At 35.6% G+C, this 72,089-nt stretch overlaps 1 non-coding gene across 1 annotated transcript; it reads right to left on the minus strand.

The window, feature by feature from the left end:
* Positions 1 to 27,229: 27,229 nt before the first annotated feature.
* Positions 27,230 to 27,336, minus strand: LOC121211704 (small nucleolar RNA R71). The gene has a single exon (XR_005906923.1). It is a non-coding gene; the product is annotated as a small nucleolar RNA R71 (small nucleolar RNA).
* Between the last annotated feature and the right edge of the window lie 44,753 nt (positions 27,337 to 72,089).

A 72,089-nucleotide genomic window follows, 5' to 3' on the forward strand; every position in this document is an offset into this window, starting at 1 on the left:
TCGGGACTTAGCCCGGTTATCATCCGAATATTCATGCACATATCAATAAATCATGACACATCTCTATTTCATTTTCATAACTAGAATTCAAACACAAGTCACTTATTAAGCATTCCCATTTTCAGCGTAATAGCCACATACAAACAGCATGATTTGGTTTGCTTTATGACATGATCTCTATGCACATACGGCTACCCGTCATACGTATAGACTAATTAACTCAACATATAATTCAAGTAGAATCATTATATCACCGTTTATTTGTTATGCTTATACGTCATAACTTAATCAAATCGTAAACTGAGTTTCATTACTCAGAAACTTACCTCGAATGTTGTCGAACGATTTCAACGTCTATTCGATCACCTTTTCCTTTCCTTTGTCGGATTTAGTTCCCCTTTGCTCTTGAGCTTAATTTAACAAATAAATTGATTTAATCATTTTGAACATCAAGGAGAAATTCAAGGTACTTAGCCCATGTATATTAGGCATTAGAGTCATATATGTATGAAATCATGAATCAAATTCAACATATTAGCCAATATTCTCCTTTAGCCGATTTTCTAAGTCAAGATAAAGCCATCAATATGCTTACCTATAGCCGAACGTACAACATCAATCTATGTATTCATTCATGTGGCCGAATATGCATGTCTATGGTGAGGCCGATTGTATACTTAATACATTCTACAAATATGGTCACTTGTATTGACTAATTACCATTTTGTTTCAAGTTCAAAGCTCGGCTAAAACACATATATACACTAGTAATCAAATACTAACATTTGCACTTCACCTTAATAGCTAACTTAGCAACCCTTAATTTAACATATAATTATTCATAACAAAATTAAAACATCCTCTCCATTCCATCAATTCAAAACACATACATTACTCAATAGTATTCAAAGTCACATTCGGCCTTAGCACACAACTTCTCTACTTCATCTAACATGAACAACAACTATATTTCTCTTCTACTTCCTACCATGGCCGAATGCTTCATGAAGTTGCTAAGACCTACCTTTTTCAAATTCTCACACACACTCACATCCATCCTTTTTGTTGAGCACTCAAACTCTATCATCTTCATACCTCATCAACACAACATCAAACACCAACCAAGAAGACAACCCCATCGCCGAGTATCATCTCCCTCACATAGCAAAGATTTAAACCATGGGCTAGGTAGAACTCAAGCTAACAACTAAAAATATACATGAATCTCATGGAGCAACATCAAACATACCTTAGCCTAGTTACATGCATGGCCGAACTTCTTCAACCTTTCTTCTTCCTTTCTCCTTAGAATTTTCGGCGAAAGATGTTAAAGGATGAACACATTTTTTTTTCTTTGTTTTCATCACCCTTCATCCCCTTATTTTATTACTAACTCTTTTATTTTATTCTTTCCAACATGAAACATTAACACACCATGCTTAAAATATGCTATGACCCATAGCATGGCCGGCCACTAGCTCAAATTTTGGGCAATTTGACATGCAAACCCATCATTTCTATAGCACGCATTAATAGGCCACTTTACATTTTCCTAGCACAGTTCTAAATTCTCTCACATAAGTCCTATTTACTAAAATTCACCTACAATTAACAAAATTCAAATATGAAATTTTCACACATGCATATATACATATAATAAGCATCAAATATGACAGTTAATTATTTTTATGACTCGGTTTTTGTGGTCTTAAAACCACTTCCCGACTAGGGTCACATTAGGGTTGTCACAGAGGTAGTTGGGAGGATTACTTACCGTTGGCAGAGTTTACGTATAACAATAGTTATCAGGCGAGTATCCGAATGGCACCATATGAGGCGCTGTATGGACGTAGGTGCCATACACCTAGTTGTTGGACCGAACTAGGGGAATGATAGGTTCTTGGACCTGAGTTGGTAGCGAATACTGAGGATAAGGTCAGACTAATTAGAGATCGGTTAAAGGAAGCATCTGATAGGCAAAAGTCGTATGCAGATTTGAAGCATAAGGAGATTGACTATTCAGTGGGTGAGATGGTCTTCTTGAAGGTTTCACCTTGGAAGAAGATATTAAGGTTTGGTAAGAAGGGCAAGTTGAGTCCGCGGTACATTGGCCCGTATCGGGTTCTTAAGTGAGTAGGTCCTGTGGCTTACCAATTGGAATTACCTCTGGAGTTAGACAGGATTGACGATGTTTTCCACATCTTCATGTTAAGACGATATCATTCTAACCCTACTCATGTCGTGCCGGTTGTAAAGGTTGAAGTGCGGCCTGATTTGACTTTGGAGGAAGAGCCTATGCAGATACTGGATCGTGATGTTAAGGTTCTAAGAAGGAAGTTAGTTCCTTTGGTAAAAGTGATTTGGAGTAATCATGGTAAAGAGGAAGCTCTTTGGGAGCCAGAAGAGGCGATGCGACAACAATACCCTCATCTGTTTGAATCAGGTAAATTTCGAGGATGAAATTTCTTTAAGGAAGTTAGAGTTGTAACGCCCCAATTTTTTGGATTTTCAAGACTTCTGCAATTTTCAATGAATTTTAGAAATACTGTGTTTCGACTGTCTGGTGTGCGTCTGAGTATGTTGGTGGGCCTTTAAAATGTCCAAGAGTAAATTTTATTCGAGGCAATTCCTGAATTTTAATTTTGGAGAGAGAGGGTTTTGGCGATATGGGCTTTTAAAATTGAGGTGGTAAAATAGAACACAAAAAGACCTGTGGTAAAGTGGCATGTGGCGACACCTAGGTGTTTAGGGAGTGATTTGTGGATGATTAGGGGGAGCCAGAGTTCAAGTCACAAGGTAAGCGTGTTGTTACTTTTATTTTTGTGTGCATGTGCCGGGCATATGATAGAGCTTAAATGTGACAGCCCTAAAGCGACCCTAGTAGGAAAGCAGTTTCGGGACCACTAAACCGAGTCACCAAATTATTTGAATATGATATTTATTGTCTAAAATAAATGTGTGAAAATTTTAAGCTTCAATTTAGTAAATTGCATGTGAATTTAGTCAATAGGACTTATGTGTGACATTTTTGAAATGTGATAGATCAAAACATAAGGACCTATTAGTGCATGTTGAAAAAGGGGGGACTTGCATGTCAAATTTTCCCCCCATCTAGTAGTGGCCGGCGATGACATTAGGATGGACAAAGGGTGATGGGCAAAACATGTCATAGACATGTTGTGTTGGTGCATCATGGGAGGAAACAATAAAATAAAGTTAGTAATAAAGAAATGGAAAAAAGAAAGAAGGTGTGTGATTGTTTCTCCCCCCTCCCCATTGCCGTGAATGTAAGAAAGAAAACAAAAAAAAGTGACCATCTTTTTTTCATTTCTCTTGGCCGAATGTTCTAAGGAAGAAAGGAAACAAGTTGTGTTTTTTGGTTCTTCTTGGCCGGATTGAGAGGAGGAAGGAAGGAGTGAAGCAATCGGTCATCTTAGGTCGATATTAAGGTAAGGAAGTTGATACTAGTTCTTGAAATCCTAGTTGATTTTGAGTGAGATATCAAGTTATTGTTGGTAACCCATATTGAAATTGTGATTTTGGAATAAGTAAGGTTTTCGGCTATGGAGATTAATAAGGGTGATGGTTGTGTTTCATGCTAAATCTAGATGAAAAATGGTAGTTGCTTACATCTTGATGATTATGAGTTTCTTTCTTGGTTCTACCTTAGATCCATGAAGTATATTTTTATTTGGTGTTCTTGGAAGTATCGGCCATGGTATATCCATAAGTGTGATTTATGCTTATTGCATGGTAGGTAAGGTTTATGTTTTGGATATATGTTTAAATTTGGTTATAATCAAATTTGTGATTCGGCTCTTGCACACATATATATATATGATTGCACATGATGTATTGGTATGACCTATATATTATCTCAAGGTATATACTTACACATGATGGAGCTTCGGTTATGGATTAAATGATGGATGCGTATTGAGTTATAATATGTAATGCATTATTTAGTAAAATGTATGCCATTTATGTGTGGTATTAAGTATATAATCGGCCTCAACATAGACATGCATATTCGGCCATAGGAAGAAGATTGGTGTTGCATGTATTCGGTTAGAGGCAAGCATATTGATGCTTTTGTCTTGGCTTAGAAAATTCGGCCAAGGGGGAATATTAGCTAAAATGTTGAGTTTGATTCATGATTCCATATATATATGTGACTCTAATGCCTAAAGTATATATGGGCTAAGTACCTTGAGGTTTTCTTTTGATGTTCGAATGAATTGTATTAAATTGCTTGATGTGATTAAAAATGCATATGACCATTGTGTAGTTGAGCTAGAAGGTGGACATATGACCAATCAAACTCCTTGTCATATTCGGCCATAAGCTAGCATAATGAGACTTTAATAAGTTAAATTTGTTTGAATTAGCTCAAGAGCTTAGAGGACCACAGTTGGATAAGAGAAAGGAAAAAGTTATCGAATAGCCGCTGAAAACGTTCGACCACATCCGAGGTAAGTTCTTGAGTAGTAGAGCTTAAATTATGATTAGATTAGATCATGTTTTAAGCAAATCAAAATCATGCTTTTTGTGTGTGGCTATTGAGCCGAAATTGCAAGAGTGATGAGTGTCTTGTGTTTGAGTTTTGCTAATGAAAATGAAATACGAATGTGTCATGATTTATTGTTAAATGTGCATGGTTATTCGAATGATGTCCGGGCTAAGTCCCGAAGGCTTTGTGCTAAGTGACCATATCCGGACTAAGATCCGAAGGCATTTGTGCGAGATACTAATTCCGGGCTAAGCCCGAAGGCATTGGTGCGAGTTACTAAATCCGGGTTAAGTCCCGAAGGCATTTGTGCGAGTTACTATAACCGGGCTATGTTTCGAAGGCATTTGAACGAGTAGCTATATCCGGTTAAATTCCGAAGGTACATGATTTGGGAATGAATGATCTTGCTGTAAAAATTTCAGTTAATACGCTTGTAACATCCCAACATTGAGGTATGTTTCGTATGTGCTTTGAATTAGTTGAGCCCTTACAAATAAGTATTCGCTCAGTTGATAAATGAGCTACCGGCCTTTGGCTAAGTTGATCTTTGTGTATGAATAAAAGGGTTGGTAATGTGAAGTAAGTATGATATTGAAAATTTGTGCATATGAAATTATCTGTTTAGCTACATGAATGCTATACTTTGGTTGTGTCTAAATTCTTTGCTCAAAACTTACTAAGCATTTAATGCTTACTCCGTTTCTTTGATTCTCTGTTTTATAGATTTTGGTTCTTCAGCTATCGGACTCGGGATTTTGAAGTCGAAGTCGCCCACACTATCAAAGCTCCTTTTGGTATACTTTTGGTTGAACTTTGAAATGGCATGTATAGGACTACCCTTTTGTTGTTGGTCATGTACCCTTCGGTTTTGTGTAAATTTGGATAGCCATGCGAAAATGGCTTAAATATACTTTGATCATAGCTTTATAATCGTTTTGTATGTTGTCCATCGAGAGGTGTGGAAATGTTGGTAACGGTTAGCCATGGGAATGGTTATTCATGATCATTTTTGGAATATGTATGACAAACTCTAGTTGATCCATGGAGGATCATGAAATAGGTAAAGTTTACCTTAAAAATAGATGATCGCAGCAGTAGTGATGTGGATGTGAAAAATCACTAAAAATAGTAGGAATGGAATTAAATAGTGAATAAATTATGTAATCGAATCTTGATGAATCTATTTTCATAGGAAAGTAACGAAACATTCATATGAACAGTATATTATGAGATGTTAAAGTTTTCGTGAGACAGGGCCAGAACGGTTTCTAGAGCCCCTGATCTGACTTTGGAAATTCATTATAAATTAACCAGAGACATTTAGAAGTCATGCCATATATTTATAGATTCCTCTTTGAGTCTAGTTTCTATAGAAACAAACGGCATGAGTATTGAAGCCCTGTACAGGGAGATATCCAAGTCGTAATGCGAAAAGGGCAGTGTAGTCGATCCCTGTAACAGGGGAGAATTTGACTAATAGACTGTACTAATTGGGCCGACCAAAAATTCTAGAAAAAAATTTGTAGATGCATATATGAGTCTAGTTTCAGGGAAAAATCACGAAACTTATTTTCGAGTTGTGAAACTCAAGATATGATTTTTAAGGTGACAGTGACGCAGTTAGCCAGCTTGCCTGGAAAATTTTAAAATGGATTGTGCAAAGAAGTGATTTAAGTCTGCAAACCCCTCGTGTCCGACTCCGGCGACGGTCTCGGGTACGGGGTGTTACAATTTTATTGGTATCAGAGCTACGGTTTAGTCGATTCTAGGACTACCGTAATGCGTTGGGTTTAGCTATACATGCCATTTTAGGTGATTATTTGATAGTGTGGTGATTTCTGACATTTGCAAATGTGTTTTTTTTATAGTAATGGATCCCGATCCCGACCGAGCGGTAGCTGATGATCTTGAGAGTGTAGCGCCTGCTCCCGCACAAGGGACAGCGCCGGCGGACTCTCAACCTAATGCTAGTAATCCGAATGATGAGGCTAGACAAGCTTTCTATAGCGTGATGAATGATTGGTTCAACCAATACATTTAAACTAATACGGCTGTTCCACAACCTCCATTCCCGACAAATACCACCCCCGTACCTACAATACCTCCTGTAACGGATCAAATAAGGTCAAATAAGCCCCCAGTTGACAGAATCTGAAAACACGGGGCTACTGAATTTAAAGCTACGGACAGCGATGATGCCGAGCAAACTGAATTTTGGTTGGACAACACTATCCGGGTACTCGACGAGCTATCTTACACACCCGATGAGTGCCTAAAGTGTACTATCTCCTTGCTACGTGATTTTGCCTACTATTGGTGGAATACATTGACTTCTGTTGTGCCTAGAGAGCAAGTAACTTGGGAATTCTTCCAAACCGAGTTTCGAAAGAAGTATATCAGTCAGAGATTCATTGACCAAAAACGGAAGGAATTTCTTGAACTTAAACAAGGTTCCATGTCGGTTACCGACTATGAACGAAAGTTTGTAAGGCTTAGCCTGTACGCACGAGAATGCTTTTCCTCAGAAGCCGTAATGTGTAAACGTTTCGAGGATGGATTGAATGATGATATAAAGCTGTATGTTGGCATTTTGGAAATCTGAGAATTTGTGGCACTTGTCGAGCGAGCTTGCAAAGCCGAGGAGCTCAGTATGGAGAAAAGAAAAGCTGATGCGGGAGCAAGGGAGTTTCGTAAGAGGTCTTCGGGGAAGCCCTTCCCACAGTCATCGAAGAAATTTAGAGATGGCTTAGGCCGGTCTACAGACACTTCGGGCTTTTCTAGACGAGATCGCGATCGACCCCTTTCGAGTGCACGAGTCACTTCGGTCGCCAGTGTGGGAAATGATTGTCAAGATAGAACGGAGTGCCAGTATTGTGGCAAATGGCATTCTGGAAGTTGTAGATTCCATGACCGCTCCTGCTACAAGTGCGGCTCAGTTGACCACTTTATCAAAGATTGCCCGAGATTGTCTGAACATAATGTAAATCAAAGTGGGAAACCGAGTGCTACCACTGCTCGAGGTAGACCATCTAGAAACACGGGAAATGCTAGTGGTGGTCAGAGAGGATCTAGAGATGCTGTGACCAGATCTGAGGCTCGTGCTCCTGCTAGGGCTTATGCTATACGCGCACGCGAGGATGCTTCCTCGCCAGATGTTATTACCGGTACTTTTACTCTCTTTGATACTAATGTGATTGCTTTGATTGACCCTGGTTCTACTCATTCTTATATATGCGAAACCTTAGCATCCAGTAAGACTTTACCTATTGAGTCTACTGAGTTCGTAATTCGGGTGTCAAATCCCTTGGGTCGTTATGTGCTTGTCGACAAAGTGTGTAAGAAATGCCCCCTAGTAATTCGAGATTCCTGTTTTCCGGCGGACTTGATGCTTGTTCCGTTTGATGAATTTGATGTTATTCTTGGTTTGGATTGGTTGACCGCGCATGATGCGGTTGTGAATTGCAAAAGCAAGACTATTGATTTGAGGTGCGCAAATAACAAGATAATCCGAGTTTAGTCTACGGACTTAAAGGGGTTGCCAGCTGTAATATCAGCAATGTTGGCCCAGAAATATGTAAGAAAAGGGTGCGAAGCATACCTTGTGTATGTACTTGATGACAAAGAATTAGAAAAGAAACCTGAATCTGTGTCGGTGGTTTGTGAATACGCGGATGTTTTTCCTGAAGAATTACCGGGTTTACCACCTGTTCGGGAGGTAGAGTTTGGTATTGAGCTTGTACTTGGAACTACGCCAATTTCGATAGCTCCGTATCGTATGGCACCAACCGAGTTAAAAGAATTGAAAGCTCAGTTGCAAGAGTTGACGGATAGAGGTTTCGTTCGACCAAGTTTCTCACCTTGGGGTGCACCAGTATTGTTTGTGAAAAAGAAGGACGGAACCATGAGGTTGTGCATTGACTATCGTCAGCTGAATAAAATGACGATAAAGAATAAATATCCGTTACCGCATATTGATGATTTGTTTGATCAACTAAAGGGAGCTTCAGTGTTTTCAAAGATAGATTTGAGATCGGGTTATTATCAGTTGCGAATTCGCGATTCGGATATACCCAAAACTGCTTTCAGAACGAGATACGGCCACTACGAGTTCTTAGTGATGCCGTTTGGGCTCACTAATGCCCCTGCGGTATTTATGGATTTGATGAATCGGATCTTCAGACAGTATTTGGACCGGTTCGTAGTTGTGTTTATTGATGACATCTTGGTCTATTCAAGAGATGAGACCGAACATGCTGAGCACCTGAGATTAGTGTTGCAAATTTTACGGGATAAGCAGTTATATGCTAAGTTCAGTAAGTGTGAGTTCTGGTTAAGAGAGGTTAGCTTCTTGGGCCATGTGGTATCTGCATCGGGTATTCGAGTTGACCTGAGCAAAATTTCAACCATACTTAACTGGAAGCCTCCGAGAAATATTACTGAGGTTCGGAGCTTTTTGGGACTCGCCGGTTACTACCGACGGTTTGTAAAAGGTTTCTCGATGATAGCCACACCCATGACGAAGCTACTTCAAAAAGATATTAAGTTCGAATGGACAGAAAAATGTCAGAAAAGTTTTGATCAACTGAAAACTTATTTGACTGAAGCCCCAATTTTAGTGCAGCCCGAATCAGGCAAAGAGTTTGTCATCTATAGTGACGCCTCCCTACTTGGGCTAGGTTGCGTGTTGATGCAAGAAGGTCGAGTTGTGGCTTATGCGTCGAGACAATTAAAGCCACATGAGAAAAATTATCCGACCCATGATCTCGAATTAGCTGCCATCGTATTCGCCTTGAAAATATGGCGACATTACTTATTTGGTGAGAAGTGCCATGTATTTTCGGATCACAAAAGTCTCAAATATTTGATGACTCAAAGAGACTTAAATCTGCGACAAAGACGTTGGCTTAAGTTGTTGAAAGATTATGAGCTTGTCATTGATTACCACCCGGGAAAGGCTAATGTGGTTGCGGACGCCTTAAGCCGGAAATCACTGTTTGCTTTACGAGCGATGAATGTACACTTGTCTGTTCTACCTGACAATGTGTTAGTAGCTGAATTAAAGGCCAAACCATTATTGATTCATCAAATTCGTGAAGCTCAGAAAGTCGACGATGAATTGGTTGCAAAACGGGCTGAATGTGTTCCGAATATGGAATCCAAATTTCAAATTGATGATGATGATTGTTTGAGGTTCAGAAGTCGGTTGTGTGTTCCAAGAAATTCAGAACTCATTTCGATGATTCTAAACAAAGCCCATTGTAGCCGAATGTCAATTCACCCGGGGAGTACGAAAATGTACAACGATCTGAGACGCCAATTTTGGTGGCATGGTATGAAACGAGACATTTTCGATTTTGTCTCGAAGTGTTTAATATGTCAGCAAGTAAAGGCGGAACATCAAGTGCCTACGAGTTTACTCCAGCCAATCATGGTACCTGAATGGAAATGGGATCGAGTAACGATGGATTTCGTATCTGGGTTGCCAGTATCGGCAAGTAAGAAAGATGCGATTTGGGTTGTTGTGGATAGACTGACTAAGTCGGCTCACTTTATCCCCGTACGTATGGATTTTTCATTGGATAAACTAGCTGAATTGTATGTTTCTCAGATTGTGAGATTACACGGGGTACTGATTTCTATTGTGTCGGATAGAGATCCGAGATTCACCTCGCGATTTTGGAAGAAATTGCAAGAAGCTTTGGGTACCAAGCTGCACTTTAGCACCGCTTTTCACCCCCAAACCGATGGTCAATCCGAGCGGATAATTCAGATACTTGAGGATATGCTGAGATGTTGCATCCTCGAGTTCAGCGGTTCATGGGAACGGTATTTACCTTTGATTGAATTCGCTTACAACAACAGTTTTCAATCAAGTATTAAGATGGCACCTTACGAGGCTTTGTACGGTCGTAAATGCCGTACACCTTTGTTTTGGACCGAGCTCGGTGAAAGTAAAATTTTCGGAGTTGATTTGATTAAAGATGCTGAACAGAAAGTAAAGGTAATCCGTGAAAGTCTGAAGGCAGCCACAGATCGTCAGAAATCGTATGCGGATTTGAAACGAAAAGACATTGAATATCAGGTGGGAGATAAAGTGTTTCTTAAAGTTTCGCCTTGGAAAAAGATACTCAGATTTGGCCGTAAGGGCAAGTTGAGCCCGAGATTCATTGGGCCGTACGAAATCTCCGAACGAGTTGGTCCGATTGCGTATAGATTGATTTTGCCCCCTGAACTTGAAAAGATTCACGACGTCTTTCATGTTTCGATGCTTCGACATTATAGATTCGATCCGTCACATGTGATTAATCCCTCAGAAGTTGAAATTCAATCTGACTTGAGTTATGAAGAAGAACCGATTCGTATCCGAGCTCGTGAAGAGAAAGAGGTGCGAAACAAAAGGGTTCCGTTAGTAAAGGTGTTATGGCTCAAACACGGAGTCGAAGAAGCTACTTGGGAAACCGAGAATGCCATGAAAGAACGATACCCAAACTTATTTACCGGTAAGATTTTCGGGGACGAAAATTTCTTAAGTGGGGGAGAGTTGTGACAGCCCTAAAGCGACCCTAGTAGGAAAGCGGTTTCGGGACCGCTAAACCGAGTCACCAAATTATTTGAATATGATATTTATTGTCTAAAATCAATGTGTGAAAATTTTAAGCTTCGATTTAGTAAATTGCATGTGAATTTAGTCAATAGGACTTATGTGTGACATTTTTGAAATGTGATAGATCAAAACATAAGGACCTATTAGTGCATGTTGAAAAAGGGGGGACTTGCATGTCAATTTTTCCCCCCATCTAGTAGTGGCCGGCCATGACATTAGGATGGACAAAGGGTGATGGGCAAAACATGTCATAGACATGTTGTGTTGGTGCATCATGGGAGGAAACAATAAAATAAAGTTAGTAATAAAGAAATGGAAAAAAGAAAGAAGGTGTGTGATTGTTTCTCCCCCCTCCCCATTGCCGTGAATGTAAGAAAGAAAACAAAAAAAGTGTCCATCTTTTTTTCATTTCTCTTAGCCGAATGTTCTAAGGAAGAAAGGAAACAAGTTGTGTTTTTTTGTTCTTCTTGGCCGGATTGAGAGGAGGAAGGAAGGAGTGAAGCAATCGGTCATCTTAGGTCGATATTAAGGTAAGGAAGTTGATACTAGTTCTTGAAATCCTAGTTGATTTTGAGTGAGATATCAAGTTATTGTTGGTAACCCATATTGAAATTGTGATTTTGGAATAAGTAAGGTTTTCGGCTATGGAGATTAATAAGGGTGATGGTTGTGTTTCATGCTAAATCTAGATGAAAAATGGTAGTTGCTTACATCTTGATGATTATGAGTTTCTTTCTTGGTTCTACCTTAGATCCATGAAGTATATTTTTATTTGGTGTTCTTGGAAGTATCGGCCATGGTATATCCATAAGTGTGATTTATGCTTATTGCATGGTAGGTAAGATTTATGTTTTGGATATATGTTTAAATTTGGTTATAATCAAATTTGTGATTCGGCTCTTGCACATATATATATATGATTGCACATGATGTATTGGTATGACCTATATATTATCTCAAGGTATATACTTACACATGATGGAGCTTCGGTTATGGATTAAATGATGGATGCGTATTGAGTTATAATATGTAATGCATTAGTTAGTAAAATGTATGCCATTTATGTGTGGTATTAAGTATATAATCGGCCTCAACATAGACATGCATATTCGGCCATAGGAAGAAGATTGGTGTTGCATGTATTCGGTTAGAGGCAAGCATATTGATGCTTTTGTCTTGGCTTAGAAAATTCGGCCAAGGGGGAATATTAGCTAAAATGTTGAGTTTGATTCATGATTCCATATATATATGTGACTCTAATGCCTAAAGTATATATGGGCTAAGTACCTTGAGGTTTTCTTTTGATGTTCGAATGAACTGTATTAAATTGCTTGATGTGATTAAAAATGCATATGACCATTGTGTAGTTGAGCTAGCAGGTGGCCATATGACCAATCAAACTCCTTGTCATATTCGGCCATAAGCTAGCATAATGAGACTTTAATAAGTTAAATCTGTTTGAATTAGCTCAAGAGCTTAGAGGACCACAGTTGGATAAGGGAAAGGAAAAAGTTATCGAATAGCTGCTGAAAACGTTCGACCACATCCGAGGTAAGTTCTTGAGTAATAGAGCTTAAATTATGATTTGATTAGATCATGTTTTAAGCAAACCAAAATCATGCTCTTTGTGTGTGGCTATTGAGCCGAAATTGCAAGAGTGATGAGTGTCTTGTGTTTGAGTTTTGCTAATGAAAATGAAATACGAATGTGTCATGATTTATTGTTAAATGTGCATGGTTATTCGAATGATGTCCGGGCTAAGTCCCGAAGGCTTTGTGCTAAGTGACCATATCCGGACTAAGATCCGAAGGCATTTGTGCGAGATACTAATTCCGGGCTAAGCCTAAAGGCATTGGTGCGAGTTACTAAATCCCGGTTAAGTCCCGAAGGCAGTTGTGCGAGTTACTATAACCGGGCTATGTCCCGAAGGCATTTGAACGAGTAGCTATATCCGGTTAAATTTCGAAGGTACGTGATTTGGGAATGAATGATCTTGCTGTAAAAATTTCAGTTAATACGCTCGTAACATCCCAACATTGAGGTATGTTTCGTATGTGCTTTGAATTAGTTGAGCCCTTACAAATAAGTATTCGCTCAGTTGATAAATGAGCTACCGGCCTTTGGCTAAGTTGATCTTTGTGTATGAATAAAAGGGTTGGTAATGTGAAGCAAGTATGATATTGAAAATTTGTGCATATGAAATTATCCGTTTAGCTACATGAATGCTATACTTTGGTTGTGTCTAAATTCTTTGCTCAAAACTTACTAAGCATTTAATGCTTACTCCGTTTCTTTGATTCTCTGTTTTATAGATTTTGGTTCTTCAGCTATCGGACTCGGGATTTTGAAGTCGAAGTCGCCCACACTATCAAAGCTCCTTTTGGTATACTTTTTGTTGAACTTTGAAATGGCATGTATAGGACTACCCTTTTGTTGTTGGTCATGTACCCTTCGGTTTTGTGTAAATTTGGATAGCCATGCGAAAATGGCTTAAATATACTTTGATCATAGCTTTATAATCGTTTTGTAGGTTGTCCGTCGAGAGGTATGGAAATGTTGGTAACGGTTAGCCATGGGAATGGTTATTCATGATCATTTTTGGAATATGTATGACAAACTCTAGTTGATCCATGGAGGATCATGAAATAGGTAAAGTTTACCTTAAAAATAGATGCTGGCAGCAGTAGTAATGTGGATGTGAAAAATCACTAAAAATAGTAGGAATGGAATTAAATAGTCAATAAATTATGTAATCGAACCTTGATGAATCTATTTTCATAGGAAAGTAACGAAACGTTCATATGAACAGTATATTATGAGATGTTAAAGTTTTCGTGAGACAGGGCCAGAACGGTTTCTGGATCCCCTGATCTGAATTTGGAAATTCATTATAAATTAACCAGAGACATTTAGAAGTCATTCCATATATGTATAGATTCCTCCTTGAGTCTAGTTTCTATAGAAACAAACGGCATCAGTATTGAAGCCCTGTACAGGGAGATATCCAAGTCGTAATGCGAAGAGGTCAGTGTAGTCGATCCCTGTAACAGGGGAGACTTTGACTAATGAACTGTACTAATTGGGCCGACCAAAAATTCTAGAAAAAAATTTGTAGATGCATATATGAGTTTAGTTTCAGGGAAAAATCACGAAACTGATTTTCGAGTTGTGAAACTCAAGATATGATTTTTAAGGTGACAGTGACGCAGTTAGCCAGCTTGCCTGGAAAATTTTAAATTGGATTGTGCAAAGAAGTGATTTAAGTCTGCAAACCCCTCGTGTCCGACTCCGGCGACGGACTCGGGTACGGGGTGTTACATTAAATGGAAATTCGGCTAGGGCTTTAGGAAGGTTGGGCCGTGGGTCTGAGTGGCCATTAGGGCAAGCTTTATTTTCTTTTTGTTTTGCCGAATTAGGGTTAGCCACCTAGAGCCTTCATTCTCATTCTATTCTCTTCTCAGTGTCGCAAAAAGCCAAAAAATGCAAAGTTAGATCTCCTGAGTGCCGAATTCTTCCTTCTCTTCTCCTCTCTTCTTCTAATTTCTTTTTCTCCTTCTTTTTTTCTCTAGCCGAAACATTCCTACCATTCTACTCATCTCCTCTTTCATTCCCATTCTTTTCTAAACCTCTATAGCCGATTGCCATAAAAATCGAAATCCCAAAAATTGTTTCTTGTACCGATTTCTTCTTGTCAAAATCCTCTTAATTTCTTCATCTCTTTTGGCCGATTTTCACATCCTCTAAACCTCAACCTGTGTCGGCAATACCACTGCAAAAAACCACCATACGAAATCATCTTCCTCTTCACAGTTCCAAAAGCCGAAAACACCATAGTTTTTACGGACGTATAGCCAAATCTTTAGATCTCTAAGATTCAATTTCTACTAGTGTTTAAGGGCTGGATCTGCATCAGATCTGAGTAGAAACTGAAGTGGAATCGTTTTGGTTGAGAGAACCTGAGGTAGGTACTCAAATCTATTCTTTATTTCGGGTTTTAGAAAAGCTGAAATCCCTAAAGGCAATTGGAGGCTGTCGATTGGAGCTTAAGGCTCTAAGGGTTGTAACAATTAATTTGTTTTGGTGTTAGTGTGACCCAGAGGCTGCTGATCGAAGGCTTTGACAAGTGGAATGACTAGATCTAGATCTAGTCTCTAGTTTTGGCAAAGGTAGGATCTCAAGGGCCATAGGTATTGATGGCGGATTATGGTAAGTAAGTTTATGATGGTTGCCATTGTATTTTGGATCTGATATGTCTAGTGACGATTGTAGGATATCGTGGGAGATTCCGGTAGCAATTGTCGCAAATCAGGTGTGGAAACGACACCCACCCATAGACTAGATCGGTAAAAGCCGAAAGGCCGAAATGCCGAAATACCGAAAAGCCGGCATTTTGTGAACTTACGAGCATGCGAGCGCTCGTGAGATGGTTTGGTTGTTAATTTTGGTAATCACAAGCGGTATGATTGCAGAGTGCACAATTTTGTGCACTTCGGTATATTTGGGCTTAATGGGCCGAAATCGGGTTAATGGGCCAACGGGCCTAATTCGGTAAAAATGCTCGGTAAGTGTTTTTGTTAATGTGTTAATGGCTGTAATATGAGTGTAAACCCTAAAATAGTTAAATTTACTAAAATACCCCTAAGTATGAAAATTACCATTATACTCCTAGGTGCAAAATTACCATTATACCCCTAGGGTAAATTTTGACTGAAATGCATGATATTCTGATTCTGTTTGTTGTATGCCATGACATGTATATCTGTTGCATGGGATATGGGTTATATTGATGGAGGAAGCGTTCTGGTGGGTCTACCACAAATATCTGATCTGGTGGCTCTGCCACAAATATCTGTTTCTAGTGGCTCTGCCACAATATCTGTATCTGGTGACTCTGTCACAATATCTGTTCTGGCAGCCATGCTGCAAATTTTGAGACGTGTAGCAGATGGGTGGGTCGAGTAGTCTCCCCACATGGTGTAAGGTTGGCACGGGGTGTATACAGATGGATATGGGTTGGGTTTTCTGCATACAAGATATATCTGTTCTATTTCTATTATAGGCATATGGGCTTCATTCTGAATTCTGTATAGGGCTAAGGCCCAACTTAATCTGTTTCTGTGGTTTGAACTGATCTGGGCTATGGTTGGGTTATTTTACATACTGAGTTTTCCAAACTCACCCCTTAATTTTATCCATGCAGGTAACCCCCAACCATATTGGACTTGGAGCTGAGAGGGGTTCAGAGTGGCCACATGTTTTGCAAGCTCAATTTCCTTCTTATGACTGGATTAGTTTCATTTACTTTAATTTCTTTGGGTTTTAAGTTGTAATAAGGCCGCTTTAATTATTTTTAATTTCTTTAGTATGATTATTAGCTTAGGCATGATATAGATTTAAATGTTTGAAATTGAATAGCTCTAGGGCACGTTTTTAAAAGAGATTACCTGATTTCAAAATATCGTGAAACAAGACAAAGCTTCTGAAATGAAAACGTTTTCAAAAATAATAAGTGTTTTCAAAGGCTTAAAATGAAATGGTTTTTCCTGAACAATCATTCAGTTAAAGTGTGGCAATGGTTGTGTGCATGTCTAGGAGTGGATCCATGGAGAGCTTGGTACTTAAGTAGTCTAATAGACTCACCTCCTCTTTTTCCGGCATCGTACCTGGTGCACAGCTTCCATTCACTTTAATCTATAACGAAAATACCCTTAAATCACTAAGAAAGATTTTAGATAAGACATGACCTATACAGTAACGCTTCAATGTGACACACCGGATTTGGCCATAACGTCTGGGTCGGGTTTGGGGTGTTACACTACAAAAACAAATGGCATGGCAACAGAGATGAACCTGAAGATAACAAGCAGCAAGAAAGTGAAAGCTGGGATTAAGTTGGCAAGAGCAAAAGCAAGGGTTGGAGAGCTGTACCTTAGACCAATGATTACATAGTTTTGCATCAAAGTGATCCTACAAAAAATCCAGTTCTATAACCCAAATTTTCACCAAGAAAGCAATTATTGAACTCTGTCTAGATTTAATTACATACCCAGCAACGCTTAAACAGAAAATTTTGCACAAAAAAGATAAAGTAATTGGTGGCCGCTTTTTCTTACATATAAAGAAGTCCCAAAACAAAAATAAATACCACTAATTTCTCATCCATGGATTTAATTGATAGATAGATGAGAACCTTGTGAAGAAAAAAGCTGCTAGAAGAATAATGAGAGAAGTCATAGCATTTGAGTAGACAACAAGGACAGAGTGGCACATTCCTTTGGACATGGCAGCTTTACTGACTATAAAAGAAATGATGGTGAAAAAGGAATAGAGAGAAGAGAGGGAGAGGGCAATGGTGAGAAGGTCTACAAAAAAGTAAAGATGCTTGTGATAGGGGGAGGGATGGTGGGGAAGAGGGAGAGGGATCAGAGAGGGATGGAAAATGGGATTTCTGTTAAGTGAATAACAAAAAAGGATAGCTCTATTACAGACGTAACGAAAAATGGTTAGTGGTGACTATTTTGTTTTTTTTAAAAGTTGAATGACTGAATTGAAACCTGGGTGACTGTTTTGTCAGCTACCCTAAAGTTGGGTGGTTGTTGGTGTAATTTACCCTTAAATTTATTTATACCATCACCAAGACTCCTTATACATATTTTATGGCCCTATGAATCATATTAAAAAATATAATGCGTTAAAATTTTAAATCCAATACTCTAAAGTTATAGACATTATTGAATAAAAATTCAAAGTTACAAATTTAGTATTGGATTAAATGTTAACCTATGTACTTAATCGATACTAGATGTGCAAACATCTCGATTGGAAATATTGTATCAAAAAGATAATTAATTAAGCAACAATGTCCACAAGTATATTTGTCAAATTATAATATAGCAAAGTGTTACAATGAAAAACTCAGAGAAGTATTTTGAGAATCATACCAAAGGGAGGTTGAATTAAATTAAAATTTGTTTTCCACACTAACAAAGCTAAACCATAAAAGGTTAAAATTATAGTAGGAAAAAAATCCAAATTAAAATGAAGTAATTGGACTAACATAAATTGAACAAAATTAAAAAAATCAAATTAACAATTGAAATTAATCCAATTAAATAAGAAAAAGATTAACTCAATTCAGTGTTCCTAATTAACTTCAGAATTCGGGTTTTATCCAATTAGCTATTGATTAACCATTTATTACCTTTCAGCCCCTAACAAACTAACTAATTGACCAATACTCACATATCTTTCAACCTCACTTTCTTAACCGGGATAAATTATGATTTAATCGGTAAGCTTATCTTTCGATCTCATTTATCCTAGATTATTCCTAGTGTCATTAATCCTAGAGTTTAATCGCACATAATTTAAGCCAACTAACTTGGAAACAAATCTTAATTATTCCATTAATTATTCCCACATTTGATTGTTAATCTCCCTAAGGAAATTACCACTCATGGATATAGATGTAATTTTCCCAAGTTTCATATTCAACATGCAAAGAAAATAATTAAATAGAAAAAGCGAATAAGAAAATTAATTCATTTCGATATCGGTTTAGGCGCAAAATTCAGAACAATTCCTTTGGCAATTTCGAAGACAATCTCGATTGCAGTTGAAAACCAAAAAGAAATTAATATAAACTAGGTAAACAAAAGCTTGGATCTAAATCGAATCCAAGTTAAACAAAGGAAAAATTTTGTTTTGTAACATAAAACGGACTAAATAAAAGTAAAAGGAAAACTAAAATAAATCCTAAAACTAATATAAGCAGCTCACTTGGCGAAGCCTCCTAAACTGAGGCTAAACACCCATGCCTTAACTAGGTTAATTGATAGCCTGAAAATTGATTAATATGTATTGTGCGGATGAAAACACCCCTGGCTGAAAATTCCAGTTCATCACTCTAAAGTAGCAACAACATAGGAATATTGTTGTGACATTGCCTTTCAAGGGTGACTTATTTGGCTTCAAAGTTCGGTGTTCCGAGACCACATGCCGATGTCACAATGCCATTGTCGTCCTTTGTGTTCTCAGCCCAAAAATAGTGTCTTGTGCACTCGATTGACTTGCTAGTTGATCCTTAGGCCCATATTGTCCCATTAGGTCATCACATGGCTAAAAATTGCGTAAAAACACTTATTTTACTAAAATTAGACATAAACTAATAAAAATGAGAAATGTAATAAAATCATATAAAGTGTAAGAAAACAAGCTCGTTAAGTGTCGAAAAGACTCTAATTTGCCACAATGAATTGTGGCAAATCAAACTACCCCCACTTTACTCATTGCTTGTCCTCAAGCAACAAAACAAAGACATACAAAAAGACAAAAATAAAGCAATGAAATGGTGCTTGATCATGCTTAATACATGAGATTGATTTGGAACATTGTCAACAACACAATGTGACTAAACACCTAATTCTAGCATGATACATATCTAACTTCCGATTTTCAATATTAAACATGTGAGTTCAATAGTTTATAGATTACAAAGTAAACAAATTCTAAAATGTTAATAATATTATTGGATCTAAACAAATACACAAGTATACATTTATGTTCAAATAATACAAGTGGTTAGAAATATCAATCTTTAGTTTAATTTTAATCCATGAGTCATATCACTTAGGTCACATAGGAATTTTTAGCTTATAATGTTTTGTGGCTTTTGTTGGTTCAAAGTTGAAGAATTGACTCCACAAAATGGGTTAAGTACGAAAATATTTTGGCACATTATATTGACCCTAATTGTAACATCATTCACCCATATTCTACACCGAAATAGGGTTACGGAGCGTTATCGGACATATTATACAATTAAACAACATTTCACATACATTTTCAAATTTCATGTAATCATCATTCAACATCATTCACATTGTCCCTAATACGAGAACTTATGAAATTTTTGGAAGACTTAGAAAATTTTTCAAAATACACACGACCAAAGACACGCCTATGTCACAGGCCGTGTGGATAATCGAAATGGGATCACATGACCGTGTCTTAGCCCGTGTACTACCCCGTGTAACTCTTAGACTTGGGTCACACGGCCAACCACACGCCTATGTGACTAGCCCATGTGCCCTTAGAAATGGCCTCACACGCCCGTGTGCCAAGCAGTGTGTTAAGTCATGCCAAACTTGTAGGGTATACTGACGTATGACACACAACCAAGTCACACGCTCGTGTGCTGGACCATGTGGAGTATACTGACTTGATTTCTAATTCAACACTAGGGGACACACGGCCATGTAACCTAAGTGTATGTCACATAAGGCTAAGACACACGCCCGTGTGGACAAAAAAATAGGCTATTTACCAAGCCATCTTGCCACCCACATATGCATACACCTACACCAACCAAGTTGGCACAACACAAGGCATAAATAGGCATTCAAATCAACCTCAACCAAGTATAGTTCATATCATTTCACAACCTTGTTAAGCTGATGATAGTCAATACACAGTCTCATCGATCCATCTTTCTTCTTTACGAACAGAACTGGTGCACCCTAGGGCGAAAAAGTAGGTCGTGCAAAACCTCTACCTGTTAACTCTTGCAACTGAGCTTTTAATTCTTTCAATTCTATCGGAGCCATTCTGTACGGAGCTATCGATATAGGTGATGTTCCTGATACTAATTCAATAGAAAACTTGACTTCTCTAATCGGTGGCAAACTAGGTAACTCCTCTAGAAACACATCCGGATATTCACAAACTACTGGTACTGATTCAATATTCGATTCAGACACTTTTGTATCCAATACATATGCAAGATAAGCATCACAACCTTTTCTCACATATTTCTAAGCTAACATCGACGATATTACAACAGGTAATCCACTCGACTCATCAGATTCAATTTGAAGGATTTCATTATTCTGACATTTCAATTCAATAGTCTTTCATCTACAATTCACAACATCATCATACAGAGTCAACCAATCCATACCCAGAATCACATCGAAATCCTTAAATGGTAGAAGCATCAAATTTGTCGAAAAATAGTAACCCCGAGTCATTAAAGGATAATTCTGGAAAATTTTATCAACTAAGACATACTTGCCTAAGGGGTTCGATACTTTAATCACAAACACAAACTCTTACTAAACACTAAATTCATACAAATATATGAATGAGTCGATCCAGGATCAATCAAGGCAATTACACTAGTGTCATAGAGATAAAATGTACCGGTGATAACATCTGGTGACAACGCATCTTCGCGAGCGCGAATAACATAAGCTATGGTTGGCACTCTAGCGTTGGATCTCACAGTAGAGTCCTTTGTTGTTCCTTTACAACTGGTCACATTTCCTGCATTTCTATGTGGTCTCCCTTTAGAAGCTGTGTTACTCGATCTTGTATTTTGAAATTTATCTTTCTCGGCTAACTCAAGGCAATCTCGAATAAGGTGACCAACGAACCACATTTGAAACAAGCCTTATTATTCATCCAACAGTCTCAAAATGTCATTGTCCACACTGTTGACATTCGAGTTTATTGTTTCTCACACTACCGACACTCGATACTGATGTAGCTTGAGTTTCTTAGGACTTGAGTATTGCTTTCCACGATCTCTATTAGAGTACCCGCTGAAGCTGTTGAACGATTATACGAATCCCGTAATTTCTTTGACGAGGATTGATAAGGTTTTTTCATCAATCTCTTTCTCAAATCTCTAGCTTCGAAATCAATTTTTCTCTTTTCTTTGCCAACTTCTTCAGCTTTCCAAGCTCGGTCAACTAGTACCAGAAACTCTTTCAATTCCAAAATCTCGACTAGAAGTCTGATGTCTTCATTCAACTTGTCTTCAAATCTTTTACACATAATTGCCTCAGTGAAGACACATTCTCAAGCATACTTACTGAGTCTTTCAAACTCTCTTTCGTACTCAATTACAGACATTCGGACCAATTTCAATTCCAAAAATTCCTTGTGCTTTTGGTCGATGAACCGCTGACTGATGTATTTCTTTCCAAACTCGGCTTGAAAGAATTCACATGTAACCTGTTCACTCAATACTACGGATACTAAAGTTTTCCACCATTGATACCCTGTGTCTCTCAAATGTAACACCCCTTACCCGTATTCGACACCAGAATAGGGTACGAGGCATTACAAGATTTATACATGAGCAATCATACAAAATCAAGACGTAAATTTTCCCTCCAAAATTAAAAATTTTCACATTCATTCATGTTGTCCCTAAAATAAATCTATGAGGCTCAAAATATGCATTAGAAGTGTTCGGTACTAAACCGAGAACTTTAGAAAATTTAACAACACTTAGAAAATTTTTCACTAAATAGGGGTTACACACCCGTATGGTTTGGGACTCACCCATGTGGGCAAGCTGTGTGGTCACACACGCCCGTGTCCCTAACCCGTGTAACTCTCTGTTTGTCACCCAAGAGCAAATTGAAGTCACACAGCAATGGCACGTGCCTGTGTCTCAAGGTCATGTCCTTCACACGGTTGAGACACACGGTCGAGACACACTGCCGTGACTCATACCCGTGTGCTCGATATTGAGCATTCTGTTTTGCAACAATTTAAGTGCAGGGGACATGCGACCGGATCACTTGCCCATGGGGATGACCGTGTGTACCCGTGTGGACAAAAACAAGGTTATTTACCAAGACATTTTGCCACCCTTATTCACACATACACTTACCGCAATTCAAAGGCACAAAACAATACATACTTGGGCAACCAAAACAGCCACATTCTTGGTTAAAACATATAAAATCAATGTCTTTATCTAACACATTCACTACATTTATTAAGCCCTAAATCAAACATACAAATTTCACATTCATTAGACTACATTCAATTACTTTCTAGTTACCAAATTATACTCATATTCCTCATCTCATTAATAGGTCACATTTCCAAAAATTACACAATCATGCCATAAATAACATTTCCAAACATTTCACATTCACCAAGAATACTATGATTTTATCACCATAGACATTGACACATATATGAATATACTAAGGCTTACAACCATGTTAGCCAATATAGGCCAACTTACATGGCCAAATAGAAAAACAAGCCTTTGCCAATTACAAGCCATTGCATTGACTAAAATCATATGACGGATATAACAAAATGACCAAGTCCCTATACATGCTATAACTCAAAATATTTGAATTCATCAATACCCAAAATGATAGCTTGATAGTGTGATAGGATCTACGGTGATGTCCAACCCGAGCTAGCTTGACAGCACTATAAAACATGGGAAAGGAATGGAGGTAAGCTACATAGCTTAGTAAGTCCGTACAAACAAAATAAGAAACTCTTACCAATCATTTACCAAACCAAATGATATAAACACAACATAATATAAATTGCATTAAAACTCACAATTATAACTTATTCAGTCACATTGTTTGTTTTATCAATTTCCAAGCATAATTTAACATGTCTTGACATTATCCTAATAAGTAAAATCTCTCCATTATAACCGCTTACCACAATCAACCAATCATTTCAAACCTCATAGTAAAAATGCACAGTAATTATGAGTATTCACTTTTCAAGAATATATTTCAACATATTTCAATTGTTCAAAGCTTAAATCTTCTCATAATCATTTTAATAGGAAATTATGCCAATCTTTCCTCTTTCTCATAACTGATGAATCACAATTCGTACGAATAAAACATGTTATATCATAACATAACCCAATTTGGCCCAAGAGCCAATTACACGATTGCGAACCAAATTTACCATATATTTCTTACATCACAAGTATAGATCAATAATCACAAGGCTTTCGGAAAAACATTCTCATGTAAACCATGAACTCACAATATCATGAAGTCAATGCTTATAAACTTTATGTACATACCTGTACGAATTCATAATACTTACATGCTCTTTCTCTTCTTTGACACACTCATTAATTACCCATTGAACCACTTGGAATACTAAAGGATACTAGGGGAATCTCGTTCACACAGTACTGTACCAATGCCATATCCCAGACATGGTCTTACATGTAATCTCGTATCAATGCCAATAGCCTAGCTATGGTCTTACATGAAGTCTCATATCGATGCCATATCCCAGATATGGTTTTACATGTAATCTCAGTAACCCCCAATGTCATGACATTTGTATCCTATCTATTCCAAAGGTTCAACTGGGACTTTCATTGTATCGAATATTTTTCGATCATTTCCGTAGTATTGTACTCAATAGCATTCACATTTCATTTCAATAATATAGCATTTACCACAATTCTATCAATTAAGCATTTATACATATATAATTTAATACTTATTAAACATACGAACTTACCTCGACATAATATCACATTTAACTGATTTAATCATTATACTATTCAAATCAGGCCAAAATCACATTATGGTACCCTAAAGTTTGACATTTTTACATTTTAGTCCCTAGGCTCGTAAAATGAAATGTACACAATTTCTTCAATACCCATGCCTAGACAAACCTTATACATGCTTATAACAGCCCACATTTTTCTTTTATTCGCATTTTAACAGCCATTTCACAATTTTTTACAAATAGGTCCTTTTAAGAATTTTCTTTAAAAATCACTTAGCAAAAGTTGTTTATCATACACCAAACATACATTTCCTACCATTAGACATCAAAGTACACAAATATCCATCATGGGTAAAATTTTAGACCTTAATTATTTCTTAAATTAGTGGTAGAAATAGATAGATCATGTTACGAGGATTTCAAAAACATAAATATTATTAAAAACGAGTGTAACACCCCAAAAATGGCCTAGACGCTATGGCCAAATTCGTGATGCCATATTGAAGTGTATTTCAAAAAGCATAGTCTTATACTAAAAGCCTCATTGTGATTTTTACGAAAAATTTAGAATATCTTGCTCATTGTTAAACTCTAATTGGTTTAGCACAGTGTTAATTATATTAGATTGTTATTGCATTTTTAAAAACAATGATTGTTGCATTTTTAACAACACAGGAAGATGTTAGAAGAAAGATCATAACGGTAGAGAGAAGCAAGAGGGAAACTGATAAACCGTAATTTATACATATTTTTACCCCATGCCTAATGCATTTATGGATGGTTTCTCCTTAGATTTGGTGAATTTGATGCTCCTAATCATTTAATTTCATGTTGTATACTTAGGAGAGAATAGGAGAGTAAGAAGAGCGAGAAACGGGCCGAAAACGGAGAAAATGGACCCATATGGAAAAATAACACGGCCTGGACTTCCTCACACGACGTCTCACACGGCCGTGTCAATTTGGTAGGATCGAAGCATGACTTACACGGGTGGATCACATGCTCGTGCCCATTTAATAGCCTTGACCACGGCCTTTAGCAATCGCACACGGGCGTGTCCTTGCCAAACCCAAGTTTAGTCCAATTCAGAAAAGGTCATTTTTTAGGGCTCTTAGGCACTCCAAAGCCTATTTAAACACTTGAGGAGGCACTTAGGAATGGGGATACAGAGTAGGAAGCAAGGAACTACTTAAAGAAAGCCGATTGATCCATCTCAAGAGCTGGATTCATCATCAAGACTAGAGATCTCCCTTCAAGTTCCTTTAGGAGTTTTGGGTTTTGTTATGTTTTGTTATCTTCATGCTTTTGAGATGTTTTCTTTCATAAGTATGAACTAAACCCCTAAATACCTAAGGGGAATGAAACCTATGATAGATCTTGTTCTTATTATTTGAATTGTATGATAAGCACTTGACTTGCTCTTAATTATGTGTTCTTAATTCTTGTTTTGATATTCCAGGATATTGATTCAAGTTAAGCTCTTATTTAGAGGAGGAATAGACCCTGTCTATGAGTAAATTTGTCATAATTAAGCCGAATTGATTGCGCGCCTAGAGATAGGGTGACAATATTTTTCAGGATTAGGGTGAAACCTAATAAGGGAATCCATAGATCAAGTTAATGCAATTCTAAGGTGTTAATGAGAAAGAGATTTCAATTATTCAACCTAGGGTTAAACATTATTAGTCTCGAGAGAGATAATAATATAACTTAGGGATTTCTACGGATCAAGTCAAATGAATAAATCGTTTGATTCAAAGTCAAATAACAAGTGAAGTCTAGGTGGATTTGTCGTTAGGTATTGTCTCAATCAATCGAATTTTCCCAAAAGTATTTTCCCAATTTTTTCTTTCTGTGCATTCTTGTTAGTAATTAGTTTAGACAACCAAACCTCTTAAATTTTAGGCTAGATAACAAAAAGGAAGTAAATACTAGTACTCGTAGTTCCTTTGGGTTCGACAATCTGGTCTTGCTGAACTATACTACTGTTCGATAGGTACACTTGCCTTAATCGTGATAATAAGTTAGTGTCAAGAATGTTTCATTTCTAAATCTTTAAAACCTGTTATGAATATCACGCATGAAGTTTTTGGCCCCATTGCCGGGGAATTAGGATATTAGGAAAACTCGATTTTTATTACTTTAGCCATTTTACTTTTATTACAATTTAAATTTTTATTTTCTTTTCTAATTTTTCTCTTATTTCCTTCTGACAGGTTTTTCTAGTTTATGACTAGAAGAAACCCGTCAGGACCACTACTTTTTGACAGTAAGATCGACCGCATAGTTCGCAGAAACTGGAGAGAAATAAGGCGAAGCCTAAGATACACAGAGGATGTGCAAGAGAACAATACTTCAACCACAATCGAGGAGATGGCTAAAAACCAAGAAAATCCGCTACCTCTTACGGTTGTTGTTAGTCAGAATCCTACTTCGCGCGCTATGTATGATTATGCTAAACCTTCTTTAACAGGAACTGAATCGAGCATAGTTAGACCGGCTGTAGCAGCAATACTTTTTAACTGAAACCTAACACAATTCAAATGATACCACAGTTTGTTTAGTTTGATGGTTTGCAAGACGAGGATCCCAACGCTCACTTAGTAAACTTTTTGGAACTATGTGATGCATTTAAAATTAATGGCATTTCTAATGACACCATTCATCTTCGGTTATTCTCTTTTTCATTGAGAAACAAAGCTAAACAGTGGTTGAACTCATTGCCACGGGGGTCGATCACTACTAGGGAACAAATGACCGAAAAGTTTTTCTTAAAATATTTTTCGCTGACTAAAATGGCTAAATTATGTAATGATATTTCTTCCTTTGTGCAGATGGATTTAGAAACACTCTATGATGCATGGGAGAGATACAAGGACCGCTTGAGAAGATGCCCTCACCATCGGTTACCGCTTTGGCTACAGGTTCATACCTTTCATAATGGCCTGGATCCTTCGACTTGACAAATGGTTGACACAGCTGCTGGTGGAACCATCAATAATAAGACACCTGAGGTGGCTTACAGATTTATTGAGGAGATTTCACTGAATAACTATCAGTGGCAAGTTATGAGAACAAAGCCGGCAACAGCAGCTGGTGTTTTCAACCTCGACACGGTTACTATGCTATCTAACCAAGTAGAACTCTTAAACAAAAAGATTGACGGATTATGTGGTTGTGCTCAGGTACATCTAGTGCTGAGGTACGATTCTAATGGAGGAAGAGCATGCACAGAATATTAACTCTTCAATCCTAGCATTGAGGAGGAACAAGTCCAATATATGGGTAACAATAACTCTAGACCCCAAAATAACTCGTATAGTAACACTTATAATGCAGGTTGGAGGAACCATCCCAATTTCTCGTGGGGCGGTCAAGGAAATCAAAGGCCACAACATCCTCCGGGTTTTCAACAACCACTTTACCAGCAAGAAAAGAAGCCGAACCTTGAGGAGATGGTAACAAAATTCATCTCGGTGTCAGAAACTCATTTCCAGAATTCTGAGACAGTTCTTAAAAATCGACAAGCACCGATCCAAGGGCTCAAAGCTTAGATAGGTCAGCTCACTAAAATGATATCTCAAAGACCACTAGGAAGTCTACCTAGTAACATTGAACCCAACCCAGAAGAGCACGTGAAAGAAGTTACACTAAGGAGTGGGAAAGTGTTAGCTGAATCTGAAAAGAAGGCACCACAAGAAGCTGACAAAAAGGAGGTCGAACACTAAAACAATGACAACCTAATGCCAAAAGAATATAAACCACCAATCCCATACCCGACAAAGTTGAAGAAATGCAGCATGGATGCTCAATTCGGTAAATTTCTTAAACTTTTTAAACAACTGAATATTAACTTACCTTTTGTTGAAGTATTTCGCAGATACCTACATATGCAAAATTATTAAAGGAGCTTCTAACAAACAAAAGGAAGTTTGAAGACTAATCCACAGTGGAACTTAATGAGGAGTGTTCAGCCATACTCCAAAATAAATTGCCAACCAAACTGAAAGATGCTGGAAGTTTTACTATTCCCTACTTAATCGGTAGTTTTAATATTGATAAAGCACTAGCTTATTTAGGCACCAGCATTAATTTGATGCTATATAAAATGTTTAAACAACTTGGTCTTGGGGAACCTGAACCCACTAGGATGAGTATTCAAGTAGCTGATAGATCTGTTAAATATCCTAGGGGAATTATAGAGGACGTACTTGTAAAAGTAGATAAATTTATATTCCCTGTCGATTTCGTTGTGCTTGAAATGGATGAAGATGTTGAGGTGCCTTTAATTTAAGGTCGGCCATTTTTAGCCACTGCTAGAGCTGTAATTGATGTGGGTGATGGTAAATTGGTACTTAGAGTAGGTGACGAAGAGATTATTTTTAAAATTTATGATGTCATGAGATTTTCTAGAGAACAATATGACTCATGTTATTTTATCGACTCTATTGATCATGCTATTCAAGACTCTTTTCAGGAAATCATACACAAGGACACGATGGAACTGTGCCTCGCCCAAGGAGAGGGGATGGATGATGATTCTGAAATAGAAACCGAACTAAATCTAATAAAACCTCCCCAAAACTAGCAGAATATGAGGGAATTAAGGTAAAAGACGAACTTAAGCAAAAACCCTCTATTGACGAACCTCCCAAACTGGAACTTAAACAATTGCTGAATCACATGGAATATGCATTCCTTGGAAATAATTCCACATTACCGGTAATTATTGCATCCAACTTGCAACCCAAGGAGAAAGAGGAATTACTCCAAGTATTAAGAGAGCATAAAAGGGCCATAGCTTGGAAAATTTATGACATTAAAGGGATCAACCCTTCTTTTTGCACCCACAAAATTTTAATGGAAGATGAATATAAACCATGCGTGCAAGCCTAAAGACGACTGAACCCCAACATGAAGGAAGTCGTTAAAGCTGAGGTAATTAAACTCCTAGATGCTGTAATTATTTATCCTATTTTTGATAGTTCTTGGGTGAGTCCAGTGCAGGCTGCTCCTAAGAAAGAAGGCATAACTGTTGTAGCCAATGAGAAGAATGAATTAATCCCAATAAGGACAATCACAGGTTGGAGAGTGTGCATTGATTAGAAGAAGCTAAATGATGCCACGAGAAAAGACCACATTCCCCTTCCATTCATTGACCAAATGTTGGAAAGATTGTCAGGACACATGTACTACCACTTTTTAGATGGACTCACTGGCTATTTCCAAATACCAATAGCTTCTGAAGATTAAGAAAAGATGACATTTACATGTCCATACGGTATGTTTGCTTATCATAGAATTCTTTTTGGATTATGTAATGGTCCTGCTACTTTTTAGCGCTGCATGATAGCCATTTTTGACGAACTCGTAGAAGACCTCATGGAGGTATTTATGGATGATTTTTCAGTTTTTGATAACTCTTTCCATCTTTGCCTAGAAAATTTAAAATGAGTGTTAATAAGATGTGAGGAAACAAACCTTGTGCTTAACTGGGAAAAATGTCACTTTATGGTTCAAGAAGGTATTGTGTTAGGACATAAAATTTCTAGTAGAGGGATTGAGGTTGATAAATCCAAAATTGAAACCATTGAAAAACTACCTCCCCCTAATTCGGTTAAGGCCATTAGAAGTTCCTTAGGACATGCTGGGTTTTATAGAAGATTTATTAAATACTTTTCTAAAATAGCTAAGCCTTTGACTAAATTATTAGAAAAAGATGTGCCTTTTAATTTCGATCAGGAGCGTTTAGAAGCATTTAATACTTTAAAGGATAAACTGACTAAAGCTCCAATTATAATTGCACCTGATTGGAACTCACCTTTTGAACTAATGTGCGATGCAAGTGATTTTCCAGTAGGTGCAGTTTTGAGATAGCGAAGAGATAAACATTTTCAACCTATCTATTTTACTAGCACGACTTTGACAGTCGCACAAGAAAACTACACCACCACGGAGAAAGAGCTACTAGCTGTGGTTTTTGCATTCGATAAATTTAGGTCAAATTTAATATTGTCTAAAGTTGCCATTTATACTGACCATTCCGCTCTTCACCACCTTTTGACTAAAACTGATGCAAAACCTCGAGTCATTCGATGGATCTTATTATTACAGGAATTTGACTTGGAGATTAAGGATAAGAAAGGAGCTGAAAATCTTATAGTTGACCATCTCCCCAAGCTTGAAAACTCAAGTACCAAAGAACCAGATGACATTGAAATAAATGATTCATTCCTTGAAGAACAATTTTTTGTTATATCTGATTCTGAGGTACCTTGGTTTGCAGATATTGCAAATTTTTTAGCCGCTAACATTATCCCAAAAGGGTTAACACATCAGCAAAAGAAGCAATTCTTCACTGATGTGAAAAACTACTTCTGGGAAGACCCTTTTCTTTTTCATAAATGTGCAAATCAAATCATTAGGAGATGCGTTACAAGGACAGAAGCATGAAAAATCTTGAAATATTACCACTCAGGACCGACTGGAGGACATTACGGTGGAAATAAGACCGCACATAAAGTCTTTCAATAAAGTTTTTATTAGCCCACTCTATTCAAAGACGCCAACAGGTATGTTACTTCTTGTGACAAATGTCAAAGGACAGGTAATATATCCAAACGTGATGAAATTCCTCAGACATATATGCTCTCATGTGAAATATTTGACGTTTGGGGTATCGACTTCATGGGTCCATTCCCTAGTTCATTTGGGAATAAATACATCTTAGTAGCTATTGATTATATGTCCAAATGGGTTGAAGCCCAAGCTTTACCTACTAATAATGCTAGAGTAGTAGTATGATTCCTTAAGAAACTTTTCTCTCGATTTGGTACACCTAGAGCAATTATCAATGATAGGGGTACTCATTTTTGTAACACCCAATTTGAAAAAACCCTCAGGAAATACGTAGTTCATCACAGAACAGCTACCCCTTATCACCCTCAAACTAGTGGGCAAGTTAAAGTAGCAAACCGAGAGCTTAAACGTATCCTAGAAAAGACAGTAGAATTAAACAGGAAGGATTAGGCAATGAAAGTGGATGATGCTTTATGGGCTTATAGAACTGCTTTTAAGACTCCCATAGGAACATCACCTTACAGACTTGTTTATGGGAAAATTTTTCACCTACTGTTTTAGTTGGAACACAAAGCATTTTGGGCTATAAAATTTCTAAACCTTGACCCCAAACTTGCAGTTGAAAATAGGTTGATGCAGTGAACGAATCAGATGAGTGGCGAGACAATGCATATGAAAATTCACACTTATACAAGGAAGCGACGAAGCGCCACCACGACGCTCGTTCGAAGCAATGAAGGCAATTTGAAGTTGGAGATCTTGTCCTATTATATAACTCGAGGCTCAAATTGTTTCCTAGAAAGCTTAAATCATGATAGTCAGGTCCTTTCGTAGTTCAAACTATGTTTCCATATGGTACAGTTGAGGTAAGTCATCCATCGCAAGGCACTTTTAAGGTAAATGGACATCGCCTCAAAATGTATAATGGTGAGAATTTCAAAGATGATAAAGAGGAGCTATGGCTTCATGAAGTTACCTAAATACACCAACAACGTAGAGTCGAGCTTAGACTATAAACAAATGCTTCTCAGGAGGCTCCCCAAGCGCTAACGGTGCTAACTTCTTTAAATTTTAGTCTTTAACATTTAATTAACTAACTAAGTCATTGAACACAGGATTTTTAGAACTACACTATTAGGAACATGGGCGTGCTGTAGGCCATGCACATTCCACGGGATGAAACACGGTTGTGTGATACGGCCGTGTGAAAACAAGGTAAAAATTTCTTCCCCAACACAGGATGCGATAAGTTGCCACGATCGTGTGACATGGCCCTGGGCGAAACTGCAAAAATAACTCGAGCGTTTAACATGCCAGTGTTTTGAAACCGTGGGCAAACCTGTCAATTTCAAACGAGCGTGTGCCTTCATACATGGGCATGGGAGAAGCGAACAAAGATTGACACTGTCGTGCAACATGGCCGAGTACACTGATGTGCCCAATTTCAAAAACCATGAAATGCACGGGATGAAACGAAGGCACACGGGCATGCCCCACGGCTGTGTGCCCCAATTTCTCTATAAACAGCTATTATCTATCTTAGCTTTATCTTTATATTTTGAAATTACTTTTTATTTCCTGTTTATACTATTTTATCTTGAGTTTTTACAATTTTCAATTTCAGCTATTTCATTACGAGTAATTATGCTTCCTTATAGTTCCTGATTCTGTCACAGTTATAAAGAGCTCCAAAGCTCATCGTCGCATAGGAACTAAAAACTCCACCAGGAAAGGACTTATAGACTAATGAACCTCTACCACCACTGGAGTATCCTCCTCCACTCTTACGCTGTTTATTCTCCATAACCCCAATTCAAGGAGTTCATTCATCAATCAGGAAGTTTCACTTCTCTCCCTATCTTATGATTATCAATCTATCTTTTTCAATATATCTATCTTTGTACATTGAGGGCAATGTACATCTTAAGTGTAGGGGGTCTTTCATATCGTCATTAGAAATCCTTGAATTGTGTCTTATTCTCATGTGATCTTCGCATGTCATGATTAGAATGAATTTTGATTAATTTATGATTTTTATTAATATGTCTTGAATTAAAACTTAGGTATTCATGAATTGATTGTTTAAACTTTAAGATATTAAATAATCAAGCATGATAACTTGACTTTGAATTTAAAATTTTATAAGTTGTTTCTCCCAAGTTTAGGTATTATCTTGAGTTGAAATTTACAAGTTTAAACATCAAAAAGCTGTAATTTTTGTGAGATTTTGTGCCTTTAGAGAACCTACTATTTTTTTCATGCTCACTTTTATTTTCGCTTTGAGTGCGTCAGTACTGAATTGTTTTTCTTAAACTTGCTTGACTATGCATGTCGAGACCACACCATTTGATTTGATATGTAAAAATGATAAAGGCACTTAGGTTTAACCTACTCACTCCACAAAAGCCTCCCTTCATAATTAACCCTTAGTAAACCCCTTTGAGCCTAACAAGCCATTAATTGATTTACCCTCAATATTAACCCATAAACCATTCTTGTTGAAATCCCCTAATTTGATCCCTATTTTTGTCGAGATTATATTTGAACTAATTGCTTAGCTATGCTTTGCACTTCTATGTATTTGACTTGTTCTTAAAAAAAAAATCACACTTACATATTAGTATTAATTCGGTGTTGTTGAGCCGCAGTATCTAAATCCCATCTTCTGAGAAGAAGCTCACTTGTACTCAATTGATGTTTAATTACTTTTTCTAGTTAGGCAATTTTCTAATTTAATCTTGATTCTAACCTTTTCTTTCAGCTTGTGACCACACCCCCTAGCCAAAGCCACGTTACAACCCTTTAAAGATCTTTCGATTGATGTTCATTTCAATATATAGTGGTGGAGATTTGATTTTCATGCAAGCCTATGGTAATGACTTTTCATTATTAACTATTGAGTGCTTCATGTATTGTTCTTAAACACCTCGAGTGATTTGAGTGAATCTTCTGTGAGTATGCGAAACTCTGTGATATTTTGAGTCAAAGGTAATTACTTAGATGAGGGTAGACACCTCTGCTTTCATGATAAAATACTCAACTTGGAATGTTTTGGAACTTTGATGTTCTTTCAGTCAAATTCTCAATATATGATTACTTATGGATTATTTTGAGATATTATTAATAGGAATTATAAGTTAAGAGAAATTTATTTTGATTGTGAATTGAGGGTTTTGCTTGAGGACAAGCAAATACTTAAGTGTGGGGGTATTTGATAAACCGTAATTTATACATATTTTAACCCCATGCCTAATGCAATTATGGATGGTTTCACCTTATATTTAGTGAATTCGATGCTCCTAATCCTTTAATTTCATGTTTTATACTTAGGAGAGCATAGGAGAGTAAAAAGAGCGAGAAACGGGCCAAAAACGGAGAAAATAGACCCACATGGGAAAACAACACGGCCTGGACATCCTCACACAGGCGTGTCACACGGCGTGTCAATTTGGCAGGATCAAACCATGACTTACACGGGTGGATCACACGCCCGTGCCTATTTAACAGCCTTGACTACGGCCTTCAGTTATCGTACACAGGCGTGTCACACGCGCTTGTCCCTACCGAACCCAAGTTTAGTCCAATTTGGAAAAGGCTAATTTTAAGGGCTCTTAGGCATTCCAAAGCCTATTTAAACACTTGAAGAGGCACTTAGGAAGGGGATGCAGAGTAGCAAGCAAGGTATTACTAAAGGAAAGCTGATTGATCCATCTCAAGAGCCAGATTCATCATCAACACTGGAGATCTCCCTTCAAGTTCCTTTAGGAGTTTTGGGTTTTCTTATGTTTTGTTATCTTTATGCTTTTGATATGTTTTCTTTCATAAGTATGAACTAAACCGCTAAATACCTAAGGGGAATGAAACCTAAAATAGATCTTGTTATTATTATCTGAATTGTATGATAAATATTTGACTTGTTCTTAATTATGTGTTCTTAATTCTTGTTTTGATATTCCAGGATATTGATTCAAGTTAAGCTCTTATTCAGAGGAGGAATAGACCCTATCTAAGAGTAAATTTGTCATAACCAAGCGAAGTTAATTGCGCACCTAGAGATAGGGTGACAAGATTTTACCAGATTAGGGTGAAACCTAATAAGGGAATCCATAGATCGAGTTAATGCAGTTCTAGGGTGTTAATTAGAAAGAGATTTCAATTATTCAACCTAGGGTTAGACGTTATTAGTCTGGAGAGAGATAATAATATAACTTAGGGATTTCTACGGATCAAGTCAAATGAATAAATCGTCTGATTCAGAGCCAAATAACAAGTGAAGTCTAGGTGGATTTGTCCTTAGGTATTGTCTCAATCAATCGAATTTTCCCAAAAGTATTTTCCTAAGTTTTTCTTTCTGTGCATTCTTAGGTAGTAATTTGTTTAGACAACCAAACCTCCTAAATTTTAGGCTAGATAATAAAAAGGAAGTAAATACTAGTACTCATAGTTCCTTTGGGTTCGACAATCTGGTCTAGCTGAACTATACTACTTTTCGATAGGTACACTTGCCTTAATCGTGATAATAAGTTAGTCTCAAGAACATTTCATTTATAAATCTTTAAAACATGTTACGAATATCACGCATCAGAAACATGAGCACTTACCGATTCGCCAGAGAACCCCTACTAGACGAAAACAAAATAAAAGAGTAAAGGGGGAAGTATTCGGCTAACCCAAAAACATGGAAGGAGAAAAGAACCGAAACGCAGAAACGAGGGGGAAGAGTAAATGTATTCAATTTAAACAATATGAGAGGGAACACTTGACAAAAGCCAAAGGAACAGAGATGAGCAGAGAAAAGAGGTATTCGGCAACAATGACTAAGATGATGAGAGAGAAGGGCAACAAGAGCAATAGGTCAAAGTTTGAGAGAGGGAGAGATAGGGGGCATTTGGCCATAGAAAAAAATCCAAACGACAAGTTCCAAAATGGTCACACTTAGCATTCGCCCACCAAACAAAACCACAAAACCAAAGAAGGACAAGAAGCAAAAAAAACAAAAACTATCAAAAATGGGGAGCAAAACATTACAATTTTTAGCACCAACAGCCTATGACCGAATTGGCATAATGGAGTTCCAACAATCGGCAAACTACCTCCACACACCTCGACCACCCATAACTCTCTCCTAAAATCTCTCCACAACATCCTCAAACTGATGACCATCCAAATCTCCCTTTTTTGTGCTGATGATCCTCGACGATCCTTGAGCTCCCAATAACAACGATATCTATAAAACAATGCAAACACACACAAAGTAAGCTTTCAAAAGCTTAGTAAGCCATATACAAATAAAATTATCATTTAAATCATATAAGCATCATCCATTTTCATATAATCCATAACTAAATACTATCATCAATCATATGATTCATATATATATATCACATATTTCCAATTCATTTGCACATATTGCATATTTTCTCATACATTTGTTAGATATCATCACTTATTCACTAAGGTACATATAATTACCTTTCAACATTAAATATGATATACATTTCAAACATACCTAAATTGGATACATGTTCACATAACCTTTCATTTTCTCAGAATACCTGTTGAACCCTTCGGAATCATAAGGATACGTGGATAACTCGGAAAGCTCGTATAGTGCCAATGTCCCAGACATGGTCATACATGTAATCAAATATTGATGCCACTGTCCCAGACAGGGTTTTACACGAAATCAAGTATGATGCCAACGTCCCAGACGTGGTCTTACACGTAAATCATAAGTCGATGCCAACATCACAGATGTGGTCTTACACGATAACACATATCGGATCCTATGTCATGACATATGTATCCTAACTATTCCTAAGGTTCGTACAAGGCTTTCCAGACATCGAAACTTTGTCGATACTTTCTCAAATGTCTCATATTCAATGCATAAAGCCATTCATCATTGTTCAATAACATATAAACATAAATAAACAATTTCAAATACATTTATTTGTATATAGACGTACCTCGTACAGATTCGGATAGACGAACTCGACTACTCGATGACTTTCGACTTTCCCTGATCTAATTTCGTTTTCTTTTATTCTTGGTCTATATAAATTCAAATTTAACTCTTTTATTCACCAAATCATTGAAATCAATCCACAAACACGCATTTAGGGCATTTTACAAATTTGCCCTCACATTTCACATTTTAAGAATTTAGTCCCTAATTTATAAAATCACAAAATATTCCTATAGCTCATACAAGCCCACATATTTCATTTATTTCACATTTTAGTCCCTTAAATTACAAATTTCACAATTTGGCCCATTTTACTCAAATTCATCAAAAATTCAAAGACAAAATATATCAACCCGACTCATATCTTTAATTTACTAACATCAAACTTCATAAAGCTCATAGTTTCATCAATGGCATAACTTAAAATCATCAACAAAATAAAAAATTGAGACATGGGCTTAGTAGAATACAGTGCAACTATCACAAAAACGTAGAAATTATCAAAAACGGATCAAAATCATACCTTAATCAAGTAATCAAAGAGCTGAAACCCTAAAACTCATTTTCTTCTTCCTTTTCTTTGATATATTTGGCCAATACGAATGATAATGGGCAAATTTTATGTTTTGTTTTATTTATTATGGCTTTAATTACCAAATACCAATTTTGCTTTTAATTAAATAACATATAAAACATTAACATTAAGGCCATAAATGTCCACTCATACTTTCAATGGTCAAATATCAACATAAGGACCTCACAATTAATAAGCCATATCAAATAGGCACTTTTAATAATTAGCAAGCCACTTTTACATTTTACGTGATTAGGTCCTTTTATCAAATTAAGCACACAAATGATTAAATTTTCATACAAAACTTTCACACATGCTAATTCACATATCATAAGTACAAAAAATAATATTAAAATATTTTTTGATTCAGATTTGTGGTCCCAAAACCACTATTCTAACTAGGGTCTAAATCGAACTGTTACAATTCTCCCCTTAGGGATTTTCGTCCCCGAAAATCTTATCGTTGAACAGATTCGGATATTGTTGTCTCTAAACATCTTAAGGCTCCCACATAGCCTCTTCAACACCATGTTGATGCCACGTCACTTTTACTAATGGAATTTTTTTATTTCACAATTCTTTAACTTCACGAGCTAAGATACGGATTGGTTATAGGTCATAGGTCATATCAGACTAAATCTCAATCTCAAACGGAGGAATTACATGCGAAGGATCGGATCTATATCGTCGAAGCATCGATACGTGAAATACACTGTGAATCTTTTCTAGCTTAGGTGGCAACAATAATCTATAAGCAACTGGCCCGATACGCTCAATAATCTCATATGACCCGATAAATCTTAGACTCAGTTTGCCTTGTCTGCCAAATCGAAGTACTTTCTTCTGCGGGGATACTTTCAAAAATACTTTGTCACCGATCTCAAATTCAATGTCTTTTCGTTCCAAATCAATATAAGATTTTTGATGATCAGAACCTGCTTTCAGAATATCTCGGATTACTTTTACTTTCTGTTCAGTCTCTTTTATCAAGTCAACCCCTTGTATCTTATTCCCATCAAGCTCAGTCCAATACAAAGGTGTACGGCATTTGTCACCATATAAAGCTTCGTATGGTGCCATTTTAATGCTCGATTGAAAATTATTGTTATAAGCGAATTCAATCAAAGGTAAATACTATTCCCACATACCTTCAAACTCAAGAATGCAACATCTCAACATATTCTCGAGTATTTGAACAATCCGCTTAGATTGACCATCAGTCTGTAGGTGAAAAGCAATACTGAAGTGCAGTTTCATACCCAAAGCATCTTGCAATTTCTTTCAAAATTAAGATGTAAATCTCAGATCTCTGTCTGACACAATATATAATGGCACACCATGCAATCTCACAATATCAGAAATGTATAATTCAGCTAACTTATCAAGTGAGTAATCGGATCGTACCTAAATAAAATGTGTTGATTTCGTCAATCGATCAACTACAACCCAGATTGCATCTTTCTTTCTCAGAGATAAGGGTAAACCTGAAACAAAGTCCATTGTCACTCTATCCCATTTCCATTCTGGAATCATAATTGGCTGTAACAAACTAAATGGCACTTGATGTTTAGCTTTAACTTATTGATAGATTAAACATTTAGAAACAAAGGCAGAGATATCTCTTTTCATTCCAGACCACCAGTAATGTTGTTTCATATCATTATATATTTTCATACTACTGGGATGAACAGATAAACGACTATTGTGAGCTTCATTCAAAATCATCTGAATTAACTCTGGATTTCTCAAAACAAAAATTTGATCTCGGAATCTTAGACAATCATCTTTATCAACAATGAATTCTGAATCAAATTCTAAATCACTCTAGGCTCATTTTGCTATTATCTCATTATCAACTTTCTAAGCATTAATAATCTGTTGAATGAATAAAGGTATTGCTTTTAATTCAGCTAAAACTGAACCATCATTGGACACAACCAAATGAGCATTCATCGCACGTAGAGAAAACAATGATTTTTGACTAAAGCATCAGCAACAACATTTGTTTTTCCTGTATGTTAATCAATTACAAGCTCATAGTCTTTTAACAGTTCCAGCCATCTTCTCTATCGTAGATTTAGATCTTTCTGAGCCATTAGATATTTCAAACTCTTATGATCAGAATATAGGTGACATTTCTCACCAAACAGATAATGACGCCAAATTAAGCAAACACAATCGCAGCTAACTCAATATCATGCGGCTTTAGTTGTCCCGACACATAGGCTATAACTTTTCCTTCCTGCATCAAAACACATCCCAAACCGTTCAACGAATCATCACTATAGATTACAAATTCTTTACTTGATTCGGGTTGTACTAATATCGGAGCTTTAGTCAATAAGGCTATCAACTGATCAAAGCTTTTCTGACACTTTTTAGACCATTCAAATTTCATATCTTTTTGATGCAATTTCATTAATGGAGTTGCAATCATAGAAAAGCCTTTTACGAACCATCTATAATAATCGACGAGACCTAGAAGACTGTAGACTTTAGAGACATTTCTCGGAGGCTTCCAATATAAAATAGATGAAATTTTGCTTGGATCAACTCAGATACCTGATGCTGATACAATATGGCCCAGAAAACTAACTTCACTTAACCAAAATTCACATTTGCTAAACTTCGCACATAATTGCTTATCTCGCAAAGTCTGTAATACTATTATCAGATGCTCAGCACGCTCAGATTCATCACGCGAATAAATCAATATGTTATCAATGAATAGAATAACAAATTGATGTAAATACGATCTGAAAATTATGTTCATAAAATCCATAAAGATAGTAGGTGCATTTGTTAATTCGAAAGGCATAACTAAGAATTCATAGTGATCGTACCTCGTTCCAAATGTAGTTTTTGGAATGTCTGAATCTTTTACTCGCAACTGATAATAACCCGATCTCAGATCTATCTTTGAAAACATGGTGGCTCTTTTCAACTGATCAAACAAATCATCAATTCAGGGCAAAGGGTATTTATTTTTAAAAGTCACCTTGTTCAACTGTCGATAATCGATGCATATTCTCATCGTACCATCTTTCTTTTCCACAAACTGAACTAAAGCACCCCAAGGTGAAAAACTCGATCTAGCAAACCCTCTATCGGTCAACTCTTGCAGCTGAGACTTTAATTCTTTTAATTCGATCGGAGCCATTCTATACGGAGCTATCAAAATCGGAGTAGTTCCCAGTCTAACTCAATACCGAATACAACTTCTTGGATCAGAGGTAATCCTGAAAGTTCTTCAGGGAACACATCAGGGAACTCACAAATTACCCGCACTGATTTAACTTTCTTTTCTGACACTTTCAAATCAATCACATAAGCAAAGTAAGCTTCACAACCTTTTCTCACAATACCTACAACTTTCGTCGAAGATATCACAGTAGGCAATCCATTCAAATCACTAGATTCAATTCAAACTATTTCATCATTCTTACATCTCAGATCAATAGTTTTCCATTTTCGATTCACAATGGCATCAGACAAAGTTAACCAATCCATACCCTGAATTATATCAAACTCATCAAAAGGTAATAACATCAGATCGGCCAGAAAACAAATGTCTCAAAACATTAACGGGCATTTCTTGTAGACTTTATCAACCATAACACATTTGCCTAGAGGGTTCGATACTTTAATTACGAATTCAGTAGACTCTATAGGTAAGGTCTTACTATTCACTAAATTCATGCATATATAAGAATGCATTGATGCAGGATCAATCAAAGCAATCACAGAAGTATCATAAAGTGTGAAAGTACCCATAATCACATCTGGAGACGAAGCTTCCTCACGAGCTCGAATGGCATAGGCTCTAGCAGGTGTACGAGCCTCGGATCTAACAGCAGTGTCTTTAGTCCCTCTTTGACTACCACTCACATTTCTCATATTTCTAGGAGGTCTACCTTGATTTGAGTTGTTACTCAGTCTCAGATTTTGCACAATCTCTTGCTTGATAGACTTGGAGCAATCACAGATTAAATAGTCTAACGATCCACCTTTGAAACAAGCCAGATCGTACAGTCTACAATTGTCGGGATGTCTTTTACCATAATGTTTACACTCAGGTCGATCAGATCAAACATTTCCAACACTGGCTACAGATGTAGCTGGAGCTCTGAAGCTCGAATGTGATCTAGCACGATCTCTACTTGAGTGTCCCACATTAGCCTTTGAATGGCCATAATCATCTCAACACTTCTTTGATGCAGATTGAAATGACTTCCTTGATGATCTCTTTCGCACTTCTCTAGCTTCAGAATCAGCTTTTCTTTTCTCTTTTCTAAGTTCTTAGGCTTTACATGCTCGTTCTACAAGTACAACGAATTCTTTGATCTCAAAAATCCCGACTAACAAACGAATATCTTGATTCAGACCATCTTAAAATATTTTGCACATTATTTCCTCAGTAGATACACATTCTCGAGCATATTGACTCAGTCTTACAAATTATCGCTCGTATTCTGTAATAGACATACGACCTTGTTTAAGCTCAAGAAACTCTTTACGTTTTTGATCGATAAATCTCTGACTGATGTATTTCTTTCAGAATTTCACTTGGAAGAAATCCCAAGTAACTCATTCCCTCGGAATCACTGATATCAAAGTCTTCCACCAATGATACGTCGTATCTCTCAAAAGGGAAACAACACGCTTTAGGCATTAATCAAAATTCAATGACAATTCATCAAAAACTCTTATCGTATTCTCCAGCCAAAACTCAACTTTTTTAGCATCATTGTTCATTGATGCTCTAAACTCTTCGGCCCCATATTTTCTAATCTTATCAACCGGAGGCTTAATCAACTGATTCAGATTATCTAGTGACATAGCAAGAACTTACGGAGGATTGACTAGGGTTGGGGGTTGTTGAACAGCCGAATTAGTTCTAATGTACTGACTGAACCAATCATTCATCATTTGATAGAAGGCTTGTCTAGCCTCTCCATCATGGCTACTCGTAGCTGGTCTAGAGTCAGATGGCACTGTCCCTTGCGCGGGAGTAGGCGCATTACTTTCGAAATCGTCAGCTATGGCTCGTTCAGGATCCATTTGCTATATAAAAACACATTTTGATTGTCAGGATTCATCACACTATCGCGTTTCATAAATATGGTATGTATAGCTATACTCACATATGCTACGTTAGTCTTAGAATTGACTAAATCGTAGCTCTGATACCAACCAAATGTAACACCCCTAACCCTTATCCGTCGCCGGACTAGGGTTAAAGGCATTACCAAACAAATCAGAACATTTAACATTCATTTCATAAATATCATAGCATCAAAGATCAAACATTAATATATTGTCCCTTATTTAGATCATCAAGACCTTAAACACGGTTTAGAAAGGGGGTCAAAACTAAACCGAGCTCATATATAATTTTTCAAATCTTAAACATTTTTCAAAGTTACAGAGGTCACACACCCGTGTGAATAGGCCGTGTGCCTGACATGGCATTAGACACGTCCGTGTGTCTAGACAGTGTCAAATCAGGGCATACATGCTGACTTAATCACACGGCCACAAGACATGCCCGTGTGCCTTGGTCGTGGTCGAAACTGACTTGGGTCACACGACTAGCCACATGCCCATGTGACTTAGCCATGCTCAAGACTAACTTAAAACCGTAGGGTACCCTAGGGGACACACGACAGTACAACATGACTGTGTCTCGCACATGGCTAAGACACACGCCTGTGTCTCTGCCCCTGTGGACAAAAATAGGCCATTAGAAAAGCCAATTTGACACCCAATTTGGGTCAAACCTACAAGCATCAAACCAAGCACATTTGCACTATTATTTCAGCCAATTTCAATACCAAAACATACATCATTCATGCCATATCATTATCAACCAAAATCAAGCTTATAAACTATTCTCAATTATATCAAATCATAAGCCAAAGTCATATTAACCCATATGTTTCATAACTCCAACTTACCTTATCCGTTCACATGCAAAAACCTTACCAAATTGACCCTTTCACTAGGCCATTGAAGCACATCAACACATGCCATTCATGAACACAAGCATATACCAAATTCATTCATGATCTCATCCATAACCAAACCATACCAAATGGCTAGATATACAGATCACAAAACATAACCAAATCCTCTAACCTATACATGCCATACTTCAATATATACATTTTGAAAAGGTACCAATATAATATCCCGAATTAGGGCCTAATCAGAATAGTGGTTTCGTGATTACAAATTCGAGATAGAAATAATTATTTTATGATTATTTTGAGGTCTATTATATGATTTCATGATTGTGTGAAATTTTCGTGAAGAAATTCTATGCATAAAGTGCTTAATTTGAAGTTAGGGACTAAATTGAATAAGTTGCAAAACTTGCATTCTAGAAGTTTCTAGTATGAAATTGCTTTGAAATATTAATTAAGAGGTCTTAAATAGAAATTTGACCAATTTCAAAGTTTATGGACAAATATTGGACATGAATGGAATTTTTGGAAAGTTTAGTAGTAAGGGCATTTTGGTCATTTAGGGGTAAAATGAATTAAAATACAAAATTAAAAGCCAATTTTGCTCATCTTCTTCACCATGGACGTGTATACCAAGGTAGACTTCATGGCTAGGGTTTCCAAGCTTCCAAGCTCGATTGTAAGTTCATTCTAGCCTCGTTTATACAAAATTAAAAGTTGATGGAATGGTGTTTATGATGTGGAAATATGACATGAAAGAATGTTACATGAAATGCAAGAAAATGAAGATACATGACAAGTGATATATGAAATATGTGATATATGTTATGTAAATTCTTAAAAGCTGATTTGATATTTGAGTTGTGTCTTATTATACTATGAATGGACAATTGGTACTATGGATAATGAGATCGACACTTCGAGTAAGTTCGTATATAAATAATCTATTGATTCTTTTTATGTTAATACATTTTGATATCATATGAAATGTGGCTGCCTATTAAATGATTATTTGATGTAAATTATGAATTTAAATTGATTACAGACAATTTAGTAAAATGTTGAAAAGTGAGGAATTTCCCGATTGAACCTTCGGAATAAAAACGATACGAATGATCTATTGTGAGGTCACATGTGTAGTACTAAGTGCAGGCTACTATGCGTACCCGAAAACTATGATCACGTGTGTAGTACTAAGTGCAGGCTACTACGTGTATCAAATGGTGTCACGTGTGTAGTACTAAGTACAGGCTACTACGTGTACTGGATAATTGGTCACGTGTGTAGTACTAAGTTCAGGCTACTACGTGTACCGGATAATTGGTCGCATGTGTAGTACTATGTGCAGGCTACTATGCGTACCAGATAGCCTTGGCTACAGGTGTGAAAATATGTGCAGATAATTGAGTATCAGTTATTTTTTCGAAGAGTTCAACGGGAAAATCGATTAAGTAAAAATACAATTGAGCATGATTATATGATGAATAAGTATAGGTATATGTTTATGAAAAATTATGAGCAATGTGCTCGATAATTGGGTGAATTTCGATAAGACAAATTGGATTAAGTGGAATTATGTAAGAATGAATTTTAGTGGTAAAATAGTGTTGGACAGCAGTAGTTGCATGACTTTGAAAATTCACTAAAAATTGTGGAAGTTGAATAAAAATGCAACTGATATATCAAAATAAAGCTTAATGAGTCTATTTTCACATGAAAGAAACAAGGGAAGCAAAAGAATTCTATATTGTGTGATATTTGAATTCTTGTGAAACAATGTCTGAATGAATTCAGGATTCCCTGTTCTGACTTTAGAAATTCACCATAAATTGTAAACAATTTATTAAGAGTCATACATTACATGGATGGATTCCTTATTGAGTCCATTTTTAAGGGAAACAAACTGCATGGTCGTTGGAATTCTGTACAGGGAGAAATTTGGTTCGTAGTGCACAGAGGTCAGAGTAGTCGTACTCTGAACTAGGGGAGACTTTAACTAATAAACTGTACTAATTGGCTAAACCAAAAATTCTGGAAATTTATGGGAGAAATATATATGAATCTAGTTTCAAGGAAAATTAACGAAACTAAATTTGGAGTTTTATAGCTTTAGATATGAATGATTTAGTAACTGTAACTCGATAACACATCTTAACCTGAATATGTATAATTGTACAATTATAGTGTTTTATCTTGAAAAGCATGGTAGCAATTGCTTATTATTTTCATATGAACTTACTAAGCGTAAAGCTTACCCATCCTCTCCATTTCTTTAGTATTGGTAGGTCGGCTCGGGGTTGGAGATTGTCGGAGGCAAAATCACACTATCAAACTATCATTTTTGGGAAACTTAATTCAAATATTAGAAATATCAAGTGAGTGGCATGTATAGGAAGTTGGTTTGTGATATGTATTTTTATTATGATTTTAACCTTACGTATCAGTCTGCTTTGAGTTATCGTATATGATCATGAGATGTGGTCCTTATCCATTATGGTTTGTAAGTTTAATTAATAGTGCCATGTCCTACATTTTGATGTGATGATATAGTTAGCTTTGTTTGTTACGCATGTGTTCGAAAAGTTTTGAATTAAATGAAATTTTATGGCCCCGTTTTCGTCTATGTGTATTGTTAAGTCTGGTAATGCCTCGTACCCTGTTCCGGCCTTGGATACGGGTAAGGGGTGTTACATTTAGTGGTATCAGAGCTATGGCTTAGTCGATTCTCGGACTAACCTAGCATGTGTAAAAGTTCAGATATACATGCCACTGATCCGTGATAGTGTGATGTCTTCCGACGCGTATGAGCACCGTCTTGCTTAGACAGAGGTACTCTCCAACCGAGCTGCACTGACCATGTTCAATGTGATGCGAAGGTGTTTGAATAAAATTACAATTATGATGAGTCTCAATTTAGAAAAGTATTAATAAAAATTTATGATATATATATAAGTGATAACACGTGAGATGAAAGGTCATGTTGTGATAAATATCCACACTTGCTTGATGCTCATATGATGTAGTGCACTTGGCTTACTTGATAAGATGAATGGGATAAATAGAAATTCGTAGAAGTATGAGCAAAAGTTCCTAATATCATTATATGAATGAAAATGTCATTGCCTTGATTGAACGTTGAATGTTGATGAATGTCAATGATATTTTTTATGAGATAAATGATTATAATGAAATGAATTTATCTATGTTAAATTGTTTGGACTGAATAATGTGATTGTAATGATATGTATATAATGATGCACGAAATGGAAGTTGCGATTGTGATGCAAATATCTATGTTTGTTTAACCCTTATATGATGTCATGAGTATGATTTGTTCGAGTAGATGAATGGATAAGTCAAGCTATCCAGAAAACATAGGATGCATGCATAATTATACTTGACTAAATGAGATAACTAGAAAGTGGGCATTACACCAATATGAATGTTAGTTACTCGAAATGAATGACATGATTGAGATATGATTGCTATGATGAAAACTGTGCTACATGTATATGTATATAAGAGTTGAGTCAAAGGCCCTACGACCCCTTCCCCTTTACCAAAGTGGTGTTTTATAATGGAATTTCATGAGATTTGTACTGAATAAGTTTCCGATTGAGAAACCAAAGAGTTCAGTGCTAGAATAATTATAAATATGATTAGAGATTGAAGAATTAGTTGGTAAGTAAAGTTAAAGCTAGAAAAGTATCAGATTGGCAGAAGGATTATTGGAGCTATGCACTGTCCCAGTTAAAGAATGATTTTACTTTGGTAAATTGAATTACACAGATACAAGGTCGAGAAAAATGTAAATCAAAATTTATTCAGAACTAGTCTTCTTTAGTGAAAAGTAATATGAAATTTGTGATGGCAGAAATAGTTGGGGAAATTATATCTGAAATGTGTAATATCTGAGTGTGACAGTTACGGCTAGACAGATTTTAGTAGCTTCTTCAAAGATGTTCTATGTGTTTATCCGTTCCCAGAAATATTTCTATGGTTATTGATCTTTTGAAGAAAATTTTCTTATATGGGGATGTTTTCTAATCCTGATGTTAGACGAAAACATTGGTAGCCTGACTGGTTTATAATTTGTATTGCTCTATTCCTTCTGGCATTCTATTATATTCTGACTGATAAAAAAAATATTTTTGATGAGAGAATATGTATGATACTATGATTCTGTTTCTTCTACTTGATGCTCCATTTGATATGTATATATATGGGAAGATACATTGTTCTTGTTGCATTTGATTCCAGTGAGACTCAATGATGTTTTCCACTGGATTTCTTTTCTCAGATGAATTACCGGGATCTTCTATATTTTCCTATGAGTTTGGTTTTCAATTTTCCGGATAGTATCATATCTTGGGTTTCTTTATTCTGGATTTCTTTAATCTGGGTTTTTCTATCTTGGATTTCTTTTTTCGGTTTTCTTGTTATCTTTATTCCGTAATTTGTCAACTATAACTCATGTTCGGAGTGCATTCTTCAGCTCGTGATAATCATGTCAAGTATGGCTATACGTCTGATTTGATTTGGGTGATGTGGTGATTTCAGTATTGGGATTTTTCTAATTTTCGTGTAAGGTTTGACAACAGTAAAGGTATAAGTGATAAAAGTGTGAGTTTCAATCGGTATGGTGGATTACTTCTCTCAAGTAAGTCAATTATAGTTAATGTCTTCAATTGAGATATTTTGGTACTTGAGCTAATGCAATTGAGACGGTTTTGATTAACGTAATGAATGAATAGTAAAGGATGGCATGATGAATTGTTTTGTAACTAGAAGAAAGGATTATTTTCGAGGTTATATTAGAATTATTTCCGTAGCGAAAAGAGGAAAATGTGATAGTGAGTGGCATGTATAGGAAGTTGGTTTGTGATATGTATTTTTATTATGATTTTGACCTTACGTATCAGTCTACATTGAGTTATCGTATATGATCATGAGATGTGGTCCTTATCCATTATGGTTTATAAGTTTAATTAATCGTGCCATGTCCTACGTTTTGATGTGAGGATATAGTTAGCTTTGTTTGTTATGCATGTGTTCGAAAGTTTTGAATTAAATGAAATTTTATGGCCCCGTTTTCGTCTATGTGTATTGTTAAGTCTGGTAATGCCTCGTACTCTGTTCCAGCCTTGGATACGAGTAAGGGGTGTTACAACCAAAATATAGTTTGATAGTGTGGTGACGATACTCGACGATCCCTGAGCTCTTGATAACTACGATATCTATAAAATAATGCAAACACACACGAAGTAAGCTTTCAAAAGCTTAGTAAGCCTATAGAAATAAACTTATCATCTAAATCGTATAAGCATCATCAATTTTCATATAATTCATAACTAAATACTACCATCAATCATATGATTCATATATATATATATCACATATTTCTAATTCATTTGCACATATTGCATATTTTCTCATACAGTTGTTATATATCATCACTTGTTCATTAAGGTACATATACTTACCTTTCAACATCAAATATGATATACATTTCAATCAAACCTGAATTGAATAAATGTTCACATAACCTTTCATTTTCTCGGAATGCTCGTTGAACGGTTCAGAATCATAAGGAGACGCGGATAACTTAGAAAGCTCGTATAGTGCCAACGTATCTAACGTGGTCTTACATGTAATCAAATATCGAAGCCACTGTCCCAGATAATGTATTACATGAAATCAAGTACGATGCCAATGTCCCAGACGTGGTCTTACATGTAAATCATAAGTCGATGCCAACGTCCCACACGTGGTCTTACACGATAACACATATTGGATCATATGTCATGACATATGTATCCTAACTATTCCTAAGGTTCGTACAGGGCTTTTCGGATGTCAAAACTTCGTCGATACTTTCTCAAATGTCTCATATTTAATGCATAAAGTCATCCATCATTGTTTAGTAACATATAAGCATCAAGAAACTATTTCAAATACATTTATTTGTATATAGACTTACCTCGTACGGATTCGGGTAGACGGACTAGGCTACTCGACGACTTTCGACTTTTCCTGATCTAATTCTGTTTTCTTTAATTCTTGATCCATATAAATTCAAATTTAACTCTTTTATTCACCAAACCATTCAAATCAATCCATAAACACACATTTAGGGCATTTTACAAATTAGCCCTCACATTTCACATTTTAAGAATTTAGTCCCTAATTTATAAAATCACAAAATATACAAAATTTCTTTAGACATATGATTGGCCGAATATTCCTATAGCTCATACAAGCCCACATATTTAATTTATTTCACATTTTAGTCCCTAAATTACAAATTTCACAATTTAGCCCATTTTACTCAAATTCATCAAAAATTCAAAGACAAAATATATCAGCCCAACTCATATATTTAATTTACTAACATCAAACTTTATAAAGCTCATAGTTTCATCAATTGCATAACTCAAAATCATCAAAAAAAATTAAGACATGGCCTTGATAGAATACAATGCAACGATCACAAAAACGTAGAAATTATCAAAAACGGATTAAAATCATATCTTAATCAAGTAATCAAATTGTCGAAACCCTAAAACTCATTTTCTTCTTCCTTTTCTTTGATATATTTGGCCAACAAGAATAATAATGTGCAAAGTTTATGTTTTGTTTTATTTATTATGGCTTTAATTACCAAATACCAATTTTGTGCTTAATTAAATAACATATAAAACATTTACATTAAGGCCATAAATGTCCACTTGTACTTTCAATGGTCAAGCGTCAACATAAGGACCTCAAAATTAACAAGCCATATCATATAGGCACTTTTAACAATTAGCAAGCCACTTTACATTTTACGCAATTAGGTCCTTTTATCAAATTAAGCACACAAACGATTAAATTTTTATACGAAACTTTCACACATGCCAATTCACATATCATAAGTACAAAAAATAATATTAAAATATTTTTTTGATTCAGATTTGTGGTCCCAAAACCATTATTCTGACTAAGTTTAAACCAGACTGTTACAGCATAGGCCCAAGGGACAATTTGCATATGTATGAATGAAATTGATTTGAACGAAAATTTTATAGCGCAGTTTTGTGTGTGTGTAACAGCCCGTTTTTAGGTCAAATTGGAATAATGGTTTTGACTCGATAAATGCAAAGTCAAAATATTTATTTTATTATTTTATTAAAGTTCACAGCATGATAGAATTATTATGTGAAAGTTTCATAAAGAAATTTTACTGTTTAAATGCTTAATTCGGTATAAAGGACTAAACCGTGTAACGCGTAAAAGTTGAGTTCTATTGTTTAAAGTATTAAATAGCTATGGTTTATTAAAATGGAAGTCCTTAAGTTGTAATTAGTCCATTTATAATTTAAGTGGACAGTCTTGGACATTGATTGTATGATATATTAATGTTTTATAATAAGGTTATTAAGGTAAATTGATTATTAATGTTAATATTAATAAAAGAAAACCAAATTTTGTTTCTTCATTCATCTTTTAACCGAAAATTTGAATAAGAAGAAACAAAAATAGGGTTTTCATTCGGCCAAGCTTTCTTTGTCAATTAAGGTACGGTTTTGACTCGATTTTAAATGATTTCTACCTTTTTGAACTTGTTGCAGCTTTATCTAGCTAGCTCGTACCTTCGTTTTTGAAACTGTTATAGATTTTGAATGATGCCATTGTTGAATGCTTGAGTTCTTTGATGTTTAATGATAGATTATGGAAGCTTGGAGATGGTTTTACAAGTTTTATAAAGTGATTTTTTGTTAAAAATACAAAATAGGGATTAAATTATGAAAATTCTAAAATTTGTTGTTAAAAGTGTGAAATAATGAAAGATACGGGCTGCTAGGAGTCCCTATGAAATTCGGCTTTCATGGGTTATAGCTTAATTGTGCAATTTTGCATTTTTATGTGTTAAGGACTAAATTGCAAAATAGTTAAAAGTCTAGGGGTAAATTTGTAATTTAGTAAAAATGAATGTTTTAGGTTAAATTGAATTGAATAAAAGTTTGAATGAGTTAATTTAATATTATATAGATCAAGATAAACAAATATCGGAACTAGATCAGGGAGAAAGAAAGGTTGGCGAATAGACAATAGTTTTCATCCGAGCAACTCAAGGTAAGCTTGTATAATTAGAATCGAACTTTTATATATTTGTAATTATTGAAATGAATGTGTAAAATGGAAATATTTGAAGTATAAATGCCTTATAGATATAATGTATTTGTTACTAAGCCCTGTTTGAATCGTGTGAATTCATTGGATATGAGTGACTTATTACTGAGATTATCGTTTTGGTTGAGCTCCTGCATTTGTTGCAACTCACCACAGCTCGTCAGAGCTTACCGATATATCAGCTCGTAAGAGCTTACTGACATATCAGCTCGTAAGAGCTTACTGTTTTAAGCTCATTGGAGCTTACCGATTATGGCTCGAAAGAGCATATATGATAATGAATTGACGGATTACTGACATTTTTCACTCGAGTATCCTTTGAAGTTCTAATAGCTTCAATGGGCTTAAAGACTGTTATTAAGGATAAGTTACGGGTTATAAATGTTATTGATGTCATGTATGATATGTGAGTTTGGAATTATACAAAGTATTGTATTAATAGACGGTTTCATGTATTTTTACAATGACTATTGTAACACCCCAAACCTGGCCTGAACGTTATGGCCGATTCTGACGTGCCACATTGGAGTTGAAAACCCATGTTCCGTTTTAGTGTTTTAAAAACCATATATTTTGTTGAGTTAACAAAGTGAATGGAAGCTGGGCACCAGGTAGGTATCCGAGACAGAGGAGGTGAGCCATGAAGGCTGCTTAAGTACCAAGCTCTTCAGTTGGATCCAATCCTAGACATGCCCACAACCATTGCCACACTTTGTTATATCGAGTTTGAATTTGTTTAAGTGGACCTCTTTGATAAATCGATTAATCGTGGTGTTGTGATATTTTGAAATCAAGTATCGTTTGGAAAACACGTCCTAAGTCTAGCCTATTTGTATAATTATCAACCAGTTTTACAGTTATTAAAAATAAAATAATCCCGAAAAGAAATAAAAGAAAAGTTAAAATGGCCTTATTACAACCCAATAATAAATAAGAATTAAAGGAAATTTTAAGAAAACCAATGCTTATTTAAAATCCCAAAGGCGATCACCTTGGCCACTCTGAATCCCCTCCGGCTCCAAGTCCCCACATCAAGGCTCACCTGTAAGGTTAAGGAAAGGGGGTGAGTTTGGAAACTTCTTAATTATTCAGGTTTACTTCTATCCGAATCCCAGACTCAAAGCCCAACTCTTCTAGGCCCAATTTTTGGGGCGTTACAGACTAACATATGATGAATACTTGTGATTAGGTGTTGATTAATTGAATTGGTTACATTTTTAGCATTGCTTTGGTTTTGTATAAATGGTAAGTTTAATTCTAAATTATACAGGCTTACTAAGCTATATAGCTTACTCCGTTTCTTTTTCTATGTTTTATAGAGGCTCGATTGCTTGCTCGTTCCAGACAAGTCGGAGTTGCACATCACACTATCCAAATTCTGATTGGTACTTTTAAGCTTGTAGATATTTGTAAATATGTCATGTATAGGCTAGTTTAAGATATGATAGTTACGTTGCTTAATATCATGACTTTAGTATGTGTTGTGTATAAGTTAATCCATGTGATTTGGCTTATTTTGGTACTTTGTTTTAAATGAAGTATGTGTTCAATTATGGTATTCTTTGACAAGGAAATGATGAAATGAAATTATGCAAGTGAGACTTGACATGTAGATGTTAAATGAATGAATTATGCATGTTGTTAAATAGGTATTTGGAAAGGTAATTGGTAAGTTTTGATAAGGCTTATAATGTGTTTTGAAATGGATATTTTGGTTGCCAATTGAGTTGCATAAATGTGGTCAATTATGCTAGTAGATGCTTTTGTTTTTAGGGTGGCAAAATGGCTTTACATGTAACACCCCTAACCCTTATCCGTCGTCGTACGAGAGTTAAAAGCGTTACCTGACAAATCTAAACATCTTGCATTCATTTCTAAATCACCATAGCATTACCGTCACAGATCATTACAAAGTCCCTTACATAGGTCTATGAGACCTTAAACATGCTTTAGAAAGGGGTCGAGACGAAACCGAGCACATACAATTTTTCTAAGAAGCTTAACCAAATTTTCAAAGTTTCATAGGTCACACACCCATGTGAATAGGCTATGTGCCTCACGCCGCTTTTGTAACGCCCCGTACCCGAGACCGTTGCCGGAGTCGAACATGAGGTGTTAACGGACTTAATTCATTACTTAAACAGCTCATACAATTCATTTTAAAATTTCCAGACAAGCTGGCTAACTGCATCATAGTCGCTTTAAAAATCATATCTTGAGCTCCGAAACTCAAAATCCAATTCCATAAATTTTTCCTGAAACTAGACTCATATATCTATCTGGTAATTTGTTTCTAGAATTTTTGGTTAGGCCAATTAGTACAGTTTATTAGTTAAAGTCTCCCCTGTTTCAAGGTTTGACTACTCTGACCTTTGTGTATTACGAATCAGATATCTCCCTATACAGAGTTTAAATGACTATGCCCTTTGTCTCTAATAAAAATAGACTCAATAATAAATCTGTACATATAAAGTATGACTTCTAATTATCTTTGTAAAATTTATGGTGAATTTCCAAATTCAGAACAGGGGATCCAGAAATTGCTCTGGCCCTGTTTCATAAAAATTTAAACATCTGATAAAATATAGCTCATATACCTGTTTCGCTTCTTCCATATGAAAATAGACTCATCAAGCTTCGATTCCATAACTTACTAATTATTTAATTCCATTTCTACTATTTTTAGTGATTTTTCAAATTCACGTTACTACTGCTGTCTGAATCTATTTTATGGTAAATTTTACCTATTTCATGGTTTCCATGGATTAGCTAGTAATTTGACATACATAACAGCAAATATGATCATGATTAGCCATTCCAATGGCTAATCATTACCAAGCATTTCCATACCACTCAATAACCATATCATAAGACCATATATACAAAATGATTATAATGCTATACATGCCATACTCAAAATATGCAAGCCATTACACCAAGATGGTATACGGATAGTGTGAGCATGCCTCCGATCATTCTCGTTTTCCGAGCTGGCTTGTCAACAGTACAAGGAATGAAAAGGAGGAAGTAAGCATAAATGCTTAGTAATTTCACATGCAAATAGCAAGTAACATAACCATATAAGCAAACATAAAACATCATTTGCATAATCATCACCAAGACATTCATATCACATTTTCATTTATCATCTTACCATATTGTTGTTATATCGAGTTTTCAACCCGAGGGTTAAGTACATACCTGTTCAAAGTATCCATTTCACAACACTTACCAATACGTCCCTTTCATCTTGAGGATTCCTCCATTTGAGTAGAACTTTACCCGTTGAACACATCGGAATATAATTCGGATACATGGAAAGTTTGCACATAAGTGCTACATATGTAATCAAGAAATCATGTAACCCGCCCCTAAGTGAACTCGGACTCAACTCAACGAGCTCGGGCGTTCGTATCCATAAATGAACTCAGACTCAACTCAACGAGTTCAGATGCCTAGTTAAATCTCACGAACTCGGACTCAACTTAACGAGTTCGGTCATTTGCATCCATAAGTGAAGTCGGACTCAATTCAACGAGTTCGGATGCTCAACCATCCTAGTGACATGTCACTTGTATCCTAATCTATTCCTAAGGTTCAAACGGGCTTTTTCCCTCGACCTCACATTTGCCGTCTTCCATGGAATATCGGAACCGATACTCGGTAGCAATTCATATTTATCAAGTAGTAAACATAATTTGCATATTACTCAACATTAACCACAAAGCATAATATTTCACAATTAAAAATCAGCATATCATCATATCATTTAAATAACATAAAAACATTTAAAATAATAACTATGTTACCAACATTTACATATGAACTTACCTCGTATGCGAAAATAGCTACTTTTACCATTTCGTCCAAAATTTGGTATTTTCCCCATTTTAGCCCGAATTTTAGTTTTCCTTGCTCTATCATTTAAAATATAGTCTAATTAGGACTCACATTACTCAAATTGACCCAAAATCATATTTTGGAAAAATTACAATTTTGCCCCTAAACTTTTGCATATTTACACTTTTGCCCCAAAGCTCGTAAATTAAACTTCAGCCTATTTTATTATGTTTTATGACATGCTGATCATTTTTCCCTTCTATGGCAACATCAAATTCTCACTCTAACATGTACTTATGACTATTAGGTATTTTTACCGATTAAGTCCTTTTGCTAGTTTTCGCTTAAAACCGAGTAGCACAAGTTGTCTAACATAATTTAAAACCTCATATTCTATCATAAAACATAAAAATACACAAATTTCACCTATGGGTATTTTTCCAAATATAAACCCTTGGTTAAATTATTGCTAGCATAAGCTTAATCGAGCTACCGGGACTCCAAAAACGTAAAGAACTTGAAAAACGGGGCTAGAATGGACTTACAATCGAGCTTGGAAGTTTGAAAAACCCTAGCCATGGTTTCTCCTTGCTATATTCGGCCATGGGGTTGAAGATGAGCAAAATTGGCTTTTAATTTTGTATTTTAATTCATTTTACCCTTAAATGACCAAAATACCCTTACTACTAAACTTTCAAAAAATTCCATCCATGTCCAATTTTTGTCCATAGACTTAGAAATTGGTAAAATTGCTATGTAAGACCTCCTAATTAATATTTCAAAACAATTTCATACTAGAAACTTCTAGAATGCAAGTTTTGCAAATTATTCGATTTAGTCCCTAATTTCAATTTAAGCACTTTATGCATAAAATTTCTTCACTAAATTTTCACACAATCATGCAATCATATCATAGACCGTAAAATAATCATAAATAATTATTTCTATCTCGAATTTTGTGGTCACGAAACCACTATTTCGACTAGGCCCAAAATCAGGATATTACAACTCTCCCCCTTTAGGGATTTTCGTCCCCGAAAATCTCACCAGAAAAGTGGTCTTCACTTTTAATCTCATATTCGGTGCCGAAGAACTTGCACTTAGACTGTACCTCCAATACATCTCTTCAATTTCTCATATGATCTAAAAGCTTACAGTCTCAACTCTCAACTGTTCTTAAATTTTCAACCCTTCTCAGTTTCCCATGATATCATGACATAAAACCCGGATCTCAACTTGATTTAATGGAGACCGGAATTCCAAGAAATCCAACAATCAAAGAGACCTGAAATTCCATGAATCTGATAAGTAGGAATTCATTCAATATAGATATGATTTATAGATCTCGCCAAACATTTAACAATAGGATACATCACATTTTCCTCTTTCCGCTGTGGAAATAATTCTAATATGGCCTCAAGAATAATCCTTCTTATTTCCATCCCAATATCAACACTGACAAGAATAATTTTGATAGATCCCAATGCTCGGCTTTAACCCCTTTAACAACTCCGATTTTATGTAACATCGAATGCTCTAAACTATCACATTACCTCACTGTCTTGAAACACATCACAAACTATTACTGAAAGTCAGGAAGTCTTTGCTCAATGTAGACTAGTCTAGTTCAGACGCTTCAGTTACCAATATTCTCATCTATCCGAACTCTGTCAACATGTAATAAACTTTTCATCTTTCACAAGATGGAAACCTTATCATTCGTAGTGACTTAAACTAATATTCAACTATTTCTAATAAATATACACTTCTCGTTCAAACTATTTACTCTTTTATCCGTACAAAATGAAATTCTATTATCAGACTTGGGAAAAATAATCCTGACATAATTGTCACATGAAATCTTTCAAATAAATAATTTACCATACCGACTGAAACTCGTGCTTTTATCACCTATGCGTTTACTGATGTCAAATCCTTGCACAGAAATTAGAAAAAATCCCAATACTAAAATCACCACATTACCAAGATCAAATTAGAAGTATAGTCATATTTGACATGATTATCACGAGCTGAAGAACCCACTTCGAACATGAGTCGTAATTGACAAATTATGGAAAAAAGATAACAAAAAAACCGAATAAAGAAATCCAAGATACAGAAACCCGGAATAAAGAAATCCAGAATAAAAAGATCCAGGATAAAGAAACCCAAGATACGATACTATGCCGGAGAATCGAAAACCAAACTCATAGAGAAAATACAGAATACCCCGATAATTCTTCAAAGAAAGAAAGTCCAGAAGAAAACATCATTTAATCCTACTAAAATCAAATATAACAAGATCAATATATCTTCCCATACATATATATCAGATGAAGCATCAAGTAGAAGAAACAGAATCATAATATCATACGTATTCTCTCATCAATTCTTATTAGACAAAATGAACTAGAATACCCGATGAAATAGAGCAATATAAATTATAAACCAGTCAGACTACCAATGCTTTCATCCAACACCAGAATTAGAAGACATTCCCATATAACAAGAATTTCTTCAGAAGATCAATAGCCATAGAAATATTTCTGAGAATGGGTAAACACATAGAAAATCTCAAAAGAGATTGCTAAATCTGTCCAGTCATAACTGTCACACTCAGATAGTTCACATTTCAAATATCATTTCCCCAACTAGTTCTGCCATCACAAATTTCATATTAAACCATTCACTAAAGAAGGTCAGTTCTGAATAAATTTTGATTTACACTTTTCTCGACCTTGCACCTGAGTAATTCAATTTACCAAAGAGAATTTCCTTCTCTAACTGGGACAGTGCATAATTCCAATAATCTTTATATCAATCCGATACTTCACTGGCTCTGACTTTACTTATCAGCTCATTTTCAATCTCTGGTCATACTTATAATTATTCTATCATTGAACTCTTTGGGTTCTCAACTGGAAACTTATTCAATACAAATCTCATGAAATTCCATTATAAGTACCACTTCGGTAAGGGGGAGGGGTTGTAGGACCTCTGACTCGACTTTCTTACACATACACATATGACATAACTCCCATCATCATAGCAACATCATCAAAATCATGTCATTCATTCAGGCAATGCAACATTCATGTGGCTTACACAAATTTTCGTATTGTCCATTTAGACAATATACTTATGCATACATTCTATGTTTTCTAGATAGCTTTACTTATCCATTAATTTAATTAAATTAATTCATGCTCATGACATCATATAAGGCCAAACAAACATAGATATTTGCATCACAATCACAACATTCATTTCGTGCATCATCATGTACATATCATTACAATCATATAATTCAGTCCAACAATTTAACATAGATAAGTTCATTCCATTATAATCCTTTATCTCATAAAAATTATATATCATTAGCATTCATCAACATTAGACGACCAAATCAAGACAAGGACATTTTCATTCGTATCATAATATTATGACTTTTATTCATACCTCTACTACTTTATATTTATTCCATTCATCTTATCAAGTAAGCCACATACACTACATCATATGAGCATTAAGCAAATATGAATATTTATCACATATGTATCATAAACTTTTATTAATACTTTTCTGAACCGAGACTTATCATAATCATAATTTTACTCAAATACCTTCACATAACATTGAACATGGTCGGTGCAGCTCGGTTGGAGAGTACCCTTTCTAAATAAGACGGTACTCATACGCGTCGGAAGACATCACACTATCACAGATCAGTGGCATGTATAGCTAAACTTTTACACATGCTAGGTTAGTCCGAGAACCGGCTAAACCTACTCTGATACCACCAAATGTAACGCCCCGTACCCGAGACCATTGCCGGAGTCAAACACGAGGTGTTAACGGACTTAATTCATTACTTAAACAGCTCATACAATTCATTTTAAAATTTCCAAACAAGCTGGCTAACTGCATCACAGTCGCTTTAAAAATCATATCTAGAGTTCCAAAACTCAAAATCCAATTCCATAAATTTTTCCTGAAACTAGACTCATATATCTATCTGGTAATTTGTTTCTAGAATTTTTGGTTAGGCCAATTAGTACAGTTTATTAGTTAAAGTCTCCCCTGTTTCAAGGTTTGACTACTCTGACCTTTGTGTATTACGAATCAGATATCTCGCTATACAGAGTTTAAATGACTATGCCCTTTGTCTCTAATAAAAATAGACTCAATAATAAATCTGTACATATAAAGTATGACTTCTAATTATCTTTGTAAAATTTATGGTGAATTTCCAAATTCAGAACAGGGGATCCAGAAATTGCTCTGGCCCTGTTTCATAAAAATTTAAACATCTGATAAAATATAGCTCATATACCTGTTTCGCTTCTTCCATATGAAAATAGACTCATCAAGCTTCGATTCCATAACTTACTAATTATTTAATTCCATTTCTACTATTTTTAGTGATTTTTCAAATTCACGTTACTACTGCTGTCTGAATCTATTTTATGGTAAATTTTACCTATTTCATGGTTTCCATGGATTAGCTAGTAATTTGACATACATAACAGCAAATATGATCATGATTAGCCATTCCAATGGCTAATCATTACCAAGCATTTCCATACCACTCAATAACCATATCATAAGACCATATATACAAAATGATTATAATGCTATACATGCCATACTCAAAATATGCAAGCCATTACACCAAGATGGTATACGGATAGTGTGAGCATGCCTCCGATCATTCTCGTTTTCCGAGCTGGCTTGTCAACAGTACAAGGAATGAAAAGGAGGAAGTAAGCATAAATGCTTAGTAATTTCACATGCAAATAGCAAGTAACATAACCATATAAGCAAACATAAAACATCATTTGCATAATCATCACCAAGACATTCATATCACATTTTCATTTATCATCTTACCATATTGTTGTTATATCGAGTTTTCAACCCGAGGGTTAAGTACATACCTGTTCAAAGTATCCATTTCACAACACTTACCAATACGTCCCTTTCATCTTGAGGATTCCTCCATTTGAGTAGAACTTTACCCGTTGAACACATCGGAATATAATTCGGATACATGGAAAGTTTGCACATAAGTGCTACATATGTAATCAAGAAATCATGTAACCCGCCCCTAAGTGAACTCGGACTCAACTCAACGAGCTCGGGCGTTCGTATCCATAAATGAACTCAGACTCAACTCAACGAGTTCAGATGCCTAGTTAAATCTCACGAACTCGGACTCAACTTAACGAGTTCGGTCATTTGCATCCATAAGTGAAGTCGGACTCAATTCAACGAGTTCGGATGCTCAACCATCCTAGTGACATGTCACTTGTATCCTAATCTATTCCTAAGGTTCAAACGGGCTTTTTCCCTCGACCTCACATTTGCCGTCTTCCATGGAATATCGGAACCGATACTCGGTAGCAATTCATATTTATCAAGTAGTAAACATAATTTGCATATTACTCAACATTAACCACAAAGCATAATATTTCACAATTAAAAATCAGCATATCATCATATCATTTAAATAACATAAAAACATTTAAAATAATAACTATGTTACCAACATTTACATATGAACTTACCTCGTATGCGAAAATAGCTACTTTTACCATTTCGTCCAAAATTTGGTATTTTCCCCATTTTAGCCCGAATTTTAGTTTTCCTTGCTCTATCATTTAAAATATAGTCTAATTAGGACTCACATTACTCAAATTGACCCAAAATCATATTTTGGAAAAATTACAATTTTGCCCCTAAACTTTTGCATATTTACACTTTTGCCCCAAAGCTCGTAAATTAAACTTCAGCCTATTTTATTATGTTTTATGACATGCTGATCATTTTTCCCTTCTATGGCAACATCAAATTCTCACTCTAACATGTACTTATGACTATTAGGTATTTTTACCGATTAAGTCCTTTTGCTAGTTTTCGCTTAAAACCGAGTAGCACAAGTTGTCTAACATAATTTAAAACCTCATATTCTATCATAAAACATAAAAATACACAAATTTCACCTATGGGTATTTTTCCAAATATAAACCCTTGGTTAAATTATTGCTAGCATAAGCTTAATCGAGCTACCGGGACTCCAAAAACGTAAAGAACTTGAAAAACGGGGCTAGAATGGACTTACAATCGAGCTTGGAAGTTTGAAAAACCCTAGCCATGGTTTCTCCTTGCTATATTCGGCCATGGGGTTGAAGATGAGCAAAATTGGCTTTTAATTTTGTATTTTAATTCATTTTACCCTTAAATGACCAAAATACCCTTACTACTAAACTTTCCAAAAATTCCATCCATGTCCAATTTTTGTCCATAGACTTAGAAATTGGTAAAATTGCTATGTAAGACCTCCTAATTAATATTTCAAAACAATTTCATACTAGAAACTTCTAGAATGCAAGTTTTGCAAATTATTCGATTTAGTCCCTAATTTCAATTTAAGCACTTTATGCATAAAATTTCTTCACTAAATTTTCACACAATCATGCAATCATATCATAGACCGTAAAATAATCATAAATAATTATTTCTATCTCGAATTTTGTGGTCACGAAACCACTATTTCGACTAGGCCCAAAATCAGGATATTACAACTCTCCCCCCTTTAGGGATTTTCGTCCCCGAAAATCTCACCAGAAAAGTGGTCTTCACTTTTAATCTCATATTCGGTGCCGAAGAACTTGCACTTAGACTGTACCTCCAATACATCTCTTCAATTTCTCATATGATCTAAAAGCTTACAGTCTCAACTCTCAACTGTTCTTAAATTTTCAACCCTTCTCAGTTTCCCATGATATCATGACATAAAACCCGGATCTCAACTTGATTTAATGGAGACCGGAATTCCAAGAAATCCAACAATCAAAGAGACCTGAAATTCCATGAATCTGATAAGTAGGAATTCATTCAATATAGATATGATTTATAGATCTCGCCAAACATTTAACAATAGGATACATCACATTTTCCTCTTTCCGCTGTGGAAATAATTCTAATATGGCCTCAAGAATAATCCTTCTTATTTCCATCCCAATATCAACACTGACAAGAATAATTTTGATAGATCCCAATGCTCGGCTTTAACCCCTTTAACAACTCCGATTTTATGTAACATCGAATGCTCTAAACTATCACATTACCTCACTGTCTTGAAACACATCACAAACTATTACTGAAAGTCAGGAAGTCTTTGCTCAATGTAGACTAGTCTAGTTCAGACGCTTCAGTTACCAATATTCTCATCTATCCGAACTCTGTCAACATGTAATAAACTTTTCATCTTTCACAAGATGGAAACCTTATCATTCGTAGTGACTTAAACTAATATTCAACTATTTCTAATAAATATACACTTCTCGTTCAAACTATTTACTCTTTTATCCGTACAAAATGAAATTCTATTATCAGACTTGGGAAAAATAATCCTGACATAATTGTCACATGAAATCTTTCAAATAAATAATTTACCATACCGACTGAAACTCGTGCTTTTATCACCTATGCGTTTACTGATGTCAAATCCTTGCACAGAAATTAGAAAAAATCCCAATACTAAAATCACCACATTACCAAGATCAAATTAGAAGTATAGTCATATTTGACATGATTATCACGAGCTGAAGAACCCACTTCGAACATGAGTCGTAATTGACAAATTATGGAAAAAAGATAACAAAAAAACCGAATAAAGAAATCCAAGATACAGAAACCCGGAATAAAGAAATCCAGAATAAAAAGATCCAGGATAAAGAAACCCAAGATACGATACTATGCCGGAGAATCGAAAACCAAACTCATAGAGAAAATACAGAATACCCCGATAATTCTTCAAAGAAAGAAAGTCCAGAAGAAAACATCATTTAATCCTACTAAAATCAAATATAACAAGATCAATATATCTTCCCATACATATATATCAGATGAAGCATCAAGTAGAAGAAACAGAATCATAATATCATACGTATTCTCTCATCAATTCTATTAGACGAAATGAACTAGAATACCCGATGAAATAGAGCAATATAAATTATAAACCAGTCAGACTACCAATGCTTTCATCCAACACCAGAATTAGAAGACATTCCCATATAACAAGAATTTCTTCAGAAGATCAATAGCCATAGAAATATTTCTGAGAATGGGTAAACACATAGAAAATCTCAAAAGAGATTGCTAAATCTGTCCAGTCATAACTGTCACACTCAGATAGTTCACATTTCAAATATCATTTCCCCAACTAGTTCTGCCATCACAAATTTCATATTAAACCATTCACTAAAGAAGGTCAGTTCTGAATAAATTTTGATTTACACTTTTCTCGACCTTGCACCTGAGTAATTCAATTTACCAAAGAGAATTTCCTTCTCTAACTGGGACAGTGCATAATTCCAATAATCTTTATATCAATCCGATACTTCACTGGCTCTGACTTTACTTATCAGCTCATTTTCAATCTCTGGTCATACTTATAATTATTCTATCATTGAACTCTTTGGGTTCTCAACTGGAAACTTATTCAATACAAATCTCATGAAATTCCATTATAAGTACCACTTCGGTAAGGGGGAGGGGTTGTAGGACCTCTGACTCGACTTTCTTACACATACACATATGACATAACTCCCATCATCATAGCAACATCATCAAAATCATGTCATTCATTCAGGCAATGCAACATTCATGTGGCTTACACAAATTTTCGTATTGTCCATTTAGACAATATACTTATGCATACATTCTATGTTTTCTAGATAGCTTTACTTATCCATTAATTTAATTAAATTAATTCATGCTCATGACATCATATAAGGCCAAACAAACATAGATATTTGCATCACAATCACAACATTCATTTCGTGCATCATCATGTACATATCATTACAATCATATAATTCAGTCCAACAATTTAACATAGATAAGTTCATTCCATTATAATCCTTTATCTCATAAAAATTATATATCATTAGCATTCATCAACATTAGACGACCAAATCAAGACAAGGACATTTTCATTCGTATCATAATATTATGACTTTTATTCATACCTCTACTACTTTATATTTATTCCATTCATCTTATCAAGTAAGCCACATACACTACATCATATGAGCATTAAGCAAATATGAATATTTATCACATATGTATCATAAACTTTTATTAATACTTTTCTGAACCGAGACTTATCATAATCATAATTTTACTCAAATACCTTCACATAACATTGAACATGGTCGGTGCAGCTCGGTTGGAGAGTACCCTTTCTAAATAAGACAGTACTCATACGCGTCGGAAGACATCACACTATCACAGATCAGTGGCATGTATAGCTAAACTTTTACACATGCTAGGTTAGTCCGAGAACCGGCTAAACCTACTCTGATACCACCAAATGTAACGCCCCGTACCCGAGACCATTTCCGGAGTCAAACACGAGGTGTTAACGGACTTAATTCATTACTTAAACAGCTCATACAATTCATTTTAAAATTTCCAAACAAGTTGGCTAACTGCATCACAGTCGCTTTAAAAATCATATCTAGAGTTCAAAAACTCAAAATCCAATTCCATAAATTTTTCCTGAAACTAGACTCATATATCTATCTGGTAATTTGTTTCTAGAATTTTTGGTTAGGCCAATTAGTACAGTTTATTAGTTAAAGTCTCCCCTGTTTCAAGGTTTGACTACTCTGACCTTTGTGTATTACGAATCAGATATCTCGCTATACAGAGTTTAAATGACTATGCCCTTTGTCTCTAATAAAAATAGACTCAATAATAAATCTGTACATATAAAGTATGACTTCTAATTATCTTTGTAAAATTTATGGTGAATTTCCAAATTCAGAACAGGGGATCCAGAAATTGCTCTGGCCCTGTTTCATAAAAATTTAAACATCTGATAAAATATAGCTCATATACCTGTTTCGCTTCTTCCATATGAAAATAGACTCATCAAGCTTCGATTCCATAACTTACTAATTATTTAATTCCATTTCTACTATTTTTAGTGATTTTTCAAATTCACGTTACTACTGCTGTCTGAATCTATTTTATGGTAAATTTTACCTATTTCATGGTTTCCATGGATTAGCTAGTAATTTGACATACATAACAGCAAATATGATCATGATTAGCCATTCCAATGGCTAATCATTACCAAGCATTTCCATACCACTCAATAACCATATCATAAGACCATATATACAAAATGATTATAATGCTATACATGCCATACTCAAAATATGCAAGCCATTACACCAAGATGGTATACGGATAGTGTGAGCATGCCTCCGATCATTCTCGTTTTCCGAGCTGGCTTGTCAACAGTACAAGGAATGAAAAGGAGGAAGTAAGCATAAATGCTTAGTAATTTCACATGCAAATAGCAAGTAACATAACCATATAAGCAAACATAAAACATCATTTGCATAATCATCACCAAGACATTCATATCACATTTTCATTTATCATCTTACCATATTGTTGTTATATCGAGTTTTCAACCCGAGGGTTAAGTACATACCTGTTCAAAGTATCCATTTCACAACACTTACCAATACGTCCCTTTCATCTTGAGGATTCCTCCATTTGAGTAGAACTTTACCCGTTGAACACATCGGAATATAATTCGGATACATGGAAAGTTTGCACATAAGTGCTACATATGTAATCAAGAAATCATGTAACCCGCCCTAAGTGAACTCGGACTCAACTCAACGAGCTCGGGCGTTCGTATCCATAAATGAACTCAGACTCAACTCAACGAGTTCAGATGCCTAGTTAAATCTCACGAACTCGGACTCAACTTAACGAGTTCGGTCATTTGCATCCATAAGTGAAGTCGGACTCAATTCAACGAGTTCGGATGCTCAACCATCCTAGTGACATGTCACTTGTATCCTAATCTATTCCTAAGGTTCAAACGGGCTTTTTCCCTCGACCTCACATTTGCCGTCTTCCATGGAATATCGAAACCGATACTCGGTAGCAATTCATATTTATCAAGTAGTAAACATAATTTGCATATTACTCAACATTAACCACAAAGCATAATATTTCACAATTAAAAATCAGCATATCATCATATCATTTAAATAACATAAAAACATTTAAAATAATAACTATGTTACCAACATTTACATATGAACTTACCTCGTATGCGAAAATAGCTACTTTTACCATTTCGTCCAAAATTTGGTATTTTCCCCATTTTAGCCCGAATTTTAGTTTTCCTTGCTCTATCATTTAAAATATAGTCTAATTAGGACTCACATTACTCAAATTGACCCAAAATCATATTTTGGAAAAATTACAATTTTGCCCCTAAACTTTTGCATATTTACACTTTTGCCCCAAAGCTCGTAAATTAAACTTCAGCCTATTTTATTATGTTTTATGACATGCTGATCATTTTTCCCTTCTATGGCAACATCAAATTCTCACTCTAACATGTACTTATGACTATTAGGTATTTTTACCGATTAAGTCCTTTTGCTAGTTTTCGCTTAAAACCGAGTAGCACAAGTTGTCTAACATAATTTAAAACCTCATATTCTATCATAAAACATAAAAATACACAAATTTCACCTATGGGTATTTTTCCAAATATAAACCCTTGGTTAAATTATTGCTAGCATAAGCTTAATCGAGCTACCGGGACTCCAAAAACGTAAAGAACTTGAAAAACGGGGCTAGAATGGACTTACAATCGAGCTTGGAAGTTTGAAAAACCCTAGCCATGGTTTCTCCTTGCTATATTCGGCCATGGGGTTGAAGATGAGCAAAATTGGCTTTTAATTTTGTATTTTAATTCATTTTACCCTTAAATGACCAAAATACCCTTACTACTAAACTTTCCAAAAATTCCATCCATGTCCAATTTTTGTCCATAGACTTAGAAATTGGTAAAATTGCTATGTAAGACCTCCTAATTAATATTTCAAAACAATTTCATACTAGAAACTTCTAGAATGCAAGTTTTGCAAATTATTCGATTTAGTCCCTAATTTCAATTTAAGCACTTTATGCATAAAATTTCTTCACTAAATTTTCACACAATCATGCAATCATATCATAGACCGTAAAATAATCATAAATAATTATTTCTATCTCGAATTTTGTGGTCACGAAACCACTATTCGACTAGGCCCAAAATCAGGATATTACAACTCTCCCCCCTTTAGGGATTTTCGTCCCCGAAAATCTCACCAGAAAAGTGGTCTTCACTTTTAATCTCATATTCGGTGCCGAAGAACTTGCACTTAGACTGTACCTCCAATACATCTCTTCAATTTCTCATATGATCTAAAAGCTTACAGTCTCAACTCTCAACTGTTCTTAAATTTTCAACCCTTCTCAGTTTCCCATGATATCATGACATAAAACCCGGATCTCAACTTGATTTAATGGAGACCGGAATTCCAAGAAATCCAACAATCAAAGAGACCTGAAATTCCATGAATCTGATAAGTAGGAATTCATTCAATATAGATATGATTTATAGATCTCGCCAAACATTTAACAATAGGATACATCACATTTTCCTCTTTCCGCTGTGGAAATAATTCTAATATGGCCTCAAGAATAATCCTTCTTATTTCCATCCCAATATCAACACTGACAAGAATAATTTTGATAGATCCCAATGCTCGGCTTTAACCCCTTTAACAACTCCGATTTTATGTAACATCAAATGCTCTAAACTATCACATTACCTCACTGTCTTGAAACACATCACAAACTATTACTGAAAGTCAGGAAGTCTTTGCTCAATGTAGACTAGTCTAGTTCAGACGCTTCAGTTACCAATATTCTCATCTATCCGAACTCTGTCAACATGTAATAAACTTTTCATCTTTCACAAGATGGAAACCTTATCATTCGTAGTGACTTAAACTAATATTCAACTATTTCTAATAAATATACACTTCTCGTTCAAACTATTTACTCTTTTATCCGTACAAAATGAAATTCTATTATCAGACTTGGGAAAAATAATCCTGACATAATTGTCACATGAAATCTTTCAAATAAATAATTTACCATACCGACTGAAACTCGTGCTTTTATCACCTATGCGTTTACTGATGTCAAATCCTTGCACAGAAATTAGAAAAAATCCCAATACTAAAATCACCACATTACCAAGATCAAATTAGAAGTATAGTCATATTTGACATGATTATCACGAGCTGAAGAACCCACTTCGAACATGAGTCGTAATTGACAAATTATGGAAAAAAGATAACAAAAAAACCGAATAAAGAAATCCAAGATACAGAAACCCGGAATAAAGAAATCCAGAATAAAAAGATCCAGGATAAAGAAACCCAAGATACGATACTATGCCGGAGAATCGAAAACCAAACTCATAGAGAAAATACAGAATACCCCGATAATTCTTCAAAGAAAGAAAGTCCAGAAGAAAACATCATTTAATCCTACTAAAATCAAATATAACAAGATCAATATATCTTCCCATACATATATATCAGATGAAGCATCAAGTAGAAGAAACAGAATCATAATATCATACGTATTCTCTCATCAATTCTTATTAGACGAAATGAACTAGAATACCCGATGAAATAGAGCAATATAAATTATAAACCAGTCAGACTACCAATGCTTTCATCCAACACCAGAATTAGAAGACATTCCCATATAACAAGAATTTCTTCAGAAGATCAATAGCCATAGAAATATTTCTGAGAATGGGTAAACACATAGAAAATCTCAAAAGAGATTGCTAAATCTGTCCAGTCATAACTGTCACACTCAGATAGTTCACATTTCAAATATCATTTCCCCAACTAGTTCTGCCATCACAAATTTCATATTAAACCATTCACTAAAGAAGGTCAGTTCTGAATAAATTTTGATTTACACTTTTCTCGACCTTGCACCTGAGTAATTCAATTTACCAAAGAGAATTTCCTTCTCTAACTGGGACAGTGCATAATTCCAATAATCTTTATATCAATCCGATACTTCACTGGCTCTGACTTTACTTATCAGCTCATTTTCAATCTCTGGTCATACTTATAATTATTCTATCATTGAACTCTTTGGGTTCTCAACTGGAAACTTATTCAATACAAATCTCATGAAATTCCATTATAAGTACCACTTCGGTAAGGGGGAGGGGTTGTAGGACCTCTGACTCGACTTTCTTACACATACACATATGACATAACTCCCATCATCATAGCAACATCATCAAAATCATGTCATTCATTCAGGCAATGCAACATTCATGTGGCTTACACAAATTTTCGTATTGTCCATTTAGACAATATACTTATGCATACATTCTATGTTTTCTAGATAGCTTTACTTATCCATTAATTTAATTAAATTAATTCATGCTCATGACATCATATAAGGCCAAACAAACATAGATATTTGCATCACAATCACAACATTCATTTCGTGCATCATCATGTACATATCATTACAATCATATAATTCAGTCCAACAATTTAACATAGATAAGTTCATTCCATTATAATCCTTTATCTCATAAAAATTATATATCATTAGCATTCATCAACATTAGACGACCAAATCAAGACAAGGACATTTTCATTCATATCATAATATTATGACTTTTATTCATACCTCTACTACTTTATATTTATTCCATTCATCTTATCAAGTAAGCCACATACACTACATCATATGAGCATTAAGCAAATATGAATATTTATCACATATGTATCATAAACTTTTATTAATACTTTTCTGAACCGAGACTTATCATAATCATAATTTTACTCAAATACCTTCACATAACATTGAACATGGTCGGTGCAGCTCGGTTGGAGAGTACCCTTTCTAAATAAGACGGTACTCATACGCGTCGGAAGACATCACACTATCACAGATCAGTGGCATGTATAGCTAAACTTTTACACATGCTAGGTTAGTCCGAGAACCGGCTAAACCTACTCTGATACCACCAAATGTAACGCCCCGTACCCGAGACCATTGCCGGAGTCAAACACGAGGTGTTAACGGACTTAATTCATTACTTAAACAGCTCATACAATTCATTTTAAAATTTCCAAACAAGCTGGCTAACTGCATCACAGTCGCTTTAAAAATCATATCTAGAGTTCCAAAACTCAAAATCCAATTCCATAAATTTTTCCTTAAACTAGACTCATATATCTATCTGGTAATTTTTTTCTAGAATTTTTGGTCAGGCCAATTAGTACAGTTTATTAGTTAAAGTCTCCCCTGTTTCAAGGTTCGACTACTCTGACCTCTGTGTATTACGAATCAGATATCTCCCTATACAGAGTTTCAATGACTATACCGTTTGTCTCTAATAAAACTAGACTCAATAATAAATCTTTACATATAAAGTATGACTTCTAATTATCTTTGTAAAATTTATGGTGAATTTCCAAATTTAGAACAGGGGATCCAGAAATTGCTCTGGCCCTATTTCACAAAATTTTAAACATCTGATAAAATATAGCTCATATACTTATTTTGCTTCTTCCATATGAAAATAGACTCATCAAGCTTCAATTCCGTAACTTATTCATTATTTAATTCCATTTCTACTATTTTTAGTGATTTTTAAAATTCACGTCACTACTGCTGTTTGAATCTATTTTATGATAAAATTTACCTATTTCATGGTTTCCATGGATTAGCTAGTAATTTGACATACATAACACCAAATATGATCATGATTAGCCATTCCAATGGCTAATCATTACCAAGCATTTCCACACCACTCAGTAACCATATCATAAAACCATATATACAAAATGATTATAATGCTATACATGCCATACTCAAAATATGCAAGCCAGTATGCCAAGATGGTATACGGATAGTGTGAGCATGCCTCCGATCATTCCCGTTTTTCGAGCTGGCTTGTCAACACTACAAGGAATGAAAAGGAAGAAGTAAGCATAAATGCTTAGTAAGTTCACATGCAAATAGCAAGTAACATAACCATATAAGCAAACATAAAACATCATTTGCATAATCATCACCAAGACATTCATATCACATTTTCATTTATCATCTTACCATATTGTTGTTATATCGAGTTTTCAACCCGAGGGTTAAGTACATACCTGTTCAAAGTATCCATTTCACAACACTTACCAATACGTCCCTTTCATCTTGAGGATTCCTCTATTTGAGTAGAACTTTACCCGTTGACCACATCAGAATATAATTCGGATACATGGAAAGTTTGCACATAAGTGCTACATATGTAATCAAGAAATCATGTAACCGCCCCTAAGTGAACTCGGACTCAACTCAACGAGCTCGGGCGTTCGCATCCATAAATGAACTCAGACTCAACTCAACGAGTTTGGATGCCTAGTTACATCTCACGAACTTGGACTCAACTCAACTAGTTCGGACATTTGCATCCATAAGTGAACTCGGACTCAACTCAACGAGTTCGGATGCTCAACCATCCTAATGACATGTCACTTGTATCCTAATCTATTCCTAAGGTTCAAACGAGCTCTTTCCCTCGATCTCACATTTTCCATCTTCCATGGAATATCGGAACCGATACTCGGTAGCAATTCATA

This window comes from Gossypium hirsutum, chromosome A12 (genome assembly GCF_007990345.1).
Source record: "Gossypium hirsutum isolate 1008001.06 chromosome A12, Gossypium_hirsutum_v2.1, whole genome shotgun sequence".
NCBI lineage: Eukaryota > Viridiplantae > Streptophyta > Magnoliopsida > Malvales > Malvaceae > Gossypium > Gossypium hirsutum.